The sequence below is a fragment of the Octopus sinensis genome, linkage group LG25 (assembly GCF_006345805.1).
Source record: "Octopus sinensis linkage group LG25, ASM634580v1, whole genome shotgun sequence".
Classification (NCBI taxonomy): Eukaryota; Metazoa; Mollusca; class Cephalopoda; order Octopoda; family Octopodidae; genus Octopus; species Octopus sinensis.
Window position 1 is genome coordinate 19,145,611 of NC_043021.1, and position 57,500 is coordinate 19,203,110.

General features: G+C 39.9%; 2 protein-coding genes across 3 annotated transcripts in view; one reads left to right on the forward strand and one right to left on the reverse strand.

Annotated features, from left to right (window-relative positions):
- Window positions 1-13,689, forward strand: part of LOC118767882 — a 74,835-nt gene extending 61,146 nt beyond the window's left edge. Inside the window, exons 4-5 of the mRNA XM_036513223.1 lie at window positions 1,725-4,914; window positions 13,246-13,689. Coding sequence (XP_036369116.1) covers window positions 1,725-4,876 — 3,152 coding nt within the window. The 3' untranslated portion in view covers window positions 4,877-4,914; window positions 13,246-13,689. The remainder of the gene's footprint in view (window positions 1-1,724; window positions 4,915-13,245) is intronic.
- A 6,063-nt stretch (window positions 13,690-19,752) lies between these two features.
- Window positions 19,753-50,875, reverse strand: LOC115224307 (pescadillo homolog). 2 transcript variants are annotated; one of them, XM_029795150.2, is made up of 18 exons: window positions 50,750-50,875; window positions 47,119-47,198; window positions 45,115-45,268; window positions 43,237-43,346; window positions 42,210-42,337; window positions 39,526-39,569; window positions 39,164-39,253; window positions 37,480-37,596; window positions 34,512-34,580; window positions 32,681-32,761; window positions 31,948-32,081; window positions 29,743-29,868; window positions 26,673-26,845; window positions 25,949-26,083; window positions 22,986-23,056; window positions 21,582-21,755; window positions 20,291-20,387; window positions 19,753-19,868 (listed from the first exon to the last, which is right to left on the reverse strand). In XM_029795150.2, exons 1-17 carry the CDS (start codon window positions 50,765-50,767, stop codon window positions 20,310-20,312), a joined length of 1,782 nt encoding a protein of 593 aa, XP_029651010.1. In that variant the 5' UTR covers window positions 50,768-50,875; the 3' UTR covers window positions 19,753-19,868; window positions 20,291-20,309. The 2 variants fall into 2 exon arrangements, with proteins under 2 accessions (XP_029651010.1, XP_036369120.1); XM_036513227.1 differs by lacking the exon at window positions 19,753-19,868 and having other exon boundaries at window positions 20,151-20,387; window positions 25,949-26,080.
- Window positions 50,876-57,500: the final 6,625 nt, after the last annotated feature.

A 57,500-nucleotide genomic window follows, 5' to 3' on the forward strand; every position in this document is an offset into this window, starting at 1 on the left:
CAGCACTGGCATCTACCAAGTTCAAATGGCACTTTTTACATGTCACTCAAATGGTGCTTTTTATGTGCCACCAGCATGAGTGCCAGTCAGGTGGCACTGGCATCAGCCACAACTATGATTTCACTCAGTTCCACAGGTCTTCACAAGCATGACATATTGCCCAATGATTGAAGGGTGCTTTTAAATGGGCCAGTTATGCGGCACTGGCATCGGCCACAATTACAATCTCACTTGGCTTGCCGGGTTTTCTCAAGCACAGCATATCTCCAAAGGTCTTGGTCACTTGTCATTGCCTTTGTGAGGCCCAACATTCGAAGGTCGTGTTTCACCACCTCATTCCATGTCTTCTTGGGTCTACCTCTTCCACAGGTTCCATCCACTGTTAGGGTGTGACACTTCTTCACACAGCTGTCCTCATCCATACGCAACACATGACCATACCAGTGCAGTCGTCTTTCTAGCACACCACATCTGATGCTTCTTATGTCCAACTTCTCTCTCAGGGTGCTTACACTCTGTCATGTATGCACACTGACATTACACATCCAGTGGAGCATACAAGCTTCATTTCTTTCAAGCCTATACATGTCCTCAGCAGTCACAGCCCATGTTTCACTGCCGTGTAGCATGGCTGTTCACACACATGCATCATACAGTCTACCTTTCACTCTGAGCGAGAGGCCCTTTGTTACCAGCAGAGGTAGGATCTCTCTGAACTTTTGCCCAGGCTATTCTCATTCTAGCAGCTCTGCAAAGGGATTTTGGAAGAGAATGCCAATTCTAATTTTTGGCAGATTATTTAACATCGTTACTAATACAATTAAGAAATTTAATTTCACACTTAAATGGTTAAGATGTACATTAGTAGGTTGATGAGAAATAAATCTAAAATAATCTTTTACCTTTTACTTGCTTCAGTCATTAGACTGCAGCCATGCTGGGGCACAGAAATAGATACAAAAAAATAACATAGGGAGGAAAGTGAATTGTATGGTATTTTGCCCATCTTTGCATTCTAAGTTCAAATTCTGCCGAGGTCAGCTTTGCCTTTTATGCTTTCAGGGTCATTAAAATAAGTACCAGTCAAATACTGGGGGTCAAGGTAATTGACCAACCCACTCCCCCAAAATTTCAGGCCTTGCGCCTGTAGTAGAAAGCATTATTGTTATTGTTGATGCTGTTTTTTCCTCCTCCTCCTCCTCCTCCTCCTCCTCCTCCTCTTCTTCTTCTTCTTCTTCTTCTTCTTCTTCTTCTTTATCTTCTTCTTCTTCTTCTTCTTCTTCTTCTTCTTCTTCTTCTTCTTCTCCTTCTCCTCCTCCTCCTCCTCCTCCTCCTCCTCCTCCTCCTCCTATATTAAATATGCTAACACTAACTTAACTATTGTTTATTCCTCCTCCTCCTCATCATCACCACTACTACTACTACTACTACTACTACTATTGACATCACACAGTATCCAATATTGTGAGGTTGTTGATTGAAGATATTGTGTCTACCAGGGGTTTGTATTGTTTGTCAAGTCACAACAAGAACCTCAGACAGACAGTACTTTACACCTGATGATGATGATAATGATAATAATAATAATAATTATCATCATCATCATCATCATCATCATCATCATTATCATTATTATTATATTATTATTATTATTATTATTATTATTATTGCTGCTGTCTAATTATTATTATTATCATTATCATTATCTTTTTTTTTCTCTGCAGAATCAACCTGCAAGTTGCAATCATATCGCCTAAAAGCCCACATCCAGGAGCAAAATTTAAAATTACAAGAGAATCTAGCATCAAAGAAAGACCAATCTCATCCAGGCAAACCACAAAACAAGATTGGGTCAGCAGTGCCAACAGAGAAAGAGGGTGCTCTGTCCTCAGATCAAGACACCAAAACCCGCGTGCAAGCCGATGTGCACATCTACTCAACAACCCCTACTCGGCATCTGCTCAGTGTTTCAACCCCACGTCGGAAACAGTCCCTGGCAAACATAAATTTAAACCTGGAACGTACTGCGTCATCGTCTCTGTTGCCTGTCATCGCTGAGAAACAGCGGCAGAGAGCAGCCTCAATCTCATCTCCTGTTGAATCCCCAAAAGAAAAGCATCAAAGCCCTTCTTCAGCTTCTGTCTCTGTTGTTGTTCATGATAATAATACTAAGTATTACAACACGAACAATAATAATGTCCACGGTGCCGTGAAATCTGCAGAGAGTGAATTGAACAGTTCAAAACCTTCGTCGCCCGTCAATTCAGAATCAAGCAGTGCTCAGACATCGGAATTGTTCGATGAAGATGACATTGCAGAGGTCCTTGATCGATCACCCTCACCACCACCACATCCACTGTCCCCACCTCCACCGACGCCACCGAAAGGATATGAAAACGCAATTAGCAGAGCACCAATTGCTATTACTGTAACCGCCTCTGAGAGTGACGAAGCAAATGCAGTAACGAGCAGTAGCAATGATAAAAATTATCGAGGTGACGATAAAAATGTCCCAGTACCACCAACAGCGACTTCCTCGGGGGCACAGCCCAAACATCAATCAACCACGACACAGGGTGAGATATGGACATCAAAATCTCAATGTCTTCCCACTGCCCCATCTGGTGTGAGTTTTGATTTCCATGGGCCAAAACCTTATTTCGAACCCATTTCGGAAAACTCTAGCATCATCAGCGAGGATGCACATTCAAAAGGTCTCCAGTCAACAACTTTATACAAAACAAAACCCTCCTACATGCGTTCCGAATCCTTCCTTCAAGCAGTGTCTTCCAGTTCTGCTTACGGAAGCACCACAAAGCCAGTCAGCAAGTTCAAATTGCTATCCAAAGCATTAATGTCTTTCAGCTGGTTAAAGAACAAGACGGTGCAGCCTAATTCCTCTTCTTCTCATCATTTCGAATCTGCAGACGATTCCCCAAAGACGTCGATGTTTCCCATGTTTAGTCGCAAGAAGAATTCAGAAGAAAACCCAGAAGAAGACCAGTCCAGATATACACTAACGACACAACCAATATCTCAGTCTCGGCGTAAGAGTGTCGCATTTAAACCGGACGATAACCTGATGTCTGAGAAGGCTGACGATGATTCGGAGGGAAAATCTAAGGAAGGGAATGACACGGCAACGATTTCAGAATCGGTCACGCTCTCTTCGACAAGCTCAGTTATTTCGTTACTTGGTCAGAACAAGTCCGACGAGAATGATCATAACACACTGACAGGAATTGCAAACTTGGGGGCGGATTTCACCGATGAATCTTCTGTAAAACCTCCAAAAGATAATCAGAAAATCGACGGAAACGATAGGGAGAAATCGGTTGACATCAAGAGAAAGAATGAAAATTACGCTGACCACCACATTGAAGAAAGGCAAACAGAGAACAGCACTCCCCTCTATCAGTCAGAAAATACAAACAAACCACAGCGTGAAAATACACCAGTCGCTTTACGGAAACTTCCGCTTCCACCATCACATTTGTCTAAGATTGCAGCCGCTACCGACAAAAAGAAGGGCCCTTCTCAAAACCCATTGACCTCCCAACCTCTCGCTGTATTAGCTAAAAGCAAATCGCCGCCTTTCCCTCCACCACCACCGCCGCCACAAGCAGCCCCACCGCCACCGCCGCCACCGCCACCACCACCACCACCACCAGCGCCTCCACTGCCTTCATCCACTGCAAAGACAAATCGAGCAAGTCCTTCCACAAATTGCCTTAAAAATGCCAACAGTGAGACACCTAATAAGAATTCTCAGTCAAAACCATCTCCTGAAGCTCAGACTCAGAAGCGCCCGTCCCTCATCACGACGGAACTATTGGCCTCTCACGATATCATAAAACGTTTACGCAACCAAGCAGAAAAGCACATGGCGGAGTCATCTGCAGAGAACGCGGACCTGAGTGACCAGATCAGCATCGATACTACAAGTGGAACCTACCTTCAAAGCGATGAAGACAAATCTGTCTCCGAATGTGTCCAGGACTCTTTGTTGTTGTCCAGTTTTAATCGAATGTATCGCAGTGTTTCAGACGAATCCATTTTCTCACACATTGGTAGTGAAACCAAAGAGATGCCACCTAGTCTCTCTAAAGCTACGGATGACCTAACCATGGCTGGTTTTTCTGATATAAACCGAAGTCTCTTTTGGCCGAATCTGAAAAATGCTCGGCAAGGTACTCGATCGGCAAACGACCTTCATTTGATTGCTTATGTTCCGCCAATAGCATCGCGAACCATTCCAGTACAGAAAGTTAAGGCTCTCCAAGCGACATCTCCAGATAGAAATGTCAACAAACCTGAATCTCCAAAGTATGAAACAGGTAAAAAACTCGAAGAAAACGATGAAAAGGACGAAGATGATCTCAGCGATTCGTCATCAACAGATTCTTTGAAATGTCTGAAAATTCTTAAGAAAATCGAACAGGAATCTGATAGAGAAAAAGTAGAGCGGTTACGACAAGAACTCATGGACGTTGACACGCTTCGAACATCCCCGCTTTTTATACGGAAATTGGAGAAAGAACTGTTAGCAAGGAAAAGGTCGGCCGAGAAAGTCGAAAAGCCTATAATGGCAAGCGTTCGGACTGTGGAAGGTCCAGAGAAGGTTTTACCACCAAAATCCCTGTTTAACATTGATGACGGTTCACCAAGGTCTCTGAGGAGATTCCTTGCTGAAGTTATAGCAGAGAGGCAGGATGTTGCCAAATCTGCTATTGCATCCTCACCTTCATCACCATTTGCAACGGCGCCTCAGTCACCATCTTACACATCGTCACCAGCAAGAACAGACAGCACGATTAATTCTGGCCAGACTGGCCACAGTATAAATGCCATTATTGATGTGAAGACAATTGTTTGAAAACAACCATTTCCCAGCATCTGTGTTCTTTAGGAGAGGTAAGATATCTGAAAACATCATTGTTATTTTTTTTTTGTCATTTTTTTTTTTAAACCTGATAATTAACATGTTATATAATTATTATTTCTAATTAGTGGAAGTTGTTACTTGTACTAACTGAAATTGTTAAAAAAACAATATCAATCATTTCCTCGCCCCATAATTATTTGTAATTAGCTTTCTAATGCTCACTATGCTAACACTAACTTAACTATTATTTCCTCCTCCTTCTCCTCCTCCTCCTCTTCTTCTTCCTTCTCCTCGTCATCGTCATCATCATCGTCATTGTCGTTGTCGTCATCATTATTGTTGCTGTTGTCAATTTGGTAGACAGAAACTGAAAGAAGACCGTCGTATATATCTATATATAAATGTATGTGGGTGTATATGTTTGTGTGTCTGTGTTTGTCCCCCCAACATCACTTGACAACTGATGGTGGCGTGTTTAGGTCCCCGTAACTTAGCGGTTCGGCAAAAGAGATTGAAAGAATAAGTACCAGGCTTCCAAAGAATAAGTCCCGGGGTCGATTTGCTCGACTAAAAGGCGATGCTCCAGCATGGCCACAGTCAAATGACTGAAACAAGTAAAAGAGTAAAGTATTTTGCCCCCACATGTTAACAATTCTGCCAGTTCAACACTCCCAATAATAATTAAAAAATAATAATGACGATAATAATCCATCCTTCTCAAGGCACAAGACCTGAAATCTTGGGGAAGGGTCGATTACATCAGCCCTAGTACTTCACTAGCACTTAATTTATTGACCCCTGAAAGAATGAAAGGCAAAGTCGACCTCGGCAGAATTTGAACTCAGAACATAGTGACAGGTGAAATACCGCTAAGCATTTCATCCAGTGTGCTAATGATTCTGCCAGCTCGCTGCCTTAACAATAATAATAATAATAATCCTTTCTATTATATGCTTAGGGCCTGAAATTTCTGGGGAAGGGACTAGTCAATTGCATTGACCCCAGTATTTCACTGGTACTTAATTTATCAACCCCGAAAGAATGAAAGGCAAAGTCGACCCTGGCAGAATTTGAACTCAGAATGTAGTGACAGGTGATATACTGCTAGGCATTTCATCCAGCATGCTAATGATTCTGCCAGCTTGACACCTTCCCCATAATAATTCAATAATAATAATAATTATAATTATAATAATAATAAGTAACACTTTCAATACAGTAACCATCAGAGCATCACAGCAAACCACAGAAGGCACACAGAGCTGCGCTAAGTAGTGAAGTGAAAGCACGATATAAAAATAAAACTACTGAATGATAATAATAATAATAATAATAATAATAATAATAATAAGAAGAAGAAGAAGAAGAAGAAGAAGAGAAGAAGAAGAAGAAGGATGATGATGATGATGATGATGATGATAATAATGATAATAATAATAATAATAATAATAATAATAATAATAATAATAATAATAATAATGAAGATGATGATGATGATAATGATAATAATAATGATAATAATAATAATAATAATAATAAAGATGATGATGATGATAATGATAATAATAATGATAATAATAATAATAATAATAATATAATAATAATAATAATAATGATGATGATGATGATGATGATGATAATGATAATAATAATAATAAAATAATAATAATAATATAATAATAATAATAATGATGATGATGATGATAATAATAATAATATGATAATAATAATAATAATAATAATAATAATAATAATAATAATATAATAATAATAATAATATGATGATGATGATAATGATAATAATAATGATATAATAATAATAATATTAATAATAATAATAATAATAATAATAATAATAATAATACAATAATAATGATGATGATGATGATGATAATAATGATAATAATAATAATAATAATAATAATAATAATAACAATAACAATAATAATGATGATGATGATGATGATAATAATGATAATAATAATAATAATAATAATAATAATAATAATAATAATAATAATAATAATGATGATATATTAAAAAGACCTATCAGAGATGGTGTAGCTGTGTACTTGTATGTCAATGTGAATCAATGATGTTAATTGGAAGATCAATACTATGAAATTGGCTGCACCTCGTCAATAATAAAAGATCACATCCAGCCAAGTGGTTTTATTTATAGCCCATTCTCTTATTTGTTCTACAATAATAAAGGGTGTTGTCGTTGTTATTGCTGTTGTTACTGTTTAACCCCAACCTGCTAAAACAGAGCAGACCCACGATCAAAAGTGTTCCAAAGTTGACCCTCCCATTTGTCATTTTTTTTCTCTTTTTTTTTTGTCAGACTTAGTGACTAAGGGCCACAGTATCCGATGTCTCCCTTTCGTTCTTAAGACAGTAGGGTGTAATTTGAGGGTTATTTAACTGCTATTTCTCACAGACCGAGCAACCACCTTTAGGCAGGCCGCCTGTTGCCTTGTTAATGATGTTGTGTTTGTGTTAAGAGTACGTCCGACAACAGAAGGGTTTGTTGCAAGGGGTGGGTGGTCCAGTGACAAGTCTGGTGTAAATTTAGACATGAAGGCCATACTGCTGCGTGACTCAGTTAAATTACACACTTCAGTGCATAGAGTGCAGTTCATTTGTTGTACACCTGAGCACTGTATACAACAAACTCAGCAGCACACCTGCGTCTGTCCTCATTCTTGATCCCCCCACTCTCTGGGAAACCATGTACCTCCTCTACAGCAAGACACCTGTTTCTGTCTCTCTGTCACACTCTAACCTTTCATGTTCTGACACAAGATCCCCTCCTCCAATGCACCCTCCCCTCTCAAAATTCCTTGTCTTGTGAGCTACTTGGTGACCCTACCAGTGCAGGTGCCACACTTGGTGACCCTACCAGTGCAGGTGTCACACTTGGTGACCCTACCGGTGCAGGTGCCACACTTGGTGGCCCTACCGGTGCAGGTGCCACACTTGGTGACCCTACCGGTGCAGGTTCCACACTTGGTGACCCTACCGGTGCAGGTGCTATACTTGGTGACCCTACCGGTGCAGGTTCCACACTTGGTGACCCTACCAGTGCAGGTGCCACACTTGGTGACCCTACCAGTGCAGGTTCCACACTTGGTGACCCTACCGGTGCAGGTGCCACACTTGATGATCCTACCAGTGCAGGTGCCACACTTGGTGACCCTACCGGTGCAGGTGTCACTTAAAAAGCACCCAGTCCACACTATGAAGTAGTTGGCATTTTGGAAAGGCATGCAATTGTAAAATCCATACCAAAACTAACTTTGTCGGTGCTGGTGCCCTATAAAAAGCTCTCAGTCCACCCTGCATGGTAGCTGATGTTAGGAAGGGCATCCAACTGTAAAAACCATGCCAAAACAGACACAGAAGTTTGGTGCGGTTTTCTACCAGGTCAGCTCCTGCCAAACCATCCAACTTATACCAACATGAAAAGTAGAAGTTAAAACAATGATGATGATGAGGAGGAGGAGGAGGATTTGTGTGTGTATACTCTTTTACTTGTTTCAGTCATTTGACTGCGGCCATGCTGGAGCACCGCCTTTAGTCGAGCAAATCGACCCCGGGACTTATTCTTTGTAAGCCCAGTACTTATTCTATCGGTCACTTTTGCCGAACCGTTAAGTGACGGGGACGTAAACACACCAGCATCGATTGTCAAGCAATGCTAGGGGGACAAACACAGACACACACACACACACATATATATACATATACGACAGGCTTCTTTCAGTTTCCGTCTACCAAATCCACTCACAAGGCATTGGTCGGCCCGGTGCTATAGCAGAAGACACTTGCCCAAGATGCCACGCAGTGAGACTGAACCCAGAACCATGTGGTTGGTTAGCAAGCTACTTACCACACAGCCACTCCTGCGACTATGTGCATGTTTCATATATTTGTAAAATGTAAAATTTCTGAAGCCATTAAAAGAAGAATTTCTGATGTCTTGGAGGGATCCTTTTTCGTTGAAAGGAGCACCAGAAATGTTTTTCATCGCCCTTAGTTCGTGACAGGGTTGTAGCAATGATTCTCAGCCCTTGGGGATGAGGGTGACCCATTTTCGAAGCCCTCTTCTTAATTAACAGGTATGCTAGGCCAGGTGAAACAGTGTACAATTGACTACTCTACCTGTCCCATTTTTCTCTTCTCTGGCCCATGAGTGCATAGGTAAATAGCTTCTTCGATTATGGATTTATTTCACCTGTGTGAATATATATACTTAAATATACATATATACATTAATATATATATATATATCTTTTACTCTCTTTTACTTGTTTCAGTCATTTGACTGCGGCCATGCGGGAGCACCGCCTTTAATCGAGCAACTCGACCCTGGGACTTATTCTTTGTAAGCCCAGTACTTATTCTATCAGTCTCTTTTGCCAAACTACTAGTGTGACGGAGACATAAACACACCAGCATCGGTTGTCAAGCAATGCTAGGGGGACAAATACAAACATACACGCACACATATATATACATATATACGACGGGCTTCTTTCAGTTTCCGTCTACCAAATCCACTCACAAGGCCTTGGTCGGCCCGAGGCTATAGGAGAAGACACTTGCCCAAGGTACCACGCAGTGGGACTGAACCCGGAACCATGTGGTTGGTAAACAAGCTACTTACCACACAGCCACTCCTGCGCCTTATATATATATTGGTCCAAAAAATCACACACACACACACACAGATCATCATCATCATCATCATCGTTTAACGTCCGTTCTCCATGCTAGCATGGGTTGGACGGTTCGACCGGGGATCTGGGAAGCCAGAAGGCTGCACCAGGCTCCGGTCTTATCTGGCAATGTTTCTACAGCTGGATGCCCTTCCTAACGCCAAACCACTCCGATGTATGTATTTTATTATTTCACTATTTTAGTATTTTCTCAGTACCTCTCATCTTTCCTAACAAAAAAAAACAATCATTTTATTTTTTTTTTTCTCGCAATTATTTTTCATCCATTCTGATGATTGGAAGAAACAAAAAGAAAGACACATCAAAGTATTTGTAAAGAGAAACAAATTCTGCTTCAGTTCCCTTCCACCATAAAACAGATGATTAACGGCTGACAAAAGGACGACCTTGTTGGGCTTTTGTTCGTTCTGTTCTTACTCTTTGTGTGTGTGTGTGTGTGTCTGTGTGTGTGTGTGTGTGTGTGTGTGTGTGTGTTGTGTGTGTCTGTGTGTGTGTGTGTGTGTGTGTGTCTGTTTGTGTGTGTCTGTGTTGTGTGTGTGTGTGTCTGTGTGTGTGTGTGTCTGTGTGTGTGTGTGTGTGTGTGTGTTCATTTTGTGTGTGTGTGTGTGTTGTCGTGTGTGTGTGTCATGTGTGTCTGTTTGTGTGTCATCATGTGTGTGTGTCTGTTTGTGGTGGTGTGTGTGTTGTGTGTCTGTTTGTGTGAGTCTGTGTGTGTGTGTGTATGTTTGTGGTTGTGTGTGTGTGGTGTGGTCGGTGTGATGTGTTTGTTGTTGTGTGGGTGTGTCTGTGTGTGTGTGTCTGTTGGTGGGTGTCTGTGTGTGGGGTCTGTTGGGTGTGGTCTGTGTGTGTGTGTGTGTGGTGTTGGTGTGTGGCGTGTCTTGTGGTGTGTCTGTTTGTGTGAGTCTGTGTGTGTGTGTGTGTGTCTGTGTGTGGTCTGTGTCTGTGTGTGTGTGTCGTGTGTGTGTGTGTGTGTCTGTGTGTGTGTGGTGTGTCTGTTGTGTGTGTGTGTGGTGTGTGTGTCGGTGTGTGTTCTGTGTGGTGTGTCTGTGTGTGTGTCTGTGGTGTGTGTGGGTGTTGTCTGTGTGTGTGTGTCTGTTTGTGTGTGTCTGTGTGTGTGTGTCTGTTTGTGTGTGTCTGTGTGTGTGTGTCTGTGTGTATGTGTGTGTGTGTGTGTCTGTTTGTGTGTGTGTGTGTGTGTGTCTGTTCAATTCTTGCAAAGCTCAACTTGCATCACTGTCATCTGGTCAGCATCGTTGTCGCCATTGTCATCATCATCATCATCACCACCACCATCGTCATCATCATAATCATCATCATCATCACCACCACCACCATCGTCATCATCATAATCATCATTGTCATCATCACCACCACCATCGTCATCATCATAATCATCATTGTCATCATCACCACCACCATCGTTATCATCATAATCATCATTGTCATCATCACCACCATCATCGTCGTCGTTGTCATCGTACCATGAAGGCAGGAAGCTGGCAGAAACGTTAGCATGTCAGACGGAATGCTTAGCGGTATTTCACCTGCCGTTACTGTAATGTTCTGAGTTCAAATTCCACCGAGGTCGACTTTGCTTTTCATCCTTTCGGGGTCGATTAAATAAGTACCAGTTACGCACTGGGGTTGATATAATCGACTTAATCCGTTTGTCTGTCCTTGTTTGTCCTCTCTGTGTTTAGCCCCTTGTGGGTAGTAAAGAAATAAGTATTTCGTTTGCCGTTACACTCTGAGTTCAAATTCTGCCTAGGTCGACTTTGCCTTTCATCCTTTCGGGGTCGATTAAATAAGTACCAGTTACGCACTGGGTTGATATAATCGACTTAATCCGTTTGTTCTCTCTGTGTTTAGCCCCTTGTGGGTAGTAAAGAAACAGGTATTTCGTCTGCCGTTACGCTCTGAGTTCAAATTCTGCCAAGGTCGACTTTGCCTTTCATCCTTTCAAGGTCGATAAATTAAGTACCAGTTACGCACTGGGGTCAATGTAATTGACTTAACCCCTTTGTCTGCACTTGTTTGTCCCCCTGTGGGCAATAAAGAAATAAGAAACCATGCTCTGGCTTGGTTCCCATGGCTGGATGTTCTCCCCAATGCCAAGCACACTACAGAGTATACTGGGTGCTTTTTTTACATGGCACCAGCATGGATGCTTTTACATGGCACAGGAACAGGTGCTTTTTTATGTAGCATCAGCATCCACAAGCCTGCAAGGTTAGGAACACTGAGCTGAAATGAGATGTAGGGGACATACCTGTATGCAAGGATTAAGTATTTTATTGTTATCACCCCTTCATATTTCCAAAAGTCCTCTTGAATCGATAAAAAATCACTCTTTTTGTCATAGCAACCACATCTTTATAGCTTACGAATTTTTACCATCGCGGGTCTCATCCTCACCACGCATTTAGTATCCCTGCCAATTTTCAGCTCAATCCTAGCTTCGGTTTGGCCGCTATTAACCGTCAAAGCAAAATGTGCATACAATTTTCGTCCAAGGACTGTTTTATAGCTATAAATACACACACAGCTCTTCAATATCCTCCCGAAGAACCTGAGAGACCTGCATGGGGTGGATGCAGATGTCTTTAAAATAAAACTGGATTTCTTCTTGTCAGGTATCCCAGATAAACCAACTTCACGGCAGGAGGTGCAGATGAGGGCAGCTGCATCGAACTCTCTCATGCACCAAATGGCAATTGCTAAAAAGCATTCGTGAAGTAAAATCATGTAGCAACACCAAATGGCGGTGCCCCAGCATGGCCACAGCTCATGAGCTGAAACTAGATAAAATAAATTTAAAAAAACACACACACACACATTAATTGATTATAAAGTCAATGTTTATCAAAGCATGTTTCGCTTTCAAAATTCAATAGAATCTACAGACAGCATTTAATATTTTTTATGAACACCTGTCTGCAAACTGCTGACCGTTCTGGTCCAGACACTGTTGATAATGTGAAGTAAAGCAATTGCAAATATCAAGAAACACTTCATTTTGTACTTGTGGCCATTCTTGTTCAATAGCTGCTTTCAGTTTGAACTCAGAATGTAGTAACGGAGGAAACACCACTAAGCATTTCATCCAGCACTCTAAGGATTCTGCCAGCTCATCGCATTAATAATAATAATAATAATAAATCAGCAAAATGTGGAAACTGAAGACTAAAACAATACCTGTTGTCATAGGTGCCCTGGGAAAGATAGCAATAGGGGCTGATTGCTACCTAACTCAGATACCAGGAAACCCCAAAATGGCAGAAATTCAAAAGATAGTGCTCATGGGAACAGCTCATATCCTACGCAAAATACTTTCTATGTAATCTCAAGTTTTAAAAGAAACATACTTTTCGGTTTTTTTTTGACATTCACTAGTACAACACTAAATACAAAACCAAATATATGGCACGCTAGGCATAACAACCTGTTGTCTCTTGAGGTCTCTGGGTAAGACTTGGAGCCAACTTGTACAAATATAAAGCAAAAGTCAAAACAGAGAATAATAATAATAATAATAATAATAATAATAATTGTTTGAGGAAGAGAGCGTTTTTTTATTACATACATCAACCTTAATTCTTACTCTTTTACTCGTTTCAGTCATCTGACTGTGGCCATGCTGGAGCACCGCCTTTAGTTGAACAAATCGACCCCCGGACTTATTCTTCTTGGGAGGAACTTGGTTTTATCAATCTCCTGAGTCGACAAAAAGTGAACTTGACCCAACCTCAACAGAAATTGAACACAGAAGGTAAAGCACCAGAATAATTAAAGTGCCTGTAGATGTTACAAACTTCCACTGCCATCATCTCTTAGGTGATCATCGTTCTTCCAGGTAAAAGAGAGAAAAAAAAGTAACAGGGAGTCTGTTATAATCTTTTGTATTATTTAATTCTTTTATCATCATCATCATCATTGTCGTCATCATCATCATCATCATCAATGTCATAATCACTATTGCAGAAAGAAAAAAAAAAAACTAAAGATTTGTTTCTCTTCCTGAAAGCTATAAAGACCAAAACAAAAAAAATTGTTTGTTTTTTTCTAAAAACAGGACATTTTCTAAAATTATTTTCCTTTGATTTTCATCAATTAAATAGAAAAATGTACCCCTATTCCATGTTGAATAATTGTATCGAGGAATATTTATATATATTCTCCTTCAGCTGTTTATATTCCCCAAAACCCAGACATACACATACATATATATACATGTATATATATATATATATATACACACACACACACATATATATAGATCAAAATGGAGATTGTCAAATTCTTTTATCGTGGGAATACAAAATGCATAAAAAATTCATTGAAATATTAGGTTCCAAGCAATTGAAACCTATTTAGATGAATTTTTTAATGTATTTTGTATTCCCACGATAAAGGAATTTGACCTACGAAAATCTGTCCTCCACTTTGATCTATGTTATATTTTGCTCATAGGGAACACTAATTAGGTGTGCTGCAACAAAGGTTTTCCTTTTTTCTTATTATTCTTATTATCTGTAAAGGTAATGTGTGACAATTATTTGATAGCCATCGGATGGCCGGATAACTGAGGAGGTGGCAGCATGGATTTCCACCCCCGGCATCTGAAACTCGGAGTTTTATCATGGCTACCAAATAATTGTCACATATTACTTTTACAGATAAATTCCTCTATTTACATAAATTCGAGGTCTCCTTCATTCTTTTGTTATCTTACCATTTTTATCAATATATATATATATATGTATGTATGTATGTATACATATACATACATATATATATAAAGAGTGAACCAATAGAAAATGAAAGAGTATTGTTTTTTTGTGTGTGTGATTTGTAGAAGGAAATGCTTGAGTCATGCAGGCCTGGTCAGCAATAAAAGAAGTCACTGGGAACCAATCCCCTTGTAAGAAATGATCATCATCATAATTGTCTCGACCGTGGTCGAGACAATGGAATTTACCCTGTTACGCCAGACTTCACAGTCCATCATAGCATTACGGAGGTCCTGTTGCTGGATGCCTGTATCCCTGGAGATTACATCAGGGTAGGAGAGTGTGCGTCCTCTGGTATCGCGAGCTGATGACTTCCAGAGGAGAAGAGTAGAAATTGCCACGTTTTCAGCTCCACAACAATGTCCAGTAAACTGGACTCTCCTACCTTTCACAAGAGATGACACAGGTGGTAGTTTCCCATATATTTGCACTTTGGTTGGATGACGCTTCCACGAGAGATTTTGAGCTCTCATAATGATACAGCTATTGTTGACACCAGAACATGTGCAGCCTGTGGAAAGGTGTGCCTTTCACTTGGATGATTCAAAAAGGCATGTCAAAAGACTTCATACTGTGAAACTGGTTCCTTCTGCCAGCCAGCACAACTGTGCATTATGCAATAAAATGTGCAAATCTTTGGTGTGGCTTAAGAGTCATATAAAGGCCTCACACTGCATTATCAATGACTTCTTTCAATGATTCTTTCTAACAATGGCTTCGCTCATAAACAAGATAGCAGCCACTGTGTGTGTGTAGAGGCATACCTCAACTGATATCATTTAGAGCTGCATTTTTTTTCCTTTCACCTTAAAACTTGTTTTTTTTTTTTTCCAAGAAATTAATGGAAAAGAAAAAAAGAATTTCAGCCAATTCATCCGACATTACTTCGCTCTCAGTGAACATATTTAAGACTCAAACATTTTTTTAAATACCAAAAAAAAAGCAAAATAAGTAGAGACCCTTTTTTAAAAAGGATGTCATCTAATAATTTATTTTAAAATATTTTAACATGTAATGTTGTGTTTTGAATTGAGTTGTGCATCTAGAAAAACCAATCACTGATATATGTTGATGTTATGTCTGCACACACGCATATATATTCATGCATATATATGTATGTATATCTATGTATCTGTGTATCTATCTCTATGTGTATGTATACATTATATACATATATATATTTGGGTTTATGTATATCTCTATATATCTGCCTGTGTGTGTGTATAAATATATGTATGTATGCATCCCTCTGTGTGTGTGTGCGTGTGGATATATATGTATGTATATGGGTTTTACTGTTATTGGCATATAAATAAGCAGAAATCTTTTTTTTTTGTAAAAGAATATAAAGAAAAATAATTAAAAAAATAAATGTTGTTGATGTTGACATTTTATACAAATAAAGAGATTTTGTAAAAACGATTATTTTATTGTTTGTTTTGCATGTTTTGTTTGTTTGTTTTTTGTTAAATAATAACCCCTTGTTAAAAGTATTTCAGTGAAACTTATTTGTTCACCTGTTTAACCATTGAGCATTTAAACTGATCATATCTAACCCAAATATTCCACCTGTTTTATGTTCAAACTAACCAGATCTGGCTTCTCACACCTACCTTACAATGTCATTCTAAAAATAATTGCTTCATTGAAACTTCAAAGCTATGATTTAATGCATGATTAATTCAAAACATGACTGGCATCCGTGCTAGCGGGGTGCAAAGAGCACCATACGAGTGTGATTGTTGCCAGAGCAGCCAACTGGCTTCTGTACCCGTGGCACGTAAAAAAGGGCACCATTCGAGCGTGATTGTTACCAACGTCGCTTCACTGGCACCTGTGTCGGTGGCATGTGTAAAAGATTCGAGCAAGGTCATTGCCAGTACCGCCTGACTGGCCCCTGTGCAGGTGGCACGTAAAAAGCACCCACTACACTCTCGGAGTGGTTGGCGTTAGGAAAGGCATCCAGCTGTAGAAACTCTGCCAGATCAAGACTGGAGCCTTGTGTAGCCATCCCTCAGTCAAAACCGTCCAACCCAGGCTAGCATGGAAAACGGACGTTAAATGATGATGATGATTAGCAATGTGTGAAGCCAGCCTTATCCGATCCAAATATAGAGTATTGTTTTATGTTTGAGCCAGCCAGATCCAACCTTTTACTTACCCTAATATGTCATTCTAAAGACAAGCAATGGCATCATTGAAATTTCAAAGCTATGAGGTAAAGCATGATTAACTCAAAACAATATAAATCAACAAACAGGAGTGGCTGTGTGGTAATTAGTTTGCTTACTAACCACATGGTTCCAGGTTCAGTCCCACTGCGTGGCACCTTGGGCAAGTTTCTTCTACTATAGACTCAGGCCAACCAAAGACTTTTCAGTGGATTTGGTAGACGGAAACTGAAAGAAGCCCGTCGTATATATGTATGTATATGTATATGTGTTTGTGCATCTGCGTTTGTCCCCTCCAACATCGCTTGACAACCAATGCTGGTGTGTTTACGTTCCCGTAACTTAGCAGTTCAGCAAAAGGATTGATAGAATAAGCGCTAGGCTTACAAAGAATAAGTCCTGGAGTTGATTCCTTAACTAAAGGCAGTGCTCCAGCATGGCCGCAGTCAAATGACTGAAACAAGTAAAAGAGAAAGTAAAACATTACATAAATATATATATATTCTCTTACTTGTGTCAGTCATTTGACAATGGCCATGCTAGAGCACCCAGGACTCATTCTTTGTAAACCTAGTACTTATTCTATCGGTCTCTTTTGCCAAACCACTAGGTCACGGGTACATAAACACACCATCGGTTATCAAGCGATGGTGAGGGGGAAAAACACAGACACACAAATACACTTGCCCAAGGTGCCACCCAGTGGGACTGAACCCGGAACCATGTGGTTGGCAGGAAAGCTACTTACCACACAGCTACTCCTGAGACTATTTGCGTGATTCAAAGGGGTTTCTATTTTGAGATTCTCTCGATCTCGTCTGTTGTCTCCATATATAAACAAATGTATCTATACAGATGTATATATGTATATATATTATATATATATATACCTACTGTTTTGCTTGTTCACAAGATTGCAGCTGCATATTGTGATATTTTAGTTGCAACCAAATAGTCAGGTTAATCTTGTACTTTGAATAAACTAATCTTTAATTAAACAGCCTAATTAATGACACAAGATCAATACACACACATGTATATATGTTTATACATTTATTTATGTATGTATGTACATACCTATATATATATATATATACCTATATATATATATATACATATATATATATTATATACATACATATATATACATACATACATATATAATATATTATATATATATATATACCTATATATATATACACATAAATATATATATATATATATACCTATATATACACATAAATATATATATATATATATATATATATATATATATATATATATATATATATATATATATATATACACACACACATATATATACCGGTATTGGCACACTCAAGTGTTGCCCATCTTCAATAACCTTTGTTGAAATTTATTCAACAGATTAACTCGTTTACAAAGCAATTATAACAACAACAGACAAATCATTTTAAAGGTTGTTTATGTGTATCTTTGAGCTGAATCATAATTACTTCTGTTAGCCTCAAGGTCGCAAATAACTCTCAAAAAGAGAGGATGCATGTACTCAGGAATAAAACTTTCGTGAGATTTGAACTCAGGACATCACTAAATACCCCCACCGAATCTTGTTTTATGAAACTCTTTTACTCCTGTTTCAGTCATTTGACTTGACTGTGGCCATGCTGGAGCACCGCCTTTAGTCGAGCAAATCGACCCCAGGACTTATTCTTTGTAAGCCTAGTACTCATTCTATTGGTCTCTTTTGCCGAACTGCTAAGTTACGGGGATGTAAACACACCAGCATTGGTTGTCAAGCGATGTTGGGGGGACAAACAAACGTATACACACATACATATATATATATATATACATATTTACAATGGACTTCTTTCAGTTTCCATCTACCAAATCCACTCACAAGGCTTTGGTCTGCCCGAGGCTATAGTAGAGGACACTTGCCCATGGTGGCACACAGTGGGACTGAACCCGGAACCATGTGGTTCGTAAGCAAGCCACTTACTCGAAATGCCGCAAAGCATTTTGTCTGGCAGCTTATGATTCTGCCAGCTCACTGCCTCCAGTAATAATAATGAGCTCAAATTCTGGCACAAGGCCAGCAATTCTGGGGTAGGACATCAGTTGATTACATCTGAAATTTTGAGGAGGGGGAGAGTTGATTACATCAACCTAAGTGCTCAACTGGTACTCATTTTATTGACCCCAAAAGGATGAAAAGCAAAGTTGACCTCTGGAGAAATTGAACTCAGAATGTAAAGACAGACAAAATGCCTCAAAGCATTTTGCCCAGCAAGTTACCGATTCACCCCCTAACTTATAATAATCCTATTAAAGTTGACCCCTGCATTCGGCTGGTGCTTGTTTATCAAACCCCTGCAAGAATAAAAAGTTGACTTTATCTGGATTTGAACTCACATCTCAAAGAACCCAAACAACTGCAAGTTTTTTATTGGAGGTGTTAACAAATTTTGTCAAGCTACTACATTTTCCAGCATACATGGTGAATTTTTCAGACTAAAAATTTACAGCCAAGAAAGGTTGGTGGGGAGGCTTAAGAGCCAGTGAACCAGGAAATTTCTATGAGGTTAATATGCTAGAAATAGCAACCAAATCTCCATCATATTGCCTCCAACAGTCTTAAAAATGTCAACTTATACTGGTCAACCTATATCTCACTGGGGGCAGTGGATTGTATGACTGTGTTGTACGTTCCAATTTTATAAAATGGCGGTGCCCCAACATGGCCACAGCTTGTGAGCTGAAACTAGATAAAAATAAAAAAATACACCAAGACAATTGCAGAGGGCCAAAATTTCCATGTGAAATGCAGCACCTGATGATCAGCCATGTCTCATGTGGCCCACTTCTTGAAAAAGGTTGCCCACGCCGGCTGTATGTGCTCAATCTGCTAGAAATAGCAGCCAAACCAACGTTATATTAAACCTTGACCTTCTGGAGCAGATGTGATCATTTAATATCTTAATGTTTCACGGAATACATAATCCAATATGATATTCTTCCTGTAAGAAGTGAGCTGAAGGAGATTTGGCTCCTATTTCTAGCAAGACCGAGCCTTCTGTCTAGGAGCTTCATTTTACTCCTTTAGCATTCAGACTACTGTCAAATGAAAAGGCCCCAGCATGGCTGCAGTCTAATGACAGATAAAAGATACAGAATACGTATTTATACATATATATGATTTTATTGTCTTTATAAAATATTGCCATACAACTTCCTCATCTCGGCCTCACATACCATCACCACATCAGTCAGTCTCCCTCACACTCAATGAAATTTCGGATCTTTTCGGTTTGACCGGCAGTTTTTTAAAATAATTTCCACGTAACTAAACACTTTTAAACTTTGTATACTGGTAGAATGTGTTTATAGAACATCTTTTTCTCTTGGCTTTATTGAGAAAATTCTATGGTTTGTAAGATATTTGTTGTTTTTTTTTCTTCAATTTCTGCAATTTCAACCAATCAATGACGTCTATTGAGGTGAAAACATTCTGTGCCATATGAATATGTCCCTCGTTTAAGAAACAGATTGGGTTTATTTACATTTCTGAAGGAAAAAAAATACCCTTCCCCCCACCCCTAACCCTAAAATAGATTGAAATGCAATAGATCGATACTAGGGTCATAATTATGGGTGACAATTTCATATGACACCTCTAGAAAAAACTGCCGTTCAAACAGAAAAGATCCAAAATCTCCTCTCATCATCCATTACACTCTTATCTCTTCTGACGGGCAGTTTTACCAGTTTTTTTCTCCTTCTCAATGGCTTCCCTCTTCTGCTTCAGTTTCCTCGTCTGAGTAAAAAGAAAAAAGAAAAATAAGACACATAAAATGAGAATAGAATTAAGGGAAACAGGGTCACCAATTCAACCATATTTGTGGGGCGGAGATAAGTTTGTAGGGTTGCTTGTGCGTATAAATGCGAGTGTTTGTCAGGTTTGACAGGAGCCCCTCCTGTCAAGCCATCCCATCCATGCCAGTACGGAAGGCAGATATTAAACAATGATATGTCAGGGCCACCTTGACTGGCTTCTGTGCCGGTGGCACGTAAAAAGCACCAAACGATCGTGGCCGCTGCAGGCCTCCCCCGGTACCTGTACCAGTGGCACTACACTCACGGAGTGGTTGGCGTTAGGAAGGTCATCCAGCTGTAGAAACACTGCCAGATCAGACTTGAGCCTGGTGCAACCATCTGGTTCGCCAGTCCTCAGTCAAATCGTCCAACCCATGCCAGCATGGAAAACGGACGTTAAACGATGATGATGATGATGACTCGAACACTCTGAGTGTGTGTGTGTATACAATAAACTGCACTTCATATTGAAGGCTCTGATGAAGCAATAAGGTGATACTCAGACACTCAACTATGAGTCCACTGCATCTTATAGCAGAAATAGCTGTATGCCGATGAAGTTCATAAGATAATCATTTATTCCTTTTGTCATCTTCTTTGCTTGTGTGTGCGTGTGTGTGTCCTTTGGATTAGAGGTACAACTCATCTTTGCCAGCTGAGTGAATTGAAGCAATGTGAAATAAAGTATCTTGCTCAAGGACACAAAACACTGCTGGGGATTGAAATTATAATCATATGGTTGTGAGCTGAATAGTAGCCTAACCACTAGGCCACATGCCTTCGTTGTATGGGAGAATGACAGCAAAGATGGACAGAGATAATGTGTGTGTGTGTGAGTGTATGAGTATATGTGTGTGTGAGTATGTGTATGCATGTCTGTATGAGTGTATGAGTGTGTGTGTGTGAATGTATGAGTATATGTGTGTGTGTATGAGTGTATGTATGCATATGTGCGTATGAGTATGTGTGTGTGAGTGAGTGTATGAGTATGTGTGTGTGCATATGCATGTATGAGTGTGGGTATGCATATGCATGCATGTATGTGTATGTGTGTGCATGAGTATGTGTGTATGTGTATGCGTGTGTGTTGTGTAGTAAGCCGTGCATCATTTCTCTCCCAACCCCGACAACTCACCTCCTGAGCAATCTTCTTCTTCCTCATCACGATCTTGTCGTAGAGTTTCTTCTTCTTCTTTGGAATCATCATCTCGGCCAGTTTCTTCTCCTCCTTCTGCTGTCGGATCACCTTCACTTCGTCGACCTTCTCCACGCTGCCAGGAATCACATGCATCTTCTTGGTGCTGCTCTTCTGTTTAAACGAAACACAAAACAACAAACAGGTCAGACGCCGAAACGTTTCGAGTCAACAGACAGAATCATGAAATGACCCCGAGGGATTTCATTTCGTGACCCCACAGCGGCTGCCTGTCCTCAATCAACAAGACTCTCAAAACAAGAAATACATGAGCGCAAAAGAAAAAAAAACCCTTTTATCTTTTTACTACTTGTTCCAGCGATTAGATTGTGGCTATGCTGGAGCATCACCTTCAAGGGTCGCGATCTCGCAAAACAAGAAATACTTGGCCGCAAAATAATAAAAAAAAATCTTTTGTGTTTTGACTTGTTCCAGCCATTAGAACGTGGCCATGCTGGAGCGTCACCTTCAAGAGTCTTAACCAAGAAGATTCTCAAAGCAAGAAATACTTGGTCGCAAAATTATCAAAAAGAAATCTTTGGTGTTTTGACTTGTTTCAGTCATTAGACTGTGGCCATGCTACAGCATCACCTTGAAGGGGCTTCAATCTCAACAAGATATGAAAACAAGAAATACTTAGCCTTAAAAAAACCCCAAAAAACAGAAAGGCACAGCTGTGTGGTAACAAGCTTGCTTCCCAACCACATGGTTCCGGGTTCAGTCCCACTGCATGGCATCTTGGGCAAGTGTCTTCTGCTATAGCCTCAGACTGACCAAAACCTTGTGGGTGGATTTGATAGATGGAAACTGCAAGAATCCCATCATATGTATGTATATATATATATACATATATATATAGGCATAGCTGTGTGGTAACAAGCTTGCTTCCCAACCATAAGGTTCCGGGTTCAGTCCCACTGCGTGGCACCTTCGGCAAGTGTCTTCTACTATAGCCTCAGGCTGACCAAAACCTTGTGGGTGGATTTGGTAGATGGAAACCGCAAGAATCCCGTCATATGTATATATATATATATGTATATATATATATATATATATATATATATATATATATATATATGTAAATATAAACTGCAAGAATCCCGTCATATATATATATATATATACAGCTATGCCTATATATATATAGGCATAGCTGTATGGTAAGAAGCTTGCTTCCCAACCACATGGTTCTGGGTTCAGTCCCACTGCATGGCAACTTGAACAAGTGTCTTTTACTAAAGCCTTAGGCCAACCAAAGCCTTGTGAGTGGATTTGGTGTAGCAGAAGGTAACATGGTTCTGCTCGTTTCTTTTGAACTACAAAACGAAGAATTGAACTACAAACCTTAGGAGCAGTGCTGACATCCTGTTCTGCAAGTTTACGTTTTTTCAGAGCTGCTGCCTTCTTTCTTGAGGCTGAAATAAAAAGAAATATATCAAATGAGAGACTACAAGGGTTTGATCTAGCATATCCTAGCTTGACAATGATGGCAACCACAGCTGCTCGGTCAATATGAAGTCAGAGCAACCAGATTCAGAGAGAAAGCCTATGTGTATGACCTTGCAAGTCAATGCATCATTATCATTGTTTTAACATCCACATAAAAAGCACCCAGTCCACTCTGTAAGGTGGTTGGCATTAGGAAGGGTATCCAATCATAGAAGTCATGCCAAACTCGACAATTAGGGCCGGAGCAGCTCACCTTCTTGCCAGTTCTAGATGAACTGTCCAACCCATGAAAGCATGGAAAGTGGACATTAAATAATTAATTCGTTTTATTGGCCACAAGGGCTGACAAAAATCAATTAAAACATGTAGGGACAAAAAACAGGACGAAAGTTACAAAGGGTTTTGTCCGTTTGAAAAAAAGTCTGTGTACAAATTCAGAGATAACAACGAAAATATTAAAACAATTGAAACTCCCAATAGGGAGAGGTGCTTCGAAAGGTTACTCGTGGAAAAACCCATAAAAGCCACAAGAGCCCCTTTCTCCTTTTATATTACCTTTTTATATCACAGGTGTATCCTCAGAATTGGTCCGTTCATACTGGCCATTCTTGCGGCATTCACCCACCTTTCAATAAATTTGCTACGAGACAGTACTTCCCTCTCTCATTTTCCTTTTCAAGTGAAACTTGAAAAAGTTGATGAGGCCTGGGCCAAAGAGGAAAGTGTCTGACCTTAGCCCTTTCAAACAGGTCCACCATACCACCTCTTTCGCTACAGGCACTAGGCAAAAGAAAACTGCCTTGCCCTCCTGGTTAAAGGAGGTCTGCGGGGCAAGCTTCACTATGGATTCAGCTGATAGCCGGATCCGTCCTATACGCGACAGTAGCTGTTCGGAGAATGGTGATTTTCTATACTCACATAGGTTGAGCAGAATTTTGTAGGGGCAGATTTACTATGACTAGATGCCCTTCCAGTTACCAACTGTGTGTGTGAGAAAGAGAGAGAGAGAGGGGGGGGACATGTGAAACCATCAATGCTGACACATGTTTCCCCTCTCACCATTTCTGTTCTCTCATCACTATCTGTCGAAGAACATAGGCTTGAAACGTCAAACACTTTTCCATTTTTCCTACACATACACATGCTTGTTGATCCCTTACCTGTCTCTCATTTGTTTCCTGTACAGTTGAACTATAAATATACCATCATCATCGTTTAACGTCCATCTTTCATGCACACATGGGTACCACGGTTCACAGGAGCTGACCACGTAGGAAAAACTACCCTACACTACTCTACTCTGTCTGTTTTGGCAGGATTTTTACAGCTGGATGCTTTTCCTAAAACCACCCACTCAGCAGAGTGGACTCAGTGGTGTTTTTGTGGAACGAGTACAGTTGAGGTCAGTTTTGGCAAGGCTTTTACAGCTGGATGCCCTTCCAAATACCAACCACTTTACTGGATGCTTTTTACGTGGCACAAGCATATATATATATATATATGCTGGCAGAATTGTTAGCACGCCAGGCAAAATGCTTAGCGATATTTCGTCTACCGTTACGTTGTGAGTTCAAATTCCGCCGAGGTCGACTTTGCCTTTCATCCTTTCGGGGTCAATAAATAAAGTACCAGTTACGTACTTGGGTCGATGTAATCGACTTAATGTTTAGCCACTTGTGGGCAATAAAGAAATATATATATGTGTGTATATGAAGGTAAGGCTACTTCGGGCTGCTGCTTTCTCTATTGCGACGTACAGCTGTGAGTCGTGGACAATGTTGAAGGCAGACGAGAAAAGAGTGAGCGCTTTTGAAATGTGGTGTTACCACAGAATCCTTAGAGTGTTGTGGATGGAGAGAAGGACGAACAACTGGGTACTAGAAAAGCCCGGTTGCGACATGACGCTTCGACGAAACATCATGAAGTGGAAGCTATGGTTCTTTGGCCACATCATGTGCCTGGATGGACTTGATCGAACGATCGTAACTGGCAAGGTGAACGGCGGACGTAAAACAGGCAGACCACCCACTTCTTGGTTGAAAGACATTGCAGCCACAGAATTGTCTTTATTCTCAGCTGTCCATGGGGAAGAGGACAAGAGAAGGGGGCAAGACATCATGATGACCACAGCATCACATAGTGCGACACCTGACTACGATGATGATGATGATGATGATATGTATATAAGGCGGCAAGCTGGCAGAAACGTTAGCACGTCGGGCGAAATGCTTAGCGGTATTTCGTCTGCTGTTACGTTGTGAGTTCAAATTCCGCCGAGGTCGACTTTGCCTTTCATCCTTTCGGGGTCGATAAATTAAGTTCCAGTTACGCACTGGGGTCGATGTAATCGACTTAATACCTATGTCTGTCCTTGTTTGTCCCCTCTATGTCTAGCCCCTTGTGGGTAACAAAGAAATAGGTACTTCGTCTGCCGTTACGTTCTGAGTTCAAATTCCGCTGAGGTCGACTTTGCCTTTCATCCTTTCGGGGTCGATAAATAAAGTACCAGTTACGCACTGGGGTTGATGTAATCGACTTAATACCTATGTCTGTCCTTGCTTGTCCTCTCTGTGTTTAGCCCCTTGTGGGTAGTAAAGAAATAGGTATTTCGTCTGCCATTACGTTCTGAATTCAAATTCTGCCGAGGTCGACTTTGCCTTTCATCCTTTCGGGGGTCGATAAATAAAGTACCAGTTACGCACTGGGGTCGATGTAATCGACTTAATACCTATGTCTGTCCTTGTTTGTCCCCTGTATGCTTAGCCCCTTGTGGGTAATAAAGAAATAGATATGTATATAAGATTAATTCTGTTTTTATATACTGAATTAAAAAAAAGAAAAAGAAAACATTGGCTTACTCTTTTTCTTGACAGGAGAAGTTCCATTTTCTTTATCACTGATCTTTTCTTCAGCTTCACTTTCCGAGGACTCACGAACATCAGCAGCAACATCCATCTCCTCCTCCTCCTCTTCAGCCTCTTCTTCTTCACCTTCTGATGAAAAGGTAAGAAACAAAAATAAAGAAATAAAATTAAGACATTACAGTCAACAAAATAACAAATAAAAAAAAATGCTACAATAATCTCAATTTATAGAAGAAACTTGTGACAACTTTTGTATTGAGCGAGGGCTGTGATATAAGCAGAAGAATGGCTATGTGGTAAGGAGTTTGCTTCTTCATCATTCCAGGTTCAGTCCCGCTGCCTGGCACCTTGGGCAAATGTCTTCTACTATAGCCTCGAGCCGACCAAAGCCTCGTGAGTGGATATGGCAGACGGAAACTGAAAGAAGCCCGTCGTATATATATATATATATATATATATATATATATATATATATATGTACGTATGTATGTATGTATGTATGTGTGTGTGTTTGTGTTTGTCCCCCTAGCATTGCTTGACAACCGATGCTGGTGTGCTTACGTCCCCGTCACTTAGCAGTTCGGCAAGAGACCGATAGAATAAGTACTGGGCTTACAAAGAATAAGTCCCGGGGTCAAGTTGCTCGATTAAAGGTGGTGCTCCTGCATGGCCGCAGTCAAAAGACTGAAACAAGTAAAAGAGTAAAGAGAGTACATACCTTCGCCTTCTGACATCTGTGCCAATTTTTCAGGAGGTATATATTCCCCTTCTTCTTCAACAACAAATGGTGATAAATGTGGGGGTAACAGGACCCCCGGGAAGTAGTCTTCGACGGGGAGCAGTTTCTGTGCATTCACACAATCAAACACCCACTGTGGCTGGACATAATAACTGAAAGCATCAAAGAAGACAGTTCACATTCATGGGATTATATGGGTGTATATAAGTACAAGGAAAGGTAAAAATTGTAGGTGTAGACGATCTTTTATTCGTAATCCAGGTTGGTACAGATCCAATATAAATTCTGGAGATGTGTGAAGTGCCGCTCCCAAACAGTTGAAGGTATCAGGGGGAGACGTAGACCCAGGAAGACATGGGATGAGGTAGTCAAGCATGACCTCAGAGCGGCAATGACGAAGGACCGAGATCTCTGGAGATATGCTGTGACTACAAAGACCCGGGCTGCTTCCTGTACCAGTTCCGCATAGCCCCTGCCCATTCAAAGTACCTTGGATTTCGGAACAAACCGCTGTGCTTGAGTCAAGTACATGAACATCGAAATAAATATCAATGGAAATAGTAGTTGTGATACCTGTGCCAGTGGCACATAAAAAGCACCATCCGAACATGGCCGATGCCAGCGCTGCCTTGACTGGCTTCCGTGCTGGTGGCACATTAAAAGCACCAACTGATTGTGGCCGCTGCCAGACTCCCCTGGCACCTGTGCCGGTGGCACGTAAAAATCACCCACTACACTCACAGAGTGGTTGGTGTTAGGAAGGGCATCCAGCTGTAGAAACACTGCCAGATCAGACTGGAGCCTGGTGCAGCCTCCTGGCTTCCCAGACCCCGGTCGAACCGTCCAACCCGTGCTAGCACGGAAAACGGACGTTAAACGATGATGATGTTCATGATGATGACATATATCTAAAAAACCACTTCAGCATTACAATTCACGGTATCCTTATACTTCATTTATTGTTTTTGCAAATACTGAATATATATTTTTTATGTATATTCTTTACTTGGACTATAACCGGTGGACTTGGATGTTTGACATCCCTTTCAAGGATTTTGGTCCTCACCTCTTATATATATATATATATATATATATATACACACACAGCTACCGAATAATTGTCACATATTATATTTACAGATAAATTCCTCTATTTAAATAATATTGAGGTCTCTTTCTTTTGTTATCTTACCGTTTTTACCAATATTTATATACATACACACACACATGTATGTACCAATATATGTGCATGTGTGTAAGTGTCCATTGATTTGCTTTACGCCTGTTTTTCCGTCCATCCATTCATTTCCTAACTTGATGGGCAAATAACAAGAAGCCAGCTGACACTAAAAATCTGTAGTGAGACATCTTTATCAATGTACCTGATGAGACCCGGACTGATGGGTCGAAACATACGTTGAACCCAATAAAGGTCTATTACTGAATCCATCTCCTATTATTTACATTTGACTGATATTTGTCTTTCATCTTGTTTGTTGTTGACACAACGTTTCGGCTGATATACCCTCCAGCCTTCTTCAGATGTCTTGGGGAAATTTCGAACCTGGGTTCTCATTCCTAAGGTATTTTTCAATGTTGCTATTATTATCATTACTATTCAGGTCACTACCTGGAATCGAACTCAGAATCTTGGGGTTAGTAGCCCATGGACATATGACATAGTGGTTAAGAGTGCAGGCTACTAACCCCAAAATTCCGAGTTCGATTCCAAGCAGTAACCTGAACAATAATAATTATAATAATAATAATATCGAAGAATACCTTAGGAATGAGAACCCAGGTTCAAAATTTCCCCAAGACATCTGGTGAAGGTTGAAGGGTATATCAGCTGAAATGTTGTGTTAGCAACAAACAAGATGAGGACAAATATTCGTCAAAGGTAAATAATTCCTCATCTCTTAAATATAGAACTGTACCATCTCCTATTAATTAATACTATCACCCTAACTGCCACTGCGGACTTCCTGAAGTAGGTCCAATGGAAGTGTACCACAACTGCAGATGACAACAGGTAGCCTAAACTCTGCTGGTGCCCTAATCAACATTTAAACACACTAATTGAATTATACTTACTTTTCCTAATTATTTATTATATATATAAAACAAAATAAGAAAATGGAGGAATAGATTTCTTTGAATCATCAACTATCAGATAATACCAATTCATATAATTTATTAACTAATTATTTAGATTAAATAGGAACATCCAAATCCAACAGAATAATACAGAATAAAACAATATACATGAATAAGTAAAATAATACCGTTTATGTATTAGCCTTTCTGGGTACTTTACTGGCAGTATATTAGATAAATGATATCCTATAGTGGGTTACACTCATAACCCCTATCTCGTGTGTGTGTGTGTGTGTATAATGACAGCGTCGCCTTACTGGCACTTGTACTGGTGTGCAGGTGACACGTAAAAAAACACGATTTTTTCCAAGGCACCCACTACGCTCTCGGAGTGGTTGGCATTAGGAAGGGCATCCAGCTGTAGAAACTCTGCCAGATCAAGATTGGAGCCTGGTGCAGCCATCTGGTTCGCCAGACCTCAGACAAATTGTCCAACCCATGCTAGCACAGAAAGCGGACATTAAACAATGATGATGATGATGATGATGATGATTGTGCTGGTGTCACGTGACGGTGGCCATGTAGTGCCACGTTAGAAGCACACTCAGAAAAGTGGTTGACGTTAGGAAGAACATCCAGCTGTTGAAACCAGGCCACATCAAACTGGAACCCAGTGCAGCTCTCTGGCTTGCCAGCTCCAGTCCAACCCCGACCATCCAACCCAGGCCAGCACAGAAAATCGATGTTGAAGGATGATGATGATGATGACAACAATAATGTATGGACATGCATGTATGTGTTTGTGGGTACCGTTACCAAGTCATCGCAAGATGATTGTAAATGAGCATTAGCCACCATACAAGCAATATTTTTAAAACGACATAGTAGGATAGGTGTGAGAGGCTGAATCTGGCCAGTTTCAATGCCAAAGGGTTAATGTTAATAAACGTACCGTGATAAATATTTCTTGTCTTGATTTGGTCGATCGACAATCTGATGACTAATGGTTTCATCGTCTTCCTGGTACGTGTGTCCAAGACTTCCTGTGTTTGACCAAGACACTTCACCACCAAAAGAACTGCAGGAACAAAAAACAAAACGTATTTTAATTGATTAACCCTTTCATTACTAATCCGGCTGAAACCGGCTCTGGCTCTGCAGTACAAATGTCTTGATTCCATAAGTTTTGAATTAAAATCTTCCACCAAACCTTAGTCACAATTTATGTTCCTAACACTAGCTGAATGATAACTAAGTCATTTTACTAAATTCTTTGTTATATTTAAAATAATTGAGAGAAAAACAGAGCATCTCAAAATAAATACAGTAGGAAAAGGGTTAACATTTTTATCTTTTATTCTTTTACTTGTTTCAGTCATTCGACTGTGGCCATGCTGGGGCACTGCCTTGAAGAATTTTTAGCTGAATGAATCAACCCTGGTACTTATTCTATCAGTCTTTTTTGCTGGACTGCTAAGTTACAGGAACATAAACATACCAACACTGGTTGTCAAACAGCGGTGGAGGACAAATACACACGAAGACAAAGATATAGATATATACATATATGACAGGCTTCTTTCAGTTTCCATCTACTAAATCCACAAACAAGGCACGGTCTGATCAATAAGTACCTGTTGCCAAAGTAACGAAACTAAAGCAGGCAGAATGAAGCCGCTTGGCACAGGCTGACCTTGAACTCTGCTGTGTATGAGCATTAAGTTTTAACGTTCTAGCTCACCTCTGCTGTTTACAGCAATGCTTGGAAGGAAGGTGTGTAGTGTGTAATCATCATATTGACCATGACAGAGTAAGCTGAGCAGAGAATCTGCATCAAATTTTGCCTACATAAAGTTTTCATCGTTCTTGACACAATCAAGGAGATGTTGTGCAACTGAAACCCGGGTGTCTTTTCGGTCAGCTGAAAGCAGTTTGGGCACAAACTTGGCAGATACCCAAATCTTCAGTTCAAGTGACTAGACTGAGTCGTAACTAATCTGCACATCTTTTGATAACTCACAGATGGTGATTCGATGATTTCCCCTCACAGCTGCATGTCATTACCTCCATGAGACCCAACACTCAAAAGGAGTTCGGCCACTCTGGCCTCCGTGATTTGCATTTTAAAATGTCATTAAAATGTTTGGTGTATCGTACAGGTATAACCAATTTATTGTACATAAATTTTAACAGAGAAATCTTAAATGGACCCCAGTTGAGAACCACTGCTCTAACTGCTAAGTCATGGGGGATGTAAACAAACCAACACTGGAGTAAAGATTGTTTGCCAACATAACATGGCAGTCCTGGTTTAGGACTAATGTTGCTGTAATTTAGCCCCAGGAGATATTGTCTCCAGCTGGCTATACAACACAATCTGTGTCCTTATATTTTCGAACAAGGGAATCTAGCACCCCCACTCAGCTCAAAACAATATCTGTGTATCATGATTTCCGGGTTTTAAGCTGAGTTGGGGTGCTACATTCCCTTGTTCGAAAATATAAGGATACAGATCGTGTTGTATAGCCAGCTAGTGACAATGTCTCCTGGGACTAAATTACAGCAACATTAGTCCTAAACCAGGACTGCCATATTATGTTGGCAAACAATCTTTACTCCAAAGTACTGATGCTGAATATCTCTCGTTGTGAGATTTACAAATAGTAATTTTCCAAACCAATGCTGATTGACTTACATGGGTTAACTAGATTTTTACACTTATATGAATACTCTTTTACTTGTTTCAGTCATTTGTCTGCGGCCATGCTGGAGCACTGCCTTTAGTCGAGCAAATCGACCCCGGGACTTATTCTTTGTAAGCCCAGTACTTTATCGGCCTCTTTTGCTGAACCGCTAAGTGACGGGGACGTAAACACACCAGCATCGGTTGTCAAGCAATGCTAGAGGGACAAACACAGACACACAAACGCATATATATACACGACAGGCTTCTTTCAGTTTCCGTCTAACAAATCCATTTACAAGGCTTTGGTCGGCCCGGGGCTATAGCAGAAAACACTCGCCCAAGATGCCACGCAGTGGGACTGAACCCGGTACCATGTGGTTGGTTAGCAAGCTACTTACCACACAGCCACTCCTGCGCTTACAACATTTTAAACTTATTTATTTTAAAAAATGATCAAAACTTAAAACTTACCGAATGATAAATACCATATATTCTCTTGGAACTTCCCGGTTGAGAAAGAATTTGAGTCCTTTAAACAGATTTTGAAATCGAAGGAGATTCTTGTATTCCATTTTGGCCATTTCTACTTCGTCTGGATTTTCAGGCTGAAGTTAAATAAAATTAATAAATTAAAATGACAAAATGGGATGTATGGGTCTTCAAGAATGGTAACTTATAGACCGAGTTGGCACAGTCTTGGATTTGCTGTTTAAAACAAGCACTCCAAACTTAAATAGACACAGTTTATTAAATGCATATTCATCAGGCGTGGCTGAGTGGTAAGAAGCTTGCTTCACAACTACATGGTTCCAGGTTCAGTCCCAGGTTCAGGGGGCACTGGAATCGACCATGTTCAGATGGTGCTTTTTACATACCACTGGCAGGGGGCCCAGTCAGAGGGCACAGGAATCGACCATGTTCAGATGGTGCTTTTTACATACCACTGGCAGGGGGCCCAGTCAGAGGGCACAGGAATCGACCATGTTCAGATGGTGCTTTTTACATACCACTGGCAGGGGGCCCGGTCAGAGGGCAATGGAATCGACCATGTTCAGATGGTGCTTTTTACATACCACTGGCAGGGGGCCCGGTCAGAGGGCAATGGAATCGACCATGTTCAGATGGTGCTTTTTACATACCACTGGCACAGGTGCCAGTCAGAGGGCACTGGTATGACGGTGGACAGTAATTAAAAGTCACTTACATTGACAACTGGAAACTCGTCAATTTCTTCTTCAACATTGTCACCATGTTTCTTCAGCTGTTGAGTCATAGCTGCCAGTTGCTGGAAAGAAATGGCAAAAGAAAGAGATAAAAAAATAATAAAATCTTATGGTAGGCAGAGATGTGTGGATAGGAAATTCATTTTGGAATCCACCTTATCCCAAGTTCAATCCCACTGCGTGTGTGTGTGTGTGTGTGTTGTGCTTAACCCTTTCATTACCATATTTCTGTTGAAATAAGGTGATTTTGTTTCAATTAATTTTGTGGTAAGCAGCAGCTTCCCAACTACATGGTTCCAGGTTCAGTCTCACAGTGTGGCACCTTGGGCAAGTGTCTTCTACTATGGCCTTGCGAGTGGATTTGGTAGATGGAAACTGAAAGAAGCCTGTCATATATGTATGTGTGTGTATATATATGCACATACATATGGCAGTGAGCTGGCAGAAACGTTAGCACGCCGGGCGAAATGCGTAGCCGTATTTTGTCTGTCATTACGTTCTGGGTTCAAATTCCGCCGAGGTCGACTTTGCCTTTCATCCTTTCGAGGTCGATTAAATAAGTACCAGTTACGCACTGGGGTTGATGTAATCGACTTAATCCATTTGTCTGTCCTTGTTTGTCCCCTCTGTGTTTAGCCCCTTGTGAGTACTAAAGAAATATATACACACACACATATATATATATATGCACATACATAGACAGGCTTTTTGTATATGTATATGTTTCTGGGTCTGTATTTGTCCTCCTACCATTGCTTGACAACTGATGTTGGTATGTTTACATCCCTGTAACTTAGCGGTTCGGCAAAGGGGACCGATAGAATATGTACTGGGCTTACAAAGAATAAGTCCTGGGGTCAATCTGTTCGACTGAAGGTGGTGCTCCAGCATGGCCACAGACAAATGACTGAAACAAGTAAAAGAACTAAGCTGATGTCTGGTACATAAATAAACACGAAATTTCGAAGGAAGGTCCTTAATTTGGATCACTGTAACCCAGGAAGTTTTATTTGTTTATATCACAGAACCAAGGACAGGTTCAGGCAGATTGGTATCAAAAGAGTGAAGTGTATTTGGGTGAGTGTGTGTGTTTATGATAATAGGGGGCTAAAGAAATACAGCCATCACTGTTGTGCTCAATTATTTCCTGTTATTTAGTACCGTAAATCCTCAAGTATAATCCGCATTTCCCCCCCAAAATTTAAAGGTCAAAATCCCTAGTTAATACGAGGTTAAAAATGAAAAATATTTTCTAAGCAATGTCCGAGTCTCTATTTGCTGTCCGGCAGTGTTTATTCAGATGCATTTTGTGATGTCAGGCGCGAAAATACCTTAAGCTAAGCCTGAAAGCAATGAAGTCATAAAAGAATCATCCATAACTTGCAGTAAGCAACATTTATTAAGTATTCAGAATACAGAATAACATGTAACAAAAACATTTTGCAAACATATTTACATTCCCATATATCAGTTAAGAACATCACCATTATTGTATTATACATGCACGGAAGTTTTTGTTCGACTAGGTGCTGCTGGCTTAATTACGCACGACTCAAGTTAGAGAAGGGGTGCGTATTATACACAAGGTTTAGGTTTTTCAGAGGTACAGCTCCCTAAAAATCCCCTGCGTATTATACTCAAGGATTTACAATAGTTTCACAAACTGAAACCAATAAAACAGGAACTGCAGGGTCAGCATTATCAATATAAACTCTTGGCTGTCGGTGGCACTCTACCATGGTTGTTGTCCATTGAGACCAGATTAAAAAAAAATGCGGAGGCAGGTGGTGAATGAAGGTAATTGTAACTTACTTCTTCATAAATGTCACTTTCTTCGCTGTCATCAATGACCGGTTGTTTGCTGGTGTTTCCAATGTTAAACTGCAAATATAAAGAAAGAGAGAGAGTGTGTATATACATTTGTGTCCATTAACCCTTTCGTTACCGTATTTCTGTTGAGATGCTCTCTGTTTCCTTTAATTACTTTAAATATAACAAAGAATTTAGTAAAATAACTTAGTTATCATTCAGCTAGTATTGGGAACATAAATTGTGACTAAGGTTTGGTGGAAGATTTTAATTTAAAACTTATGAAAACAAGACATTTGTACTACAGAGCCAGTTTCAGCTGGGTTGATAATGAAAGGGTGAAGAATTGTTTCTCTATTATATATTTTAACCCTTTTGTTACCATATTTATGTTGAGATGCTCTGTGTTTCATTCAATTACTTTTAAATAAAACAAAGAATTTAGTAAAATAACTTAGTTATCATTCAGCTAGTGTTAGGAACATAAATTGTGACTAAGGTTTGGTGGAAGATTTTAATTTAAAACTTATGAAAACAAGACATTTGTACTACAGAGCCAGTTTCAGCTGGGTTGATAATGAAAGGGTGAAGAATTGTTTCTCTATTATATATTTTAACCCTTTTGTTACCATATTTATGTTGAGATGCTCTCTGTTTCATTCAATTACTTTTAAATAAAACAAAGAATTTAGTAAAATAACTTAGTTATCATTCAGCTAGTATTAGGAACATAAATTGTGACTAAGGTTTGGTGGAAGATTTTAATTTAAAACTTATGAAAACAAGACATTTGTACTACAGAGCCAGTTTCAGCTGGGTTGATAATGAAAGGGTGAAGAATTGTTTCTCTATTATATATTTTAACCCTTTTGTTACCATATTTATGTTGAGATGCTCTGTGTTTCTTTCAATTACTTTTAAATAAAACAAAGAATTTAGTAAAATAACTTAGTTATCATTCAGCTAGTGTTAGGAACATAAATTGTGACTAATGTTTGGTGGAAGATTTTAATTTAAAACTTATGAAAACCAGACATTTGTACTACAGAGCCAGTTTCAGCTGGGTTGATAATGAAAGGGTGAAGAATTGTTTCTCTATTATATATTTTAACCCTTTCGTTACCATATTTATGTTGAGATGCTCTGTGTTTCATTCAATTACTTTTAAATAAAACAAAGAATTTAGTAAAATAACTTAGTTATCATTCAGCTAGTGTTAGGAACATAAATTGTGACTAATGTTTGGTGGAAGATTTTAATTCAAAACTTATGAAAACAAGACATTTGTACTCAGAGCCAGAGCCAGTTTCAGCTGGGTTGGTAACAAAAGGGTTAAATTAATCATTTGTTAACCCTTTTGTTACCATATTTCTTTTGAGATGCTCTGTGTTTCTTTCAATTACTTTTAAATAAAACAAAGAATTTAGTAAAATAACTTAGTTATCATTAAGCTAATGTTAGGAACATAAATTGTGACTAAGGTTTGGTGGAAGATTTTAATTCAAAACTTATGAAAACAAGACATTTGTACTGAGCCAGAGCCAGTTTCAGCTGGGTTGGTAACAAAAGGGTTAAATTAATCATTTGTTAACCCTTTTGTTACCATATTTCTTTTGAGATGCTCTGTGTTTCTTTCAATTACTTTTAAATAAAACAAAGAATTTAGTAAAATAACTTAGTTATCATTAAGCTAGTGTTAGGAACATAAATTGTGACTAAGGTTTGTTTGGAGATTTTAATACAGAACTTTTGAAAACAAAGCATTTGTACTACAGAGCCAGAGGCAGTTTCAGCCAGGTTGGTAACGAAAGGCTGACGTATGTTTACGTTTGGTTTCGTGTACTTTATCTCTTTAGGTGCGCACACTCACCGTCCCATGCATTATCTTAGCCATGTTAGGTTACATTGAAGTCATGAGACTAGTAGTAGACCAATGGTATGCGGATACTTTACATGCATAATACCGTGTTTTGAGTTGTACCACATGCAAGCTATTTTCTGAACTTGAGCAGAATAACTCGTGCATATATTATGATAAACAGCTTGACATAGTTCGTTTTCATAAACCGGTAGACATAAATGTACGATGCTATGTTATTGTACTGAAGGTGCATGGCTCAGTGGTTAGAGCGTCGAGCTTACGATTGTGAGGTTGTGAGCTCGAATCTCGTACCGGACTGCGTGTTGTGTTCTTGAGCAAGACACTTTATTTCACATTGCTCCAGTTCACTCAGCTGTAGAAATGGGTTGCAATGTCACAGGTGCCAAGCTGTATTGACCCCTTTGCCTTTCCTTTGGATAACATTGGTGGCATGGAGAGGAGAGGTCAATATGAATGGGCGGCTGCTGGTCTTCCATAAACAACCTTACCCAGACTTGTGCCTGGGAGGGTAACTTTCTAGGTGCAATCCCATGGTCAGCGTCGTGACCGAAGGGGGTCTCAGAACATTACTGTAACGGTGAACGTAAATAGACGCAAGCTCATTGGCACTTGTGTATTTGTGTGGCCTCATTAGATAAAAAAAACCGGAGCAGTGTCTCGCATGCTTCTGGTAATACCGACATCAAAGGGTTAAGGGTCCATGGAAAATTCTGCCTTACGTGCATTTATTGCAAGAAAGAGCAAAATTAATTTCTCTGTTTTACAAAGTTCATCCTACACGAGTGAATGTTCTCCCCAACACTAACCCTCTTTTACTTGTTTCAGTCATGTGGCTGTGGCCAAGCTGGAGCACCGCCTTTAGTTGAGCAAATCGACCCCAGGACTTATTCTTTGTAAGCCTAATGCGACAAATAAAATAGGAATTTTGAAAGGGTCTGTCTATAAAACTAGTTTCCAAACATCGAACGGCTATGGGGGTCCACCAGAATTAAATAGGAATCAGAAGGGTCGATAGATGGAAAAAAAAAAAAAAAAAAAAAAAAGGTTGAGAACCAAACCAGGGTGTTAAATCAAATATTCTGGCCTTACCTGTGGAGGATAATACAAGTTGACAGAATTGTAGAGACGATAATTTGTGAATCCCATCAGGGTTGTGTAAAACTCAACGAATGTTTCCATGATTTTATAATCAACATCTGTCGCATACTGTGCAATGAAGGAAAAAACAACACTAATTAACAACACTAATTAACATAAGACGGTAATTACCAAAAATTTGGTGGTTATAATAGAATAAGTCTATAAAGCAGTATCGTTTATGTTCTACTTGTTTCAGTCATTAGACTGCGGCCATGCTGGGGCACTTCTCTGAAGGGTTTTAGTCAGACAAATCAACTCCAGTAGGTCTTGCTTTTTAAAGCCTGGTACTTATTTTATTGGTCTCTTTTTGCAGAACCACTAAGTTATGGGGATGTAAACAAACCAACACTGGTTGCCAAGTGGTGGTGGTGGTGGAGGAGTACACACAGAAAGGCACACACATGGAGATATACATACATACACACACACGCACACATATATATATATATTATGGGCTTCTTTCAGTTTCCATCTACTGAAACTATTCATGAGGTTTTCATTGGTCCAAGGTTATAACAGAACACACTTGCCCAGCATGCCACACAGTGGAACTGAACCCAGAACCATATGGTTGGGAAGCAAGCTTCTTATCACACAGCCATACCTGTGCCTTTATTTATTTTTTTTTTTGCATTAGCTCAAGATGATTTGAAAAAGCCAAATTGATAACCAATTGAAAATGCTCTTGCCAGTGAAGATCCCTCATTTACAGAAGGCGTGTGTATGCGTATCCCTACTACTGTCCCTTATCACTTCATCCTTCCTGATCCACCCCTATTTCCTTCTGTTCACTTCATCCAATTCAATCCCCATCTCTAATCATCCATCACACTTACTTATCCACCCTGCACATCTGTTCTTCTGTCCTCTCTCTCTCTCTCATTTTCATTTTGTACCTTGACCTCACCCCACCTCACTTCTCTCTCTCTTTCCAGATGGGCAGGTCACGTATTCACCGCTTCAGCAAGACACCATACCTTCAAACCCCACAGATAAGGTGAGACAGTGTCACGTGACAACTTGCTGGGGCTGCCTGCTGGAGCCTATGCGGCAGGTATTTAAAGGGAAAAATTTGACAAAACAGTCAGTCACCGGCTGACACTCGCTGACGATACATCGAAGAGGCCAGGGAAGAGAAGAAAGAAGATATGCACCCAACACCAGAGCTGAAGACACCTCCGAAAGGGGGGGCCCCGCCACGTCAAAACGGTAGAGGAGTAGGGGCCGAAACCGGACGTGGTTCCTCCTGACGATGTCTTGCGCTAACTGGATCCTATAAAGGAGCTGTTGTGGTAGCAGACCACGAAACACGGTTGTAATTCCTTCCTTATCCCAGCCAGTTGAGGGAATCTTGCCAGGTGCATATTTGGTGATTTCACCAGTGCCAGCACCACAAAAAAAGCACCCAGTACACTCTGTGAAGAGGTTGGCATTAGGAAGGGAATCCAGCTGTAGAAACCATGAAAGGTGATACTGAAGTGGTTAAATATGACCATTTTAATAGGAGCAGGTTCGAGTGGGGTTTTAACATGAGACCAAGGGCTGTGTCACAGAGATTGTAATATGAGATTAGGGATAATCCTGTAATGTGACCCTTGTGTGGGTTCTTGTTAAAACAGAGAGAAATACTTACATTGTGAGCAACGGCATGAGGGATCACCCAGTTGACTTTAGTTCCTTGAATGTCAGCCTGGAAGTAAATACCTTTGATGGAGATAAACACCTGAAAAATAAAACATTAAACACAAATTACCAACAAAATTGTTAACACGTGAAGGTGTATGGCTTAATGGGGGCGGAGAAACTAGGGTTTGCAAGAGTGTGAAGACGGTAAGAGATAGGGGAAATGTGAGGGGAAAGCAGGCAACACTCAAAGGATTGTGTAGGGCTGAAGGGTTGATGCAAGGCTGGGGATTGCCAAAGGTGTCAGAAATAGAGAGCAAGAGGGATGGTTACCAAACCAAATAATTATAATGAAATTAACTTCGTACTGACCTTTCTCAAAGATTTCGAAGCTATTATGTAATGCATAAACTCCACTGCAATGGAAAAAAAAAAAAAAAGAATTAAGGAAGAAAGAAAAAAAAAATTTATAGTTTTAATATTGAACCTGTTGAGGTAGAATATTTAATGAATTCTTCAAGAGTTGTGGGACAGAATCATGATTCACCAGAAGGAAATCTTTTTTTTAATTCTCGCATATCCCTGAAACATGTGTGTGTGTGTGTGTGTATATATATATATATATGTCTGGCCCCGTGTCGGTGGCACGTAAAAGCACCATCCGTTCGTGTCCGTTGCCAGCATCGCCTGGCCCCGTGCCGGTGACACGTAAAAGCACCATCCGTTCGTGGCCGTTCGCCAGCACTGTCTGGCACCTGTGCAGGTGGCACGTAAAAAACACCCACTACACTCGCAGAGTGGTTGGCGTTAGGAAGGGCATCCAGCCGTAGAAACACTGCCAGATCTGACTGGGCCTGACGAAGCCTTCCAGCTTCACAGACCCCAGTTGACCCGTCCAACCCATGCTAGCATGGAAAACGGACGCTAAACGATGATGATGATGATGATGATATATATTATATTAAATTAGAGATAAAACCACTATTATGCAAATCAAACAGTGAAAAACATAAGCCAATACATAGAAATAAAATTAATTAAAAAAATATAAAATATAAAATTCCAAATTAAAATATTTAAATTAAAGTTAAAATTTTAAAAATTATTTAAATAATTTAAACTTATAAATTTTAAATATATATATATATTTATTATTATTATTTTATTTTATCGTTTTATTTTTTTAAATTATATAACTATCAAAAAGTATTAAAAGTTTAATATAAAATAAAGAGTAAAAACACTTAAAAGTTTAATATAAGATAAAATATACACACACACATACATATATATATATATATATATATATATATATATATATAGGGAGTGTTTATGAAAAAAACAAAAGATGAAGACAGGTGGTGCACAAACAAACAGATGTATTAGCATAACGCTCAGGAATAGAAAAAGTCTTTTACATTTCGAGCCTACGCTCTGCTACAGAAAGGGACACAGAAAAAACAAGGAGAGAAACATATATATGTATATATGTGTGTGTGTGTATATATATATATATTATATATATATATATATATATATATACACACACACACAGACATGTATATACATACACAAATATACTTATATATACATATGTATAGACAAACATACACACACACATATATACATACAAATACACAATACAGGTAACTTCTGCCATTGTATAGACTGGATCCAAGCCAATAAATCACAAGTCAATTTCACAGTACTCCCACTGCGTACACCATGAAGTAGACAGACTACCATCATCCTTTTGTTACCATATTTCTGTTCAAGCACACTGCCTTTGTTCTAATTAATTTTGTAATTAATGAAGAATTTAGCATATTTGTTATTATTAGATTGGTGTTGGGAACATATACCAACATGGAATATTGATGGAAGGTTTTCATTTGGATCCCTTTTTAAAAACAGAAAGTTTGCATCAGAGAATCAGGGATGATCTCAGGTGGATTGGTATTGAAAGGGTCAAACTATTGGAATTTAAACCAGCCGAACCCAGCCCAAGTATTCTACCTGTTTTATATTTGTATCAGCCAGATCCAGCTTCCCACACCTACCCTACAATGTCATTCTAAAAATAAACATTCACATCATTGAAATTTCAAAGTTATAAGACAATGCATGATTAATTCAAAACTGGCACTTGTGCCAGTGACACGTGAACAAAACATTCAAGCGAGATCGTTGCCAATGCCGCCGGACTGACACCTGTGCAGGTGGCATGTAAAAAACACCATTTCGAACATGGCCGTTGCCAGTACTGCCAGACTGGCCCTTGTACCAGAGGCACGTAAAAGCACCCACTACACTCTTGGAGTGGTTGGCATCCAGCTGTAGAAACTCTGCCAGATCAGATTGGAGCCTGGCGCAGCCATCTGGTTCGCCAGTCCCCAATCAAATCATCCAACCCATGCCAGCATGGAAAGCGGACGTTAAACGATGATGATGATGATGAATATGAATAAATAAGCACTGCATTTGACAGGGTAATCTAAATGCTAAAAGGTCGATCTCATTATGGCGAGGAGCTGGCAGAACCGTTAGCACGCCGGGCGAAATGCGTAGCCGTATTTCGTCTGTCGTTACGTTCTGAGTTCAAATTCCGCTGAGGTCGACTTTGCCTTTCATCCTTTCAGGGGCGATAAATTAAGTACCAGTTACGCACTGGGGTCGATGTAGTCGACTTAATCCGTTTATCTGTCCTTGTTTGTCCTCTCTGTGTTTAGCCCCTTGTGGGTAGTAAAGAAATAGGAATTTTGTCTGTCTATACGTTCTGCGTTCAAATTCTGCTAGGTTCATCTTTGCCTTTCATCCTTTTGGGGGGTTCGATAAAATAAATACCAGTTGAGTACTGGTGTCAATGTAATCAACTAGCCACCCCTCCCCCAAATTTCAGGTCTTGTGCCTATCGTAGAAAGGATTATTTGTAATTATACAATACTTGTACAATGTTGTGATACAACAAAAACCACAGCCCCATCCACACCCCACCGAAATCCACTTTTTGTCTCTCCTTACCTGTAAGGAAAGACATGATTAATTTAAAATCTTACCTGTAAGCCGGCGACAGAGCCGGATGCGATGAATCTTGACTCGCTGCATTTTTGGAAACGTTGCAAAGAGAAACAACAATGACAGGCAGTCGTCCAAATCACAAATGGCATCAGCAAATGTCGGGTACCTGGGAAAAAAGGAAACACACTGATTAGTCATCACACACACACGTAGTGTATTCTCAGGTGTACAAACTACAAGAGAATATAGTGTACACATTCAAACATCATCATTATCTTTCCAAATCCTGCTGTTTTTCACATGGAATTCTTGGTCCTCCAGAGTTGTCTTTTTGTGTAAGCTGACTTATCTGTCTTTGGCTGTAAATTTTGGTCCGAAAAATTCAACTTGTATGCCAGAAAATATGGTACAAATTCTTCCACACACACATTGTCTCAAACTCTAACACACTGTATTTTCCAAAATACAAGTCAATGTAATATATAGTGTAAACATTCAAACATCGTCATTATCTTGGTAAGCTCGCCAACAGGCGCAGGAGTGGCTATGTGGTAAGTAGCTTGCTTACCAACCACATGGGTCCAGGTTCAGTCCCATTGCATGGCACCATGCGCAAGTGTCTTCTACTATGCCCTTCCTAAATGCCAACCACTCCGAGAGTGTAGTGGATGCTTTTTACGTGCCACTCGGTTCAGCGGCACGGGCAATGACCTCGCTCAAATGTTTTTTCACGTGCCACCAGCACAAGTGCTAGTATAGCAACGCAGGTAACGATCATGCTCGAATGCTGTATTTAACATGCCATCGGCTCGGAGGCCAGCTTATTGCTCTGGCCCCGATCTCACTCGTATGGTACTCTTAGCGCTCCACTGGCACAGATGCCAGTCATCGAATTTGATTTCGATTTCGATTTCACTTGCCTCGACAAGTCTTCGCAAGCAGAATTTAGTGTCCATTGAAGGAAAGGCACGCATAAGTGGACTGGTTACGTGGATCAATAAGCATTACATTTAAATGATCAATCTGAATGCTAAAGGGTTAAATACAGTGCTTCTAAGACCTTACCGTTCTCTCACTACATGATCCAGTTTGTAAGTTGGTCTGCTGTACGTCATCCTCTTGGCGGCGCCTTTCACACGTTTTTCTTTGACTCTCTTCAACCGCCGCATATAATGCTGTGCAAGACAAGAATTAGGAGAAAATTAGCAAGGACATTTAACGAGTGATTAACAAATAAAACTGCAACACAACGGGCGCTCTGCTTATGATGATGAGGGTTCCAGTTGACCTGATCAACAGAACCACCTGCTCGTGAAATTAACATGAAGCGGCTGAGTAATCCACAGACACTCATACTCTTGACATAGATCTCTGAGAGATTCAGCATGACAAAGAATGTGACGAGGCCGGACCCATTAGAATTACTGGTACAATTCATTTTTGCCAGCTCAGTGGTCTGGAGCAATGTAAAATAAAGTGTCTTGCTCAAGGATGCAACCCACAGCCAGAGATTGAACTCGCGACCTAACAATCGTGAACCCATTACCCTAACCACTAAGCCCCACAACACAGTCATTTCTCATATACAATAATCACAACGTGAGTGTAGTGTTTACTGTTTGCATGGTAAGAAGTCGGCTTCCCAACTGCACGATTCAGAGTTCAGTCCCACTATAGCCTTGAGTTCAGAGTTCAGTCTATAGCCTCTTATTGATATATAGTGGATTCAGTAGATGGAAACTGAAAGAAGCCCATTATATATATTATAGGTTGGTGTGTAATCCAGTTCTTCACACCTATAATGCCATTTTAAGAATAAACAATCACATTTTCAAAATCTTGAAGCTACAAGACACGTGATTAATTTTTTAAAATGTGGATCAATAAATGATTAATCTGAAGCACATTATATATATTATAGGTTGGTGTGTAATTATTGCGGCTTTTATTTCAATAAATTTTATTCAACAAAAACATCTTTAAATGATTATTCCGGAGCATATTCACCAAGAAAATTAAAAAATAAAAGATACAGGCGCAAACGTGCCAGTGTAGTAAGAAGCTTGCTTCCCAACCACATGGTTCCGGGTTCGGTCCCTCTGCTTGGCACCTTGGGCAAGTGATTTTTGACTATAGCCTTGGGCCGACCAAAGCCTTGTGAGTGGATCTCATCATCATCATCGTTTAACGTCCGCTTTCCAAGCTAGCATGGGTTGGACGATTTTGAGTGAGGGCTGGCGAACCAGATGGCTGCAACAGGTTCCAATCTTGATTTGGCAGAGTTTCTACAGCTGGATGCCCTTCCTAACGCCAACCACTCCGAGAGTGTAGTGGGTGCTTTTACATGCCACCAGCACGGGGGCCAGTCAGGCGGTACTGGCAATGACCTCGCTTGAATCTTTTTACACATGCCACCAGCACAGGTGCCAGTAAGGTGAATAGACAGAAACTGAAAGAAACCCGTCATATATATATATTTATGTGTGTGTCTTTGTTGTCTGTCTGTCCCCCCACCATCATTTCACAACCAATGTTGTTTTGTTTATGTCCCTGTAACTTAGCGGTTTAAAAAAGAGAGGGATAGAATAAGTACCAAGTTTACAAAGAATAAGTCCTGGGGTCGATTTCTTTGACTAAAATCCTTTAAGGCAGCACTCCAGCAAGGCTGCAATCTAATGACTGAAACATGTAAAAGAAGCCTACTAAGTCCATGCACAGGGCTTTGGTTGGTCCCGGGATATAGTACAGAACACTAGCTGAAGGTGCCATTCAGTGGGACTGAACCCAGAACCATTTAGCAGGGAAGCAAACTTCTTACTGTACAGCCATATATACACACACACACACGCTTACAACTGCTCATATGCATTCACATACTCTATCTCTCTCACACACACACACACACACACTCCCTTGCTCTCTCTTCTGCACACTGACACCTACCTTGAATTCCCTGAACTTTTTGATGATGGGTTCGTGTGAGAGGAATGCAATGTCTTTGACATGGTAGTAAGTGTGGATGGCTCTGCTGCCATGTCCCACAGCCTTCTTCTTCTTTGGTTCTTGTGGATACACACCTTTCAGGATGCATAGACGCCTGTCAAAGAGAGAGACAAAAGAAAGCTGAAACACAGACAACTGAGGAGACAGTCACAACAAACAAGAATTCAAATGTGTGTCTGTGCGTGTATATATAGATATATATATATATATAATGATAAATCTCAGAGCGAGTTATAAACAGTAGCGGTAACACATTGTGTTGCATATTTGCCATTTGAATATGGCTAACCCATAAGGGTGGATGCTACTGTAGTTTGTAGCCCCAGGAAGATACCTCCTTCATCTGGCTATAGACACACTATCTGTGTCCTGTCAGATAACCTTATGGGTTAGCCATATTCAAATGGCAAATATGCATCACGATGTGTTACCGCTACTGTTTATAACTCGCTCTGAGATTTATCATTGTTTGATTCCACTTTTTCAATATCAGTGTCAATCGACACTGGAAAAAGTATATGTATTTGTGAAGGGATCTGAATTCTCGTCGACAACCATGATTGTCACACGCTGATGAAAGGTAAACTCGGGTACGTGTGTATCATGTGTTGAAGACGGGGAGGATGACTCCCTTCACAAATACTGACAGGATACAGAAAGTGTGTCTATAGCCAGCTGGAGGAGGTATCTTCCTGGGGCTACAAACTACAGTAGCATCCACCCTTACGGGTTAGCCATATTCAAATAGCAAATATGCAACACGATATATATATATATATTTTGCCAGCGCCGCCCCGACTGGCCTCGTGCCGGTGGCACGTAAAAAGCACCCACTACACTCACGGAGTGGTTGGAGTTAGGAAGGGCATCCAGCCGCAGAAACACTACCAGATCAGACTGGGCCTGGCACAGCCTACTGGCTCCCCAGACCCCAGTTGATGATATATATAATACAAATAAGAAAATGGAGAAACGAGTTTAGTTTGTTCATCAACTTTCGGATATTAGAATTTTGGATTATTTATTCCATTGGGACCCCTTTCATCGAAAACCGGTGATTGTCATACGCTGATGACAGGTCAATACCTAGAAACTACAGTCCGTGCGTATCACTTAGGTTGACGAGGGAAGGATGACCTCCCTTTGCAAATACCATAAGAGCACAGAAAGTGTGCCTAAAGCTAGCTGGAGACGATGATCTCCTGGGGCTACAAGCTACAGTAACACCCACCCTTAGTGGTTAGCCATATTGAGATGGCAAGTATACCTCGGATTATTTATTCATTCAACAAAATGAGAACCTCAATATTGTTCATATATATCATAAATAATCCAAAATTCTAATATCCGAAAGTTGATGAACAAACTAAATTTGTTTCTCCATTTTCTTATTTGTTTTATAAATTTACGGTAAAAATATTTATTTACCTTCACCCGTTTAATAAAATAAATTAATTAATTACAATGCAATTAAAAACATTTGTGTATTAAGAATCTGGGTACTTTACCAACAGTATATTGGATAATTGATATCCCATAGTGGGTTACACCCATAACCCCTATCTTACTTTGTATATAGGCGCAGGAGTGGCTGTGTGGTAAGTAGCTTGCTTATCAACCACATGGTTTTGGGTTCAGTCCCACTGCGTGACACCTTGGGCAAGTGTCTTCTACTATAGCCTTGTGAGTGGATTTGGTAGACGGAAACTGAAAGAAGCCCGTCGTATATATATGTATATGTGTGTGTGTGTGTGTGTGTGTGGGCATGTATATGTTTGTGTGTTTGTATTTGCCCCCCCCCCCAACATCGCTTGACAACCGATGCTGGTCTGCTTATCGCATGGCCAGGCCTGCCGTACACATCGCACTTGCCACTAATCTAATCTCCAACTTTTCACATCGGATCAACAAGGAAAGAAAGAAAGAAAGAAAGAAAGGACTGACCTGAAGTCTGGCAGAGAAAGTTGCAGTCTCTGAATTGCTTTCCTTCTCGTAATGAACTGGGTGGCTTCACCCTTTTCATACTGAAAACAGATAAAAAGGCAACTTTTAAAATCTTGCATTACAAAAAGCAACTATAAGGTTGTCCCAAAAGTTCGTAGAAAGTCTTGGAAAATAATGGTCTTTATTTTGAGGAATAATTTTTGTTGTTTTTGTTAGTACTTGGCGAGTAAAAATTCAATTTCCGCAAGTGTTTACGAACTTTTGGGACAACCTAATATTAAAATCTTGCATTACATTGGCGCAGGAGTGGCTGTGTGGTAAGTAGCTTGCTTACGAACCTCACGGTTCCGGGTTCAGTCCCCACTGCGTGGCACCTTGGGCACGTGTCTTCTACTATAGCCTCGGGTCGACCAAAGCCTTGTGAGTGGATTTGGTCGACGGAAACTGAAAGAAGCCCGTCGTATACATGTATATATGTTTGTCCCCCCCAACATCGCTTAGTGGTTCGGCAAAAGAGACTGATAGAATAAGTACTAGGGTTAGAAAGAATAAGTCCTGGGGTCGATTTGCTCGAGCAGAGGGGGTGCTCCAGCATGGCCACAGTCAAATGACTGAAACAAGTAAAAGAGTAAGAGAAAGAGTATAAAACCACGCACACACGCACAACACATATACATACATTTATATTTACACCCACCAGCAGCTATATTGTGCTTGTTTTCATTACTGCCCTCAACATTTGCTCACTATTCCCAGCAGCTTTTTGCCGTCAACACCACCAAAACTGGGCAAAATTATCGTTAAAAGAATGAAATTGTAAGGATTTTCTGGACGATAACTGACATGGCAAGAGCATGTCCATGTCTTATGTACGAATTTTCTGTTCATTCCACTGTTGTGCCTGTTTAATTATTAAAACTTATCATCATCATCGTTTAGCGTCCGTTTTCCATGCTAGCATGGGTTGGACTCATATATATAGCCAGCCTCGCCTCGCTTGTGCCCAGGACTTATTCTTTCTAACTCTAGTACTTATTCTATCAGTCTCTTTTGCCGAACCACTAAGCGATGTTGGGGGCACAAACATATATACGACGGGCTTCTTTCAGTTTCCGTTGACCAAATCCACTCACAGGGCTTTGGTCGACCCGAGGCTATAATAGAAGACACATGCCCAAGCTTCTGTGCCGGTGGCATGTAAAAAGCACCCGCTACACTCATGGAGTGGTTGGCGTTAGGAAGGGCATCTAGCAGTAGAAACATTGCCAGATCAGACTGGGCCTGGTGCAGCCTTCTGGCTTTCCAGATCCCAGTTGCACCGTCCAACCCATGCCAGCATGGAAAGCGGACGCTAAACGATGATGATGATGATGATGATATATATATATATATATATATGGAGGCGCAATGGCCCAGTGGTTAGGGCAGTGGACTCGCAGTCAGAGGATCGCGGTTTCGATTCCCAGACTGGATATTGTGAATGTTTATTGAGCGAAAACACCTAAAAACACCACGAGGCTCCGGCAGGGGGTGGTGACCCCTGTTGTACTCTTTCACCACAACTTTCTGTCACTCTCTCTTCCTGTTTCTTGAGTAACGCTGCGATGGACCGACATCCCATCCAGCTGGAGGAACACACACGCCACAGAAACTGGGAAACCGGGCCCATGAGCCTGGTTAGGTTTGAAAAGGGCGACGTTTATCGTTTATATATATATATATATACACACACACATAAACACAGGTGTATTGATAGATGCAAACATGAAAAATAGAACTCAAAATATGAGTAAAAGTATATTTTTATTAATATTTAGCAAAAGTAAGAGAGTGACTCAAAGTCTGAGTTCCATGCGTTTGATGAGTGCCAACGCACAAAACTCTCGAACCTTGAGTCACTGTTACTTCTGCTAAATATTAATAAATATATATATATTTTCCACCACATTTCTTAAAAATCGTGGTAGAGGCCTTGGTCTTGGGACCACTCATGTCCAGAAACTAAGGTTGGGGGTAAGCAAGGGCATGCTCCTCATAGGAAATCCAGCTCCAAAAAAACCTCATAATAGCAAAGGAGAATGGGCACCAGCCAGCCCAAAGGTTGGGGTGGGCTGCACCTGCCTACCTCGGTTATTATGGAATTGAGGTAGATCTGGCCACCCTCGTTAACAGGGACAAAATCCAGATTTAAAACACTGGATGATGATGATGATATATAAGATCACCATCATCATCATTTAGTGTCCATTTTCCATACTGGCATGGGTTAGGTGGTTTGACTGGGTCTGGTAAGTCGGAGAGCTGTACCAAGCTCCAGTCTGTTCTGACTTGGTTTCTACAGTTGGATGCACTTCTTTACATCCCTGCCACTTAGCAGTTTGGCAAAAGAGACTGATAGAGTAAGTATCAGACTTTAAACGAAGATTTAAGTACTGGGGTCAATCTGTTTCAAGGTGGTGCCCCAGCATGGCCACAGTCCAATGATTGAAACAAGTAAAAAATAACACTTGGTTTCCGTTTTGGTATTTCGCGTCACTTTTTGATGTTACTTACAGTCCTCATTTCCTCCAGGGCCTCTCCACATCTAGCAAGGGCAGAATTCTAGTTTAAGCACCCCTAATAATCCCTCATAACTATTTTTTAATTTCTGGAACTTTTGGACAATATTTGCAAATTTGTGATCTACATTCTTACAATTTTGAAAAAAAAAAAATTGTGTGATTTAAGGACAATTTAGCTGTTGTCTTTAGCACATCCCACAACCACCTGATACCTTCTGCATTTCTTTGTCACTCTGTTTTTCAATATTTTTTCCTCCCCATAAACACAATTAATTCCACCTCACCACGAATTCTAATTTAGTTCTAAAATCATTTGGTCCAAATCATCCCCAGTTTGCAGAGTCCCAGTCCAGTTTACCATATTTCTTCTCTTTTGGACAAAAGAACACGAGTCAACCGTTTCCCTGACCCAGTTTTCGTGATCCTGGATCTCACTATTTCCGACCATTTATATAAATATCAACAAACATACAAGAGGTGCAGGCATGGCTGTGTGGTAAGAAGCTTGTTTTGTCAACCACATGGTTCCAGGTTCAGTCCCACTGCATGGCACCTTGGTCAAGTGTTTTCTACTATATATTTCTTTACTACCCACAAGGAGCTAAACACAGAGGGGACAAACGGATTAAGTCGATTACATCGACCCTAGTGTGTAACTGGTACTTAATTTATCGCGCATGTTTGTACATGTTTGTATCGCACATGCGGCATATTCGTTTCTGAAGGCGAAGAAAGTTTTGAATAATGTTACTCCCCGATGTTTACATTTACATACGCGCAAGTCGTTGTAGGATCGACTATTTACGACTATATATATATATATATATTAACATTAAATTTCGAAATAATCGGAATCTTAATGAAAAGAAAAAAAACATTTTAAACGATTACGCGATGTTAATAGGATGTGATTTACCAATACATACATATATATACATACACGCGCATATTTTATAGATACATATAGAGACAGATATTTTTTTTAATATTTATACTAACATAAACATTTAAATGTATTAGATTTAAGCCTCCCTGAATCCTAAATAACAACAAACAACGCAAAAAAATACCTTTCTGTCTCGCTGCATTTTCGATGCCAGAAGCTGACCCACGTGTCTGGCGAGGTTTAGCAAAGATTACGGAGAGCTCCACCAGAAAGGGGGAAGTAACTGACAGCACTTCGTTCAAAATTGTTGTTTCCCCAAATAAATTGTTGTTGATCTCCCCTTGTAACGCTGGCCTGACCAGACACGACATCAAATGCGTTCCAACCGTGATCCTCCTCTACTATTTACTCTTTTACTTGTTTCAGTCATTTGACTGCGGCCATGCTGGAGCCCGCCTGTAGTCGAGCAAATCGACCCCCGGGACTTATTCTTTTGTAAGCCTAGTACTTATTCTATCGGTGTATTTTGCCGAACCGTTAAGTAACGGCGACGTAAACACACCAGCATCGGTTGTCAAGCAATGCTAGAGGGACAAACACATACACACACATATATATATACATATATACGACAGGCTTCCTTCAATTTCCGTCTACCAAATCCACTCACAAGGCTTTGGTCGGCCCGAGGCTGTAGCAGAAGACACTTGCCCAAGATGCCAGGCAGTGGGACTGAACCCAGAACCATGTGGTTGGTTAGCAAGCTACTTACCACACAGCCACATTTATTTTATTTATCTATCTATTTGTGTTTAGACATACTGTGTCTACGACTAAATCACTGAGACGAAGTATTCAGAGATGCCCCCCCACCCCAAATGAACAACAACATTTAAGTTGATTCTGTTGTGTCTGGGGGGTCAATGTAATCGACTTAACCCCTTTGTCTGTCCTTGTTTGTCCCCTCTATGTTTAGCCCCTTATGAGCAATAAAGAAATAGGTGACCCAGTTAAACACACAATAAGACCACTTATAATTTTTATTAGTTCCCTACTTGATTTCAGGGCATTGCTTACCCCTTCCAGTTTTCATTCTACCATCCTCTGCTTTGTCTTCTTTTCCAATTTATCACTTCTTTTCCTTCTCCCTTTTTTCCCCCCTTATCTTCTCTTTGGTTCTTCTTTTCCAGTTTATCCCCTCTCTTCCCCTTTTCTCTTTATCTCTCTTCCACCCACCTTATACTTATTACCTCTTTGTTCCCCTTTCACATATCTCTATTGTTCATTTCTCATTGTTCTGCTTGGTTCTCACCAGAACACAATGATTTAGATTAGGGTAGCATTGATTCTCTGAGTCATTGTCCTTTTTACAACCAATCAATGGATCAATTGAATAAGCCAATTAATAACACACCTATAATGACTACTTGTAACAGTTGTAGGAAATACGTAATGACCACTATTTATGCCTTGTCTTAGATACCTCAAACCTCCCATCCTCTGACGCAAGTCCCCCACCTGAAATGCCCCTGCCCCTCTCAAAATCCCTTGTCTTGCAAGTTACTTGGTGACCCTGCCAGAGTGAGTACCACATAAAAATTATCCAATCCACACTGTAAAGTGGTTAGCATTTGGAAGGGCATCCAGTTGTAAAAATCATGCCAAATCTAACCTTGCCTGTGCTAGTGCCATGTAAAATGTACTGAATCCACCCTGCAGAGTGGTTGATGTTAGGAAGGGCATCCAGCCGCAAAGACCCTGCCAAAATGGACACAGCAGCCTAGGGTGTTTTCTTATTTCTTTATGGCCCACAAGGGGACAAACAAGGACAGACAAAGGGATTAAGTCGATTATATCAACCCCAGTGCATAACTGGTACTTAATTTATCGACCCCGAAAGGATGAAGGCAAAGTTGACCTCAGCAGAATTTGAACTCAGAATGTCAACACACAAAATATCAATAAGCATTTTTCTTGATGTGCTAATGGTTTTGCCAGCTTGCCGCCTTCATTTTTTTTATAATATCGGGGTGAGGAGGGGCAGTTAATTAGATTCACCCCAGAACACAACTGGTACTTAATTTATCGACCCTGAAAGGATGAAAGGCAAAGTCGACCTCAGCAGAATTTGAACTTGGAATGTAAAGACAGACAAAGTACCTATTTCTTTACTACCCACAAGGGGCTAAACACAGAGAGGATAAACAAGGACAGACAAAGGGATTAAGTCGATTACATCAACCCCAGTGCATAACTGATAATTTATCGACCCCAAAAGGATGAAAGGCAAAGTCGACCTCGGTGGAATTTGAACTCAGAACATAGCGGGAGATGAAATACCTATTTCTTTACTACCCACAAAGGGCTAAACACAAAGAGGACAAACAAAGATAGACAAACGGATTAAGTCGATTATATCGACCCCAATGCGTAACTGGTACTTATTTAATCGTCCCCAAAAGGATGAGAGGCAAAGTCGACCTTGGCGAAATTTGAACTCAGAACGTAGCGGCAGACAAAATACTGCTAAGCATTTCACCTGGTGTGCTAACGTTTCTGCCTGCTCACCACCTTAAATGTTTTCTACCTGGCCAGCTCCTATGAACCGTCTGACCCATGCATGCATGGAAAATGGACATTAAACAATGATGATGTTGATGATGATATATATTTCTTAAACAAGAATGTTGTTGACAGTGACTTCGAAGTTTGGGCCAGCTAAGTCATCTTAGCTGGGCGAAAACTTCTAAGTCACTATTAACAACATTCTTGTATAAGAACCATTAGTTTGTACTCTACAAAAATATAGAGTAACCAATCAGATAAAGACAAACATTAATATGTGTATGTATGTGTATACATATATATACTCTTTTACTTGTTTCAGTCATTTGACTGTGGCCATGCTGGAGCACTGCCTTTAGTCGAGCAAATCGACCCTGGGACTTATTCTTTGTAAGCCCAGTACTTATTCTATCGGTCTCTTTTGCCAAACCGCAAAGTGATGGGGACGTAAACACACCAGCATCGGTTGTCAAGCAATGCTAGGGGGACAAACACACACACACACACATATATATATATATATATATACATATATACGACAGGCTTCCTTCAGTTTCCGTCTACCAAATCCACTCACAAGGCATTGGTCAGCCCAGGGCTATAGCAGAAGACACTTGCCCAAGATGCCACGCAGTGGGACTGAACCCAGAGCCATGTAGTTTGTAAGCAAGCTACTTACCACACAGCCACGTGTGAATATGGTTGTGTCTCCTAGTCTTGACATCATGTCATAGTTGTAAATGATTGTCACTGTCATACAAGCAGTGTCATTCATTTTCAATACTTTATGAGGACTATGGGGGGAAATATTACCTTGCTTGGAAACAGGTGAGGTTTGATAACAGAAAAGGTATCTGGCCATGGAAAATTTGCCTTAACAATTTCCACCTCACCTGTGCAAGCATGAAAAAGTAAACATTAAAAGAGGATGATGATGATGATGTTTTTTTAAAGATATAGTTAAAGTACGTTGACTTATTTTCTAGTGAAACAACAGTGTATCACCCTCTATAAAAGGTTGGAAAACACTTTTATGGAAGTAAACCTTTGGGAAAATACTGATATAGAAGTAATAAACCTTTGCAAGCTTAACACCAATACATCAAAAGATAACAAGATATATTTCATACACTTTTAAGAGTCAGTGTATCACCATCTATAAAAGGTTGGAAAACACTTTTATGGAAGTAAACCTTTGGGAAAATACTGATATAGAAGTACTAAACTTTTGCAAGCTTAACACCAAGGAATCAAAAGATAACAAGATATATTTCATACACTTTTAAGAGTCAGCTTTATTATTCGTTTGAAAATAAAAAAAACTTTACAAATGAAAAAAAAAACGTGAATAGAATTTTACAATAGAAGTGAAAACAGCAGTAATTGATTTCATAAAGATCTCATAAGAATGAATTAATTGTGGAGAATATGTCTGCTGCTTATGATGTTGTCCTTAATGCCAATCCTTTATCAAAGCTTTGTATCTCAACATGTAGCAACTGCTAGTGCACTATGATACATGAGATGAGAAGAACAGTTTCAATGAAGGATCCATGCTCTGGTGGACATAATCATGATACACAGAGATATTGGGACTTGTGTTCTCATCTGGGGTTGTTACAGTGAGAGACCTACTTCAGCTGCCTGAAACAGAGAGAAATGTTCTTGAATTTTCAAACCAAAGCCTTTATTATTTATTCAATCCATGTCAGTAGAATTATACTCGTTCCATCATTCGGTGCCAAAGATATTCTTGTATTTGGTATTCTCAACCTTGTGGTGCCACTTTCTTGCTCCACTTGAACCAGAGTTTATATAAATCTCCTGACACAGGAATTGAACTCATAGTCACCAGGTAAACTGCATTGCTTAATACTTGACACTTAATCAATGCTTATATATATATATATCGTGACGCATATTTGCCATTTGAATATGGCTAACCCATAAGGGTGGATGCTACTGTAGTTTGTAGCCCCAGGAAGATATCTCCTCCAGCTGGCTATAGACACACTATCTGTGTCCTCTCAGTATTTGTGATTGTGAAGGGATCTGACTTCTCGTCGACAACCATGATTGTCACATGCTGATGAAAGGTAAACACCTTGAAACTCAGGTACGTGTATATCATGAGTTGAAGACGGGGAGGATGACTCCCCTTCACAAATACTGAGAGGACACAGATAGTGTGTCTATAGCCAGCTGGAGGAGATATCTTCCTGGGGCTACAAACTACAGTAGCATCCACCCTTATGGGTTAGCCATATTCAAATGGCAAATATGCATCACAATGTGTTACCGCTACTGTTTATAACTCGCTCTGAGATTTATCATTGTTATATATATATATATATATATATATATATATATATATAATGATGATATATATATATATATACACATATGTATGCATGTATGTACTCCGAGTCAGGCAAAACAAGCAAAGAATATTACAGGCTTAAGGGTTATTAACCCTTAAATGGCAGGAAAAGGTTGCATGAATGTGTATACCAAACAAGCAAAAACCAAAAATATCTTTTCTTAGAGGTAATTCTTTAAGACCTATTTTCACTTTAAATAAATACAAAAACGATGAAATTATATTTTACATTCTCTTATATTATAAAAATAAAGACAAAAGCTTAATGAAAACATTTGAGCATGAATTCTTTTGAGATTCCCACAATGCTTTTGTCAAACGAATGTACAAATAGACAAATATCAATGTGCTTTTTCTACCCAGACCTAATTGAGGCATCACTTTTTTCTGTGCTATCCTCCTCATCTACCTCATTTAATGATGAAGGAAAATAAAAAAAATTAAATTAAAAAAAGCATCTTCATTGTTGTATAATTTTTTTCATTTGTAACATAACCCTTTCGTTACCAACCTGGCTGAAGCCGGCTCTGGCTCTGTAGTACAAATGTCTTGTTTTCATAAGTTTTGAATTAAAAATCTTCCACCAAACCTTAGTCACAATTTATGTTCCTAACACCAGCTGAATGATAACAGTTATTTTACTAAATTCTTTGTTATATTAAAAATTAATTGAAAGAAACACAGAGCATCTCAATAGAAATATGGTAACAAAAGGGTTAAAATATATAATAGAGAAACAATTCTTAACCCTTTTGTGACCAAACCGGCCCTGGATCTGAGTACAAATGTCTTGTTTTCATAAGTTTTAAATTAAAATCTTCCACTAAACCTTAGTCACAATTTATGTTCCTAACACTAGCTTAATGATAACTAAGTTATTTTACTAAATTCTTTTGTTATATTTAAAATTAATTGAAAGAAACACAGAGCATCTCAAAAGAAATATGGTAACGAAAGGGTTAATGTCTCCCATTGATAAGAGATACTTAAACTCAGGTGCATTTGACAAAGCAGATCCTCTCCTTTAATGAAGCACCTGTTGATGATATCTGCTGTTTAAGGATTAATATGAGAATGTCCTTAGTGTGGACAATGGAACAAGGAAAAAAATTAACCCCTCCCTCCCATGGAATAAAGGATTTGGTTTGAAACTCCAAGAATGTTTACCAAATGTGAAAGGCATTTGAAAAAGGTGAAAGAGTACAGTGCCTGGAATCAAGATGAGAACATTAGTCTGAATATAAACGCACGGCAATTCTTTCTACTATAGGGCACAAGGCCTAAAATTTTGTGGGTGTGGTTAGTCAATTATATAGAACCCCTCCCCCCCCCCCGGTACTTGATTGGTATTTAGTTTTGTCGACTTTGAAAGGACGAAAGGCAAAGTCAAACCTCAGCAGCATTTGAACTCAGAAGATAGAGAACTAGAAGAATGCTGCTAAGCATTTTGTCTGATGTACTAATAATACTTATTTCTTTATTGCCCACAGGGGGATTAATACCAATAAGCATTTTGCTTGGCGTGCTAATGGTTCTGCCAGCTTGCTGCCTTCATTTTTTTTATAATATTGGGGTGAGGAGGGGCAGTTGATTAGATTCACCCCAGAATACAACTGGTATTATTTTATCGACCCTGAAAGGATGAAAGGCAAAGTCGACCTCGGCGGAATTTGAACTCAGAACGTAGCAGCAGACGAAATACCTATTTCTTTACTACCCACAAAGGGCTAAACACAGAGGGGACAAACAAGGACAGACAAACGGATTAAGTCGTTTATATCGACCCCAGTGCGTAACTGGTACTTATTTAATCGACCCCAAAAGGATGAAAGGCAAAGTCGACCTTGGCGAAATTTAAACTCAGAACGTAACGTAGGGATTAAGTTGATTACATCAACCCCAGTGCGTAAATGATACTTAATTTATCGATCCTGAAAGGATGAAAGGCAAAGTCGACCTCGGCGGAATTTGAACTCAGAATGTAACGGCA

Excerpts from the sequence above, each read along its gene's own strand:
- LOC115224307 (XM_029795150.2), bottom strand. Across the intron at positions 39,570-42,209 it reads GCTCTGTCGCCGGCTTACAG|TGGAGTTTATGCATTACATA; the intron begins GTAAGATTTTAA and ends TTTCCATTGCAG. Across the intron at positions 34,581-37,479 it reads ACTTGTATTATCCTCCACAG|TTTAACATTGGAAACACCAG; the intron begins GTAAGGCCAGAA and ends TTATATTTGCAG.